Here is a 60,948-nt window from a genome sequence, read left to right as displayed (position 1 = left end):
CAAAAGATTTCCTTATTTCTCAGGAGAGGACCAAGTTACTGCTATTGAGCACATTCAAGATGTAGCAAATCTATGTATTTTGCATGATATTACGGGTGATAATGTTGCTGTGAGGCTGTTGGCAGCATCTTTGAAAGGAAAGGTCTTAGAATTGTATAGAAGATTGGCTGCAAGATCAATAGCCGATTGGGACCAAATTGGTGGAGCTTTATGTGACTTTTTCAAGGACAATTCTTATCATTTGTCACTGATTCATCAACTAGCCACTACCCAAAGAGCACCACATGAACAAGTCTCTGATTTTAATTTTAGATTTTAGAAGACTTGGGAAAGGATTCTTGCAATGATGAGACCTATAGCTGAACATGCATTTTTATATTACTTAAGAGCCTTTAACACAGTATTGCTGTTATGATTCAAACATTGGGTGACAATACATTACCCGTAGCCTACCAGCTAGCCATCAGAGCAAAAAATAATTTGATACAAGCTAGTCAAGTAGCTCCAAGGCCACCAATGCCCATCTTTCCTATAGCATCAATTATATAGAATGTTGTGCCATTACAAGAAGTTCCATTAGCAGTAATACCGCCATCACCAGCACTACTAGCTCCAAGATCACAACAAATAGTAGTTGCAAGCAGTGCTTCGGCCCAACCAAACGATTTACAAGAAATCAAAAGTATTTTACATACTTTTGGTAATGAGTTGACGAACATCAAGAAGCAACAATTTCAAAATGCAAGGCCTTATCAACCAAATAATAATTTTCAGCAACAAAATCAAGGTGGTTATCAGGGAAACAGGCAAAATTATCAAGGAGGTTTTCAAGCTGGTTACCAAGGTAACAGGCATAATGTAAATTCAAGGCCATTTCAACCATATAATTTTGCCGCAGCTAGTACTTCCAAATATATAGTACCTACTAAAAATAACCTTGCTGCTGACTATGAGTGATTAACCAAGCATTAATGGTTCAAAGTGCACCAATGGCACAATAAGATGCACCTCATGATGATGTTGTTCCACATTAGGACCAACCTCCAAATGAGATTGAACTCCTAAATTGGCAAGGGGAGGAGATTTTTGGTGCGAATATGGATAATCTTGCAACTGTTGTTTATACGAGAACCAAAAAGAGAGGTTTTGAGCTCAATAATGTAGCTGATACAACATAAACAACAGCTAAAGCAGATAATAAAGGTAAAGCAATTGCACAATCATCCACTCCACAAATACATGTGCTACAAAGGAATCTACCCGTTGCTTCTAAGAGACAACCTCATGTACAAGTTGATCATGATGTGGGAAAGATTCATCAGAAGATGAATCTTGTTGTACTATTTAACATTGTGGACAGCATAAAGAAGTTGAATGTGAATATGTTAGTATGGGACAACCTATCAATTCCAAGACAAAAGGATATGTTGCAAGTTGCTTTGGAGGAATTGAAAGGCAAAACTGAGTCTATGGTGACAGTAAGAGGAAACATGCTTACAAATCATCCGTAGGACAATAGCAATGTGACAAGCAATGAGGTATCCAAATATCCTAAGCCTCCTCCATTTTATTTATTGCTGATTGTAGGAGATAAATTGATTCACAACTCTATGGTAGATAATGGTGCTGGTAGTTCTGTTATGCCTAAAGAAATAGCTGATAAGTTAGGTCTCAAGTATCAACCATTACAAAAATGGGTTGTCCAATTAGACAAAACAATAGTCAACGCCTTAGGAATCATTAAGGGTTTAGACCTCACACTTCATGCTTGCTCAAATTTTGTTGTTCCCAAAGATATATGTGTGATCGATTTACCTCCATACTTTGCTACATGTCTTTCGAGAGACTTCACAGCTAAAATAGGTGGTTACTTGTCTGGTGATTGGTCACAATGTTGTTTAGGACCCATTATGACAGAAAGGTTACATAAAATCTGAAAGATTAGCCAAAGATCATATATAGCCTTATCGTCTTGGTACAATTAACATAGTTTCAGATATAACAATAGGGCAAGCTGCTATTACAAATGACAATCATGAAGATGATAGCGTTTTGGAAATATTGTTACATGAATGGGAGAGGAAAATGTTGTTGACAACCATGTTGATATGATCGTTGAGATTAGCATGGGGAATTATGTTATTCATGAATCTGATGCAATGATTCTGAATTTGGAAAATGTTGATGGTGAGCTATCGTATTTGCAAAATGGGTAATAGGAGATGTATTTTGATGGGTATTGAACTGAAAATGGTGTTGGTGGAGCTATGCTTGTGTCACTTCAAAGAGAAAAGTATTTCTCAGCATATTGTTTTGCCTTCTCCTGCACAAATAATATTGCAGAGTACGAAGGATTGATTGCTGGTTTTGAATGGGCAAGGAAGCGTGGGGTCTATTGTGTGAAAGTTTTTGGTGATAGCGAGTTAGTTGTAAATCAGGCTAGAGGCTTGAATGTTGCAAAAAATAATACTTTGAAGTACTACAGGAATACAGTGTGAGACTTAGTTAAAGATTTCAATGCTTTCAATATTGTGTCAATTCCTAGAGGGAAAAATAAACATGCTGATCGGTTGGTTGCCATTGGCACGCAATTTGATCCTATCAATGACCTTAGAAAGGAAGAGGTACAACAATACATCAAACTAGTCATTTGACCTTCTATTCCCGACAATGATGTTAATTGGTAGGTTTTTGATAGCAATAAGTAGATTTTGACATTTCTATTGGAGGAGCAATTTGCTATAAAAAATCAGAATAAAATTAAGCAGCAATATGATGACCAGATTATTCAGCTGAAAAATAACAAGGTTCCTAAGGGTCTGATGATTGATCACATTAGAGTCCGCCTTTAACAATGATAATCAGTTGAGAAAAGGTAAAGCTAGAATACAAGTTAAAGAAGACCATTTTGAAGAGTTGGAAATAACAACAGGTAAATTTCTGAAGGTTGGAAAGGTTTGTTTAGCTGAAGAAAAACAGCAATTTAAGAAATTATGTGAAATTTTCCCTGAAGTGTTAGCTCAGTAGTATTCCAATTTGAAAGGGTTTGACCCAAGCATAGTAGAACATATTGTTGATTTGGACCCAAATTTCAAACTTGCAAGGAAAAAACAAAGGCATATAAATCCAAGATTGGAATTGCTAATGATCAAGAAATTAACTAAACTAATTGAAGGTGGAATCATCTTCCCTATCATGCACCCGTCTTGGGTATCAAATCTAGTACCGGTAAGATAAGACTGTTTGTAGATTTTTGTGATCTAAACAGAGCATCACTGAAGGATTGTCATTCGTTGCCCTTTATGGAGAAGATTTTCTTGGTCTTGAAAGATTTTCCGTTCTAGATGGCTATTCAAGTTACAATCAAGTGCATGTTAGTGATCAGTTCAAGACAGCCTTCACAACGAAATGGGGAACCATGTCCTACAAGCGAATGCTTTTAGGGCTGTCTAATGCTGGTGCAACATTTCAGAAAGCCATGGAGCACGCATTTTGGTGTTTGATTTATAAGTTTCTATTGGTTTACCTCGATGATGTGATAGTTTATAGTAAAACTATAGCTGAACATTTGCAACACTTAAGGCAAGTGTTTGAGGGATGCAAGGAGTTTGGTATTTCCCTCAATCTAAAGAAGAGCATATTCATAGTGAATGAGAGTAAGCTGTTGGGACACATTGTGTCCAAGGAAGGGGTCACTATTGATCTTGAGAGGGTGCAAGCTATCTGTTTTCTTTTAGACTTTTCATGGTGGATGCCTATAGCTGCTATTGCATCTTTTGTTTTAGTCCACGTTTCCCTTGTTCACAAAGGTAAAAGATTCCTAACGGCTATTGTTACTTTGATTAATAATGACTTGATGTGTAGTTATCTTAGTCTTCACTTAACCATAACCAAAACATTTTTTTTTTAGGAAGCTTGTATGGCAATAACATATAAACATGGTTTGATTGATGGGGAGTGTTATTTGAAATTGTGAATAATTTAAGTGACAAAATTGTAAAGTTCATTAGGCGGATTAAATGTTACAAGAAACTTCTTCTTGGTTTGTTAAACTTGAAGCTAGTGGCATTTATTGACTCCTTTTCCCATGTCCATTGCTACAGAAGAGAGGGGAAGGAATGGGATCCACAATGTAGTGCAAAATGTACCAACATTCTTTCTCTAATTTTGATGTGTTATGGACAAGTATTAGGTAGACATTATATATGAGACAAACATTATTATGTTCATGATGCTTATTTGAGCCAATTATTATTACCTTTTTGATGTTTTTATGGGACATTGGACATTATCATTTTGATGCTCATATGACTCAATCATTCGTATTATTTTGAGGCTTATATGAGGATCGCTGCATTGTCGATATGAGAAAATCATTTTGTATTATGAATGGTAATGGTTATTAGTACGTGTGAATAAGACAAATATTGATTTGTCTCTTCTTTGACTAATATGGTCTCTATCAAGAGGCTATACCAAATTAAGAACAATAATAGATTAGGGTGATTATTCTAGGTTTGAACATGCATTCTCCCAATGGAATTTAATCTTGTACCTATGAATAAGAAATATGATGATCAATGATAGATCATCTTTAAGGCCATTGAAAGGTCGATTATATATGAGGTTGCTAACATGATGGCGATGCAAGTCAGCGAAGCATAAATTAGAAATGAGTTGCCCAATGTTGGTGTCTCCTAATAATGTGCAAGATGAACTTGTTCAAATATCCATTACTTTACAATGTGACATCGATGAACCACAAAGATCAACCTCAAGCAAGAGATAGCTAATAGGAATTGATAGGAGAGGACATGATAGCGATGAATGTTTTGGCTACCAAAAGGTTTGTCAACTTTCACCTTGTTCTTGGAGATGACGTTGGCAATTATGTTGGTTAGACTTGTCGTGAGTTGCATTCACTGACTCCTCTTCCAATGTCCCTTATAATGTTAGGTGGACGTTGTATCATTTTATTATAATGTAGATGATGTTATCACATTGTAAAAATATATGAGATTGTCTCTTGTTGATATTATTATATTATTATTATAATGGATTTGATTATATATATTATTATTTTTAATATTAAAATTTAAAAAATGGGGACATTACATAATGATTGGCAATGATGGGTATGGAGCTTATACTTCATTAAAATGTTTATTGTGATATACATAAGGACTAAATTAATAAACTCCCCAAGTTAAGAGTCATGGTTTTAAAATGATCAAAATATATCATCAAGAGGAAAGAATGAAATTTCTATAACATTTACCCACAAATTGCAAAGCCTTTGATTTCTAGTGAGAAGGTACACTGTGATGCAGATAGTAAGGGATCAAGCTTAACTTGTAAACATATCTCCGTTCACTGGACTTATACATTTAACAAAACGTCGAACTCCTCTTCACAATGAGATTCTACATTTAACATTGACAAAAATATTTCACCTTGGAGTACTAATGCCGATATGCATTGGAAAATGATGAAGGATCAATGATGTTTAGATTGAAGGGAGGTTTTCGATTGACCTATTAGTCTTGTCATGTCCTTTGGTATGTTGATGATAAATGCTTATTTCTTGTGAGCTTCATAATAATTAAATAATCTAGCTTTTCGATAACCATGAGTTGCTAATTACTGATGAAAAATTGTACCTTTTATGTTGATTGCAATAATGTCATATGTATCAAAGTGGATGGTGAGATGCTCTACCCCACGACCATCTTCAGGCAAAATACTTGGAAAACATTGTTGATCCGACTTCCTTATGGTAGCTTGAGCTTGTAGGCCACTTTACCAATGTGTTGAGTTATGTGCTATGGACTGTAGAAGTGGCCTTAGTTATTCTTTGTCAGTGACCTTCAAAGACGACTGCTTGTGTGGTCGAAGACGAAGATATACTAGATAACCTACCTCAAAGATTCTCTCATTTTGATGTCTGTTTGCATACTTCTTTTGTTGATTGCAGTACTAGTACTTGGTGACAATTTCGATCCTTGTAGCCGAAATAGTTTTGTCTAGAAGGTGCTAAGAAAATGATAGTCCTTGTTGCTTACAATATTTTGTGGCAATCCATCCAAGTTAAAGATCTCCTTGAAGAATAAATCTCCTACTTGGGCAACCTAGAACTCGATGGGAATGGCGAAGAAGTGTGCATACTTTGTCAATCTGTCAAACACTATGAAAATGCAATTCTTTACATTTACCTTCTAAAGTCTCGTAATAAAATCCACTGAGATGCTTCCCCATTTCTGTTCTAGTATCAAAAAGGGTTTCAACAAGCCCTCCAATGAGGTGTATTTGGGTTTATTTTGTTGGCATGTTGCACATTTCTACACATGCTGCAGGATATCATTCTTAAGATCATTAAATTTTTTTTCTTTGATCTGCCTATAGTTTCAAGGAATCTTGGGTGTCCATCTAAAGGCGAAGAGTGCATTTCCTTCAAAATTTTATGCCTCATTCTGGATTCACATGCCAAATATATTATGTCCTTTTAGTAAATGATGTTATCAACTACCTTGTATTGGTTGTCTTGAATGCCGTTATCCATTAGTTTGCATGCAAAACTTGGAGTACTTGACCAATAAGTACACCTTCCAATCGACTAAAATTTGAGAGAATGAATAGATGGCAGGTTTTCATGAGAAAGCATCTACCACAACATTATTCTTTCCCTTGACATATTCAATGTCAAAATCAAAAGCTTGAATCCTACCCATTTTTGTTGTCTCTCATTTAGATCCCATTGCTGTAAATAATATCTCAAGCTATTATGATCAGTACCGACGATGAACTTGGAACGCACTAAATATTGCCAAAACTTGGTTAGGGTGTGCTCGATGCCTAACAACTCTTTGCCATAGATGGAATACAAGTGTGTCCACAATCTAACAATCTCCCACTTGGGGACTGATCAGGCTCCACACTAAACAACAATCTCCCACTTGGAGAATGATCCTATAGCTATGCCGCTACTCCATGAGGCTCCCACTAGATCAAACCACCCTGGACTTTGCTGTTCTTTTATTCATGTTCAGTCTAGAAGACCAACCGAAGTTGAAGAGAAGTTCAACTTCTCCCTTGTTACTACCTTCATACACATATCTGCTGGATTGTCATCTGTATGTATCTTGTCCAACTTTAACTATCCATCCTCCAAAACAGACCGAATGAAATGGTATCGCAATTGTATGTGTTTTGTCTTGGAATTCAGAACTGAATTCTTTGCAAGATGAATGACACTTTGACTATCTATAAAAAAATAATTATCCCTCATCTCCTTTGCTGCCTTTGTAGCAGCAACATACTCTGCCTCTGTAGTGGATAAAACATTAACCTTCTGTAACCTAGAAACCTAGCTCATCGCTGCCCCACCAACAGTAAAGACATAACCTATAGTACTCTGCCTGGTATCAATATCCCCTGCCAAATCTGAGTCAACATAGCCCTGTAAATCAATAATAGAGCTCCCAAAACATAAACTCTTATTGGATGTTCCTCTCAAATATCAGAGAATTCATTTAACTGCATTCCAATGCTCAATTCTTGGATGACTCATATACCTGCTAACGACTCCCACTGCATGTGCAATATCTGGCCTAGTACATACCATAGCATACATCAAGCTTCCTACAACTGAAGCATAGGGTACCTTAGACATCTTATCCTCCTCTTCTTGTGTCTTGGGACACATCTCCTTAGTCAACTTCAAATGACCAGGTAAAGGTGTGCTGACAGCTTTAGCATTCTCCATAGAGAAATGTTGCAACACTTTCTCAACATAATCAGCTTTAGATAACATCAATTTCCTGTTCTTCCTATCTTTGCAAATTTTCATACAAAGGATTTTTTTTGCTGCCCCCAAATCCTTCATAGAAAATGCATGTGCTAACTGGCGTTTCAGCCCCTTAATATGATCCATGTTAGACCTAGCGACAAGCATATCATCAACATATAAACATAAAATAATGTAGCTGTCATCATCCAACCTCTTAAAATAAACACAATGATCAGAATGACACCCGCTATAGCCATGCTCATGCATAAAACTGTCAAATTTCAAATACCATTGCCGAGGTGCTTGCATCAAGCCATATAAACTTTTCTTCAATTTGCACACTAAGTTCTCCTTACCTTTGATCGCAAATCCCTGTGGTTGAGCCATATATAGCTCTTCATCCAAATCACCATGAAGAAAGACTGTTTTAACATCAAGCTGCTCTAAATGTAAATCTTCAGTAGCCACAATACTTAAAACAGTATGGATAGAAGTCATCTTAACAATAGGAGAAAATATCTCATGAAAATCAATGCCCTTTTTCTGTGCAAATCCTTTTACAACTAACTTGGCTTTAAATCTTTTCTTACCTCCATCCTTTTCTTTTAACCTATAAACCCACTTATTCTGTAAAGCTCTTTTGCCTGTAGGCAACTTGCATAAATCCCATGTCTTATTCTTTAGCAAGGAGTCCATTTCATTTTTCATTGTAGACTCTCACTGAATCTTAGTATCCACCTACACAGCTTCATCATAACATTTAGGTTCACCAGCATCTGTTAATAAAATAGAATACAAAGAGGGAGAAAATCTTTTTGGAGGTCTAATTTGCCTTGTTGACCATCTCACATTCACTGGTGTGTGTGATATTTGTTGTTGCGGTTGTTGCACATCATGAGGAATGACTGGAACATCATGTTTTGGAGTATCATCCAACACTACATAATCATCTTCTTTCTTCTGATGTTGCTGCAACAGATCTTTGTACAACACTTTCTCATTGAATATGACATCCCTGCTTCTTACAATTTTATGATTTTCAAAATCCCGAAGCCTATAACCAAATTCATTAATGCCATATCCAAAAAATACACATTTCCTTGACTTAGCTTCTAGCTTGGTTCTATTTTCAGAATCTATGTGAGCAAATGCTTCACAACCGAAGGTTTTGAGAAAAGAATAACTCAAGGTTTTGAGAAAAGAATAACTCACCTTCTTACCAGTTCATGCTTCCTTTGAAATACCATAATTCAAAGGAGTAGAGGGACCTCTATTAATCAAATATACAACAGTATTAATAGCTTCTGCCCATATGTGTAAGGGCAACCTAGCATGTAACCTCATGCTCCTTGCACGCTCCATTATAGTCCTATTCATGCATTCAGCCACCCCATTTTCCAGTGGAGTCCTTGGAACAGTTTTCTGTCTACGAATACCATTAGTTGAGCAATAATCTTCAAATTCATGATTGCAATACTCACCACCATTATTAGATTTGAGACATTTTAATTTCTTACCAGTCTCATTTTCAACCAAGAATTACCATTTCTTAAAAGTTTGAAATACATTAGATTTCTATCTAAGAAAATAAATCCATACCTTTCTAGTTGCATCATCAATAAATGTAACATAATAATGAGAGCCTCCAAGGGAAGATACCTGAGCTGGTCCCCATACATCGGTATCTAATTTCTCCTTTTTGTTTTCCTTCCTAGTCTTTATAAAACTCACTCTCTTTTGTTTTCCATACACACAACTTTCACAGAAATCCATATTAACACATTTCAGACCTGTTAGAACTTTCTTTGAATGAAGTACTTTCATACCTTTCTCACTCATGTGCCCAAGTCTGCTGTGCCATAGCACTGTATCACTCCCTGCTCAATTGCAGCAACTGTTCTTGAACATGCATTTTCCTCTGAAACAATTAAAGTAGAAGGAACAATATGACCTGTGCAAAGATATAAGGTGCCTACTTTCACACCTTCTACTACTACAAGGGAATCTTTTGTAACTTTCCAATTTTTATCATTAAAAGTAACTACACAACCCTCATCACCGAGTTGCCCTGCTGAAATTAAATTCTTACTCAGCTTTGGAACATTTTGTAATATCCCCTTCCTGAATATTTTACCAAAGCCCGTGATATATATGTGCAGATTTTAAATCCAAACAGTAAACTAGTATTTAATCTAAATTCCAGAACATTAATCATTCATAACCAGCAAATAAACATACGAGAAACTCCAAAAAAAAAAAATGTATTTATTTCCTCCAATAATCAGAAGTACATATTAAAACTAGGAGTTTACTCAAATAACTCAAAAGGCGCTACTGTATTATACATCAACAATACAATAACGTGCAACAACTCAAGTAATTCAATCTTATAATCAGAAAATGAGAGTCAGATTGGAAATATAAATGAAACCTGTAAGAAGGCTAGGTTTGTGTCCAACCTTCAAATGCTTTTTCAAGGGTTTGCGTCTTAGAAGAAGTAACCAGCAACTGTTTCCAGCTCCCAGATTAATGTTTTCTTGAATATTATATTCTTCATATATCCTCACGTGTGGAGCTTGTTGTCCCTTTATAACTTTTCTCAAAGTGATGCATGCTCTTTTAAGCAATGTGGGATAAACCACCTTTTTCGTCCTTTAGTCACTTAAGTGAACATAGTAACTTTTAAAATAAAGTGACAAATTAAATGACTTTAATAGTCACTTAGTCAGGAAACCATATAATCATCAGGCATTAAAATAGTTGACCAAATGAACTTAGATAATCACATGCAATAGCTCATTGGAAAGCTCTCAGCAAGGCGCTTCCAAACCAACATTGAGGTACTGAAAATACTATGCTCTGTTTACTTACTAAAAATAGTAAGTATTCAGACAACCTACCAAAATTGCTCCGATGGGTCTGAAACTGGAAATGCCTAGGCCAAATCTTGAACTGAACCTTGAAAAGAACCTTTCTGCCTTGAAACCTAGGCCAAGTGAGCTAGCACACAGACTTATAATGTCCCAAAAAAAAGGGACATTACACATGTCTTATCTCATGTAGTAGCCAATGATTCCCATTCTCCAACTTAATCTTAACTTTTCCCTTTCCAACAATTTGACAGGGTTCATTATCCCCCCCTTGGACATAATCAATGAAATAACCTCTATGAGGTGTAGTAGCATGAAATAAAGCACTAGAATCTAAAACCCATGAATCATCAACACTTTTTAAAGATAGAATCAAAGCATCCTCTTCGGATTTGTTACCACATTTTTCTCCTTTTCTCCATTTGGTTTATCTCCTTCATTTTGTTTTCGAGTCCAACAATATTTCTTTTTATGCCTTGGTTTCCCACAGTACCAGTAGTCGTTTGGTCCTCTCGATTGAGACTTCCTCCCCTTTGACTTTCCTCTTGATTTTTCACAATTTTCGGAATTACTTCCTCTCTCATTTGTTCTGCCTCGACTTTGTGCATTCAAAGCACTTCCTAATGTAGATCCACCTAAGGATTTCCTACGAGTTTCCTCACTCAAAATAACACTGATCACATTATCATATTTTAGGGTACTAGATCCAGGGACAGAATTACTCATAGCCATTACCAAGCCATTCCAGCTTTTAGGCAAAGAACAAGAGCCCTAATTTCTTCATCAAAATTGATACTCACAGAAGATAACTGACTAGTAATAGTATTAAATTCATTTAAATGATCTACAATAGATCCACCTTCTACCATTTGCATAGTAAATAAACGCTTCATGAGAAATACCTCGTTTGAAGCAGAGGGCTTTTCATACAGTTTCGTTAGGGTTTGCATCAACTCTTCTGCTGTCTTTGCTTTTGTAATATTAAATGCCATCGATGGTGCCAAGCATAATCGAATACTTCCAAGTGCCTTTCTGTCCAAAAGATCCCAGTCATCATTTGACATAGATCCTTGATCCTTGGTTTTGCCTTCCAATGGCTTCCATAAATCCTTTTGATACAGATAGTCTTCCATTTGCATCTTCCATAGCTGAAAGTTTTGCCCATTAAACCTGTCAAGCCTCAGCTTACCCTTGTCTGCCATCGCTCCCACTCTACCGTGAGACTCCCACTCCACCGTGAGACTTTCTTGCAGAGGAAAACTGAAAAACAACCTTGCTTTGATACCACTTGTTAGGATTAAACCATGGACAGAAATACCAATTACATGCAAATATAACCAATATCAAAAAATAATAGATCACACAGAAAAGAACACAAGACACCAAGATTTAACGTGGTTCACTCAATCCTTGGGCTACGTCCACCAAATAGCAAGTCCGATATTATTACGATCCAGTGATTACAACCTAATTACAATCTGTAATCCCGTATAGCTCAATACTGCCGCAAGAACCAATTTCGCATCACCACAATAAAACAATCCCTAACCCTAAGCTCTTTTATACAAGTAATTATTAATTATAACTCTAAAGCGGTAAAAATACTTGTATAAAAGAGCTTAGGGTTAGGGATTGTTTCGTTGTGGTGATGCGAAATTGGTTCTTGCGGCGGTATTGAGCTATAAGGGATTACAGATTGTAATCAGGTTGTAATCACTAGATCGTAATAATATCGAACTTGCTGTTTGGTGGACGCAGCCCAGGGATTGGGTGAACCACGTTAAATCTTGGTGTCTTGTGTTCTTTTCTGTGTGATCTATTATTTTTTGATATTGGTTATATTTGCATGTAATTGTTATTTCTGTCCATGGTTTAATCCTAACAAAGTGTTGACTTTGTGTAAGTTTTTGGCTCTCATAGGTTGTAGGGTGCCTTTTCCTACATCAGTACAATGGCAATGCCCTCTCCGGATACATCACACTTCAGAATGAAAGGTTTAGTGAAGTCGAGTAAAGCAAGAACCGAGCAAGTACTGATTGCTTCTTTTAACTTATCAAGAGTGTGTTATGCCTTTTCATTCCACTGGAAGGAGCTCTTCTTAGTCAAATCTATAATGGACCACTGTGTTGAGAGAAACCTTTTACAAACCTCCTGTAGTAACTGCACAATCGAAAGAAACCTCACAACTCTAAGAGTTAGTTTTGTGGAGGCCAGCTAAGGATAGCTCGAATCTTGTAATGTCCCTGTTTTTGGCAAGTTTGTGCAGTTGATGGAGTTAGCTCATCATAGCGACCCTCATGAGGTGATAGGGTGTTTTGGGGGTCTTAGTTGTAGACTTACTATTTTTAGTAAGTCTATTTTTGGCAGTTGCTATTTTTGGCAGTGGAGTGGGTGGCTTTGGCAGTTGGTCGTCACCTGCAATAAATAAGGTTAATAATTGCACGAGCTCTTATTTATTCATTAATTATTAAGTTGCATTATTATAATAATATTTATGTTATGATAATAATGACATTAAGAGATATTGATAAGTAGGAGATAATTTTCACAGCAAGTCAAATTGTGATATTGCTATCAGGATTTAACTGTGTGATTTTGAGTCAAGCTCATTGATCCATTTTTCATGAGTAGTGATTCAACATGAATCAATCTCTCATGAGAATAAATGGAACACTTAGCACTTATTGGATCTAGGCGATGCTCACAGGGGTGAAGCACTAGGACTTCCTAGGAGGTCACCCATCCCAGTACTACTCTAGCCTGAGCGCGCTTAACTACGGAGTTTCCTCCATGGTTAAACCCAAAGCTTACAACCCCATTTGCAAAACCTTGACCAAGTGTTGTGCCTTATGAACCATTCATTAGAAAGCCTCTTAAGCTCATCAATTGATAAGTAGTAGATAATTTCCACAGCAAGTCAAATTGTGATATTGCTATCAGGATTTAACTGTGTGATTTTGAGTCAAACTCATTGACGCATTTTTCATGAGTAGTGGTTCAACATGAATCCATCTCTCATGAGAATAAATGGAACACTTAGCACTCATTAGATCTAGGTGATGCTTACAGAGGTGAAGCACCGAGACTTATCGGGATGGGTGCTAGTACTACTCCAGCCTGAGCATGCTTAACTACGTAGTTTCCTCCATGGTTAAACCCAAAGCTTGCAACCTCTTTTGCAAAACCTTCACCAAGTGTTGTGCCTTATGAACCATTCATTAGAAAGCCCCTTAAGCTCATCAATTGATAAGTAGGAGATAATTTAAACAAGTCAAATTGTGATATTGCCATCAGGATTTACCTATGTGATTTTTGAGTCAAAATCATTGACCCATTTTTCATGAATAGTGATTCGAAATGAATCCATCTATTATGAGAATAAATGAAACACTTAGCACTCATTGGATCTAGGTGATGCTTACAGGGTTGAAGCACTGGGACTTCTCGGGAGGTCACCCATCCCAGTACTACTCCAGCCTGAGTGCGCTTAACTCCTGAGTTTCCTCCGTGGTTAAACCCAAAGCTTGCAACCCCATTTGCAAAACCTTCACCAAGTGTTATGCCTTATGAACCATTCATTAGAAAGCCCCTTAAGCTCATCAATTTATGTGTAGGAGATAATTTCCACAGCAAGTCAAATTGTGATATTGCTATCAGGATTTAACTGTGTGATTTTGAGTCAAACTCATTGACCCATTTTTCATGATTAGTGATTCAACACGAATCCATGTCTTATGAGAATAAATGTAACACTTAGCACTAATTGGATCTAGGTGATACTCACAAGGGTGAAGCACTTGTTGGTTCCCAAAATCGCAGATTGGAAATCCAAGAGCCTGCCACTTCTCCGATAGGACTTCTCAATCAGTTTTGGCCAACAAACGGAAATCACTTAGATTCCCCTGCACTTCGGGCTCCGCTACACCCAGGCGAGTAAACCTTCACCTTGAACGCTGACTACCCAATTCAAGGGTTTTCTATAGCGAATTTAAACTTTATGAGTTCGTCGGCTGGCAAGGTCTTTGAACTCGATCAGAATGAAATTGAAACTGGATGCTAAATACTTGATGATTGAATGTTTTGTATAAATTTTGTAAATACTGGAATTGATGCTTGCAGAAGGAATATATTGATTTTCTGACTTCAAAAAAAAGACTAGTGTCTTTGCTCATCTGGGCGATAGAGTCAACTTCGGTGAATTTTTACATACCACTTCATAGTGTTCAATGCACTTGTACTGCCAATAATTTTGATAATCTAGATACGACAAACCGATTATGATGCAATCTTAAATTAGTCCAGATTGAATTTTAACTCCACTGAGACAAACTGGACACAACTGTGGAAACAATTAAATATTTCACAACACCTGCGATGATCAAATTCAAAATGCTAATTGACCATGTCCACTTATCTGATAACAAAATCATATACAGAATTTTAAAATATAATTATGAAGGACGATTCCCCTGTGGTTTAAATTTCTACGCCATTAACAAACAAAGAACATTTTTTATTTTATTATTAAAATAAAATAATTTTATAATAATAAAATAATAGAATTTTATTATAAAATCATATTGAACCCTTATTCCTCCTTACAATATAAAATGCTTCCTCTCAATACGAATGTTCGGATATTACAATGATGAATATTTTGCAATGTCTTCTTACTCCTTATATATCTTTATAAAAGGACATTACGTTTCATAATGAAAAAGTCATATACCTTTTCTAAATTAAGATAACATTATTATATCTTTAAACTTTTTTAGCGATAACTCAACTCAAGGTAATTAGAAATAAGGACCTCGATGAACTCTCTTATTCATACCGTTTTGATATATCTCAAGTCTCTACGCCAGTGATGGCACTATTTTATTTGATTTTTTGATCTTTGCCTTCCGTCTTCTGATTTGCATCGTGCGTCTGGCAAATTTGACATTTGAAATATGTTGATTAAATGAGAATGGATGATGTTTGACTTGCCCATATGCGATGGAGCTTCCCCAATAGTAAGACACGGATTCTGAGTTTTTGTTTTTGTGGACTTCACACAAGCATTTTCCAATTTATAATCACATGTTTGGTGCGCCGTCTCCAAACTCGACTCATTTTGCTTGTGCTTCATCGGGATTTCTGGCTCTGGTATCTTTACTGCATATACGTTATTGCCCTTACCTTTGAATGCTCTCGCAGTATAGACCTGCGCATGAATTGGTGTTCCAATTGGGGTTTTTATTTATTTATTTATTATTGAACTGGAAAACCACAGGCGACTGTTGTTAATCTTCAATATCCGAAACGCTCCTTCCTGCTTTGTCCACAAATAATCACACTAGTACATCTCAAATAAGTATCTCAGAGCACCCTAGCTTAACATCAGTCGTCCTCATCCCTAATGTACTTCTCCTGTACTACTGCATTTCTATAGTAATCCCAATCCACAGGTCGAGTTGCTATTTTGCCGAATTCAACAACATTGCCTTAAATGCCAGAAAACACATATCCATTTGCTTTATCGATCAATTTAACAAGATAACCAACACTCTCCTTGTCCTGAATGTCCAATGGTGTAAAACTAACTAGAGAAAAGTCTTCCACCACCCCACATAGTGCCTTGGTGAGTTTTCTGTATTTGGAAGAATGGGGATCCTCATCTAGATGAGATTGTAAGTAAGATAAGTCCTGAACATCTTTGTAGAACTCTAAATTGAAAGCAAGCTTGCCATAACTTTCAATAAGATCCATCTTCGACAATACGTTAATATGTGGCAGTTCCAAATGTAACATTGCTGTCAAGGAAAGCAGTAATGCACTAATGTACATCCCAGGATCATTGCATACGTGAGATCAACTAAGTGTATAGCTGTCAGCCTTAAGTCCATATATTTTGGCAATCCAAGGATGACATTCTTTGCATTGATGTTGTAGTAGGAAACTACAATGGGTCAATATGACAACAAAAGTGCAGATATAAACTTCTGACTACAGTCATACATGTCTTTCATTTCATCACCTCCATTGATATTATTGAATTGTCCTAATGATGAAGACATTATCACACGATTGGCAATAGCCCAAAAATGGAAACTGAATGAGATGCCAAAAATGGATCAAGCTTCCTTTTCTACAACCTTTTTATTATGACTTGTTTTGGCTTGAAGTATATTGTTTGAACATAGGTAGTGCGGAAGATCTGAAAACTAGCCTTTTTCCATTGGTCTTTGGGACTCTAAATTTACCAAAATTGTAGTGTTCCATCAGTGGCTCTTGCCGGGGACATATGCTTCATGTGAGCAAAATGAGATCTCAGTTATCTCTGGAAGAGCAGACCAAGCATTTGCGTTTCACATGATGCAAGGCGAAATTCGGTGGCGCCAGGCCCCCCAAAAGATGAGCATCGATCTTTCCTCTATCAAACACCTTATTCTGATCAAGTAACACTTTCAGCCCTGCTGCATTGGAGGCATCATCCTTATAAACAACACTTATTTCTTCCATTTCATTAACACATTCTCTAGTATGTGTCTTATGTTTATCTTTCACGAAATCATCAGGTGCCCTATTATTTTTGCTGAATGGAGGATTGCTGGAGTTACATTTTTGATTTGTTATACAACCATTGGGATGCATCCTTTCCACCTGATTGTCTTGTACACAATCTGTCTCATTTTCAAGATGTTTCTCCTTACAAGAAGGATTCAAAGATGGTTTGTATTCAGGAGATGCTATCTTTCTCTCATCAAGAATTCCATCAGATGTGACACTAAGAAAATTTTCAGAAGTATTCTCCAACATACTTTCCTTACTACTTGATTCGATCATAACTTCACATTTTTGATACAATCGCTGCTCATAAGATAAACCAGTGCAAGCCTCGCCTTCTAAATGTATGCCATGAGTTCCATCAGCTTCAAAATTGCCAACAAACCTGCTAACTTCATCACAATGCTGATAAATTTGATTGTATGGAAGATCCTCCTCAAATAAAGGATTCAAGAACATAGAAAATTCACACCTATCTTCTATTACTTCTTCATCAAACAATGGGTTTAGGTACATAGAGAATTCAGGCATGACTTCAGAAGAGCTTTCACCCAGATCATCAAGTGTTTCATCAAATAGTGTACTAACTTCATCACTTTGAGAATCATAATTTGCTTGACCAGCAAGGGGGATATCTTCATCAGCAATATACTCTAAAACTTCTTCCCCTTCATACATTGTGTACAATTCTATTTCATCTCCATAATATGATTCTTCAGAATGATCACATCTTTCATCCAATACCTCCTTAGAATGTGCTGATTCATCAACTTGCTCACCATGGTGATTTGAGAAAAAATTTGGACCATTTTTCTCAACATGCTTTTGATATTCCTGATCTAACAAGGCTGAAATTTCCTCTACACTCAAAGAACCTTCTTCCTCATTTTCACATTCATCATCACCTATAGACATATACGTATCATCATGAGTTGATTCTCCTTCAACATGTTCAAAATTTTTATCTCTACTTGAATTTGAAACTTCACTTGACCCATTTGTTATTTCAGTCCTGCATTCTTTATCTACAACCAACTCTTTATCCATAAGTTCAAGAAAGTTAAGAAACTGACGATCATATAAGAGGCCTAATTCCCGCATCCTGTAGAGAAGATCAGATGCTGGAGGTTTGTATTCTGAAGGTATTTCTTGATAAACATAAAACATTCTCAGGAAGAATTCTGTTGCAGATTCATCTTCTTGCTTTTCTACATTCAAATACGCATCCAAAGGAGATATATATCTTGGACTTTCATCAATTATTTGGAAGAGAAGCATCAAATCAGGATCTTTTGGTGATATTCCCAACTCACAAAACTTTTGTATCAATTCCTTGTGTGAAGGCATGATATTTGAAGGTACTTTCCGAAAAATAACCACCATCCTTATAAATAAGTGTGCTGATGTCTCGCCTTCATATCTTTCCAAATTGAAAAATGCATCTAGAGGGTGTATTTATTCTTCCTCCATGGTGTAAGATAAATTTTCATCTTGATCATAATACATATTCTCCATTGTGCATGATCAAATTATTTCCTTATGAGTCCTTTCCCTCAGCAGAGTTACCAATTGAAACTTTATTGAATAGAGTCGCCACCTCTTTCGAGGAATGTATTTATCTTCCGGGTTCTTACTTCCAGTAGAGTACACTTCTAAACAAACTAATACAACTTCTGATACTGATCTACGAACTTAGAAATCCTGGGTAACTTCGCAATATGTATTGCGAGCAACTAGCCCCAGCAGAGTCACCAATCTGTTGGTTCCCAAAATCACAGATTGGAAATCCAAGAGCTTGCCACTTCTCCGATAGGACTTCTCAATCAATTTTTGCCAACGAACGGAAATCATTTAGATTCCCCTGCACTTCGGGCTCCGCTACACCCAGGCAGGTAAACCTTCACCTTGAATGCTGACTACCCAATTCAAGGGTTTTCTATAGCGAATTTAAACTTTACGAGTTCCTCGGCTAGCAAGGTCCTTGAACTTGATCAGAATGAAACTGAAACTGGATGCTAAATACTTGATGATTGAATGTTTTGTATAAATTTTGTAAATACTGGAATTGATGCTTGCAGAAGGAATATATTGATTTTCTGACTTCAAAAAAAAGACCAATGTCTTTGCTCATCTGGGCGATAGAGTCAACTTCGGTGAATTTTTACATACCACTTTATAATGTTCAATGCACTTGTACTGCCAATAATTTTGATAATCTAGATGCGACAGACCGATTATGATGCAATCTTAAATTAGTCCAGATTGAATTTTAACTCCACTGAGACAAACTGGACACAACTGTGGAAACAATTAAATATTTCACAACACCTGCGATGATCAAATTCAAAATGCTAATTGACCATGTCCACTTATCTGATAACAAAATCATATACAGAATTTTAAAATATAATTATGAAGGGCGATTCCCCTGTGGTTTAAATCTCTACGCCATTAACAAACAAAGAACATTTTTTATTTTATTATTAAAATAAAATAATTTATAATAATAAAATAATAGAATTTTATTATAAAATCATATTGAACCCTTATTCCTCCTTACAATATAAAATGCTTCCTCTCAATACGAATGTTCGGATATTACAATGATGAATATTTTGCAATGTCTTCTTACTCCTTATATATCTTTATAAAAGGACATTACGTTTCATAATGAAAAAGTCATATACCTTTTCTAAATTAAGATAACATTATTATATCTTTAAACTTTTTTAGCGATAACTCAACTCAAGGTAATTAGAAATAAGGACCTCGATGAACTCTCTTATTCACACCGTTTTGATATATCTCAAGTCTCTACGCTAGTGATGGCACTATTTTATTTTATTTTTTGATCTTTGCCTTCCGTCTTCTGATTTGCATCGTGCGTCTGGCAAATTTGACATTTGAAATATGTTGATTAAATGAGGATGGACGATGTTTGACTTGCCCATATGCGATGGAGCTTCCCCAATAGTAAGACACGGATTCTGAGTTTTGTTTTTGTGGACTTCACGCAAGCATTTTCCAATTTATAATCACATGTCTGGTGCGCTGTCTCCAAACTCAACTCATTTGGCTTGTGCTTCATCGGGATTTTTGGCTCTGGTATCTTTACTGCATATACGTTATTGCCCTTACCTTTGAATGCTCTCGCAGTATAGACCTGCACATGAGTTGGTGTTCCAATTGGGGTTTTTATTTATTTATTTATTATTGAACTGGAAAACCACAGGCGACTGTTGTTAATCTTCAATATCCGAAACGCTCCTTCCTGCTTTGTCCACAAATAATCACACTAGTACATCTCAAATAAGTATCTCAGAGCACCCTAGCGTAACATCAGTCGTCCTCATCCCTAATGTACTTCTCCTGTACTACTGCATTTCTATAGTAATCCCAATCCACAGGTCGAGCTGCTATTTTGCCGAATTCAACAACATTGCCTTAAATGCCAGAAAACACATATCCATTTGCTTTATCGATCAATTTAACAAGATAACCAACACTCTCCTTGTCCTGAATGTCCAATGGTGTAAAACTAACTAGAGAAAAGTCTTCCACCACCCCACATAGTGCCTTGGTGAGTTTTTTGTATTTGGAAGAATGGGGATCCTCTTCCAGATGAGATTGTAAGTAAGATAAGTCCTGCACATCTGTGTAGAACTCTAAATTGAAAGCAAGCTTGCCATAACTTTCAATAAGATCCATCTTCGACAATACGTTAATATGTGGCAGTTCCAAATGTAACATTGCTGTCAAGGAAAGCAGTAATGCACTAATGTACTTCCCAGGATCACTGCATATGTGAGCATCAACTAAGTGTATAGCTGTCAGCCTTAAGTCCATATATTTTGTCAATCCAAGGATGACATTCTTTGCATTGATGTTGTAGTAGGAAACTACAATGGGTCAATATGACAACAAAAGTGCAGATATAAACTTCTGACTACAGTCATACATGTCTTTCATTTCATCACCTCCATTGATATTACTGAATTGTCCTAATGATGAAGACATTATCACACGATTGGCAATAGCCCAAAAATGGAAACTGAATGAGATGCCAAATATGGATCAAGCTTCCTTTTCTACAACCTTTTTATTATGACTTGTTTTGGCTTGAAGTATATTGTTTGAACATAGGTAGTGCGGAAGATCTTAAAACTAGCCCCTTTCCATTGGTCTTTGGGACTCTAAACTTACCAAAATTCTAGTGTTCCATCAGCACTGACACTTCCTGGGAGGTTACCCATCCTAGCACTACTCCAACCTAAGCGCACTTAACCACGGAGTTTCCTCCATGGTTAAACCCAAAGCTTGCAAACCCATTTGGAAAACCTTCACCAAGTGTTGTGCCTTATGAACTATTCATTAGAAAGCCGGTTAAGCTAACCTAGATCCAATGAGTGCTAAGTGTTCCATTTTTGCTCATGAGGGATGGATTCATGTTGAACCACTACTCATGAAAAATGGGTCAATGATTTTGACTCAAAGTCACATAGTTAAATCCTGATAGCAATATCACAATTTGACTTGCTGTGGAAATTATCTCCTACTTAACAATTGATGAGCTTAAGGGGCTTTCTAATGAATGGTTCATAAGGCACAACACTTGGTGAAGGTTTTGCAAATAAGGTTGCAAGCTTTGGGTTTAACCATGGAGGAAACTCCATAGTTATGTGTGCTCAAGCTGGAGGAGCACTGGGATGGGTGACCTCTCGGGAAGTCCTGGTGCTTCACCCCTGTGAGCATTACCTAGATCCAATGAGTGCTAAGTGTTCCATTTATTCTCATGAGAGATGGATTCATGTCGAATCACTACTCATGAAAAATGGGTCAATGAGTTTGACTCAAAATCACACAGTTAAATCCTGATAGCAATATCACAATTAAGAGATATTTCTAAAAAGTGTGTTGGAATGTTTCAAGTGTTGAGTTTTTTGGGAAACTTCCACAATTTTTGAAGTGGATTTTTTTGGGAAACTTTTGCCAACAAAGGATTATAAATAGGAGCTCATTTCAATGGGAAAAGCATGCTTGGATGTTTTATTTTCTTTTGATGCCTTTGTAGCTTTTACTAAGTTTCTAATTTTTGTTGCCCTTGCTGAAGTATGAGGGTTTTGAAGTTGGGTTGTTCCATTGGATACACAACTGAAGTATTGTAGACTCGAAACTGAGATTTAGTTTTAGGATCTCTTTGCAAATAGTTGCTGAGGTAAAACTATTTGCTAGTTTCTCCTATCATTCTAATTGTGTCTAAGGAGATCTGCATTGCTAAAGGTTATTGTTTGCATTTGTGAGAAGATCCATGAGAGTCTTCTACACCAGCTTGCATCTGCATATTGAAGGGTCAACTGGGCATATTTCAGATTGTCATTTATCATCCGGAGGCCACGTTTGGGTATTGCTAACGTGTACAACCATTGCCAAAGTTGAGATATCAATCTTGGAGGAGGGAAGTCATTTTTCTAGTGCCTGCATTTCATATTCAGGAGGCTATGAATTATTAAGGGCTATAAATGCACAAGACAAGGCCTGCATTCCATAGTTCCTAGCATTGTGAACTGTTATGACAGGTTTTCTTTTTATGTTTGAGGGTCTTGGTCTACATTATAAGTTTACGATCTGATGTTTTGGAGTCAGTGATTTGCAAATGGCTTCCATTACCATAGAATTGAGGAGCGATCAGTGAAAGAGAAGAGTGCACATGCTATAAAAATAAGCAACGAGAACACAAGGGGCACATATAAATCTAAATATTCATAACATAGACAAGGAATTAATAGAAATGAAGATAAGTTTTCATGCATATTGCTAGTTTGATAGTTGAATCAAGTGAGGGACATTACAATGGTATCAGAGCGGTTTCTTGCCAGCCTGTAGGATTTGGGCTTAGTTATTATTTTGATTGGTGCTTACTTCGAAGATTGTTAGATTGATTTTGTGATTTAGTTTTCAGCATTATGAATGACGACAAGAGTTTTGGTATGAAGAGCACAAAATATACGGAGGGGGGGGGGGGGGCGTGGTTGAATCAATATATTAATATTTTTGACAATTTTAGAACTTTTATTCAAATTTTAATTTAGATACAAAAATCAACAATTATGCACTTGAACACAAAAACACAATTTTACTTGGAAACCCAATGTGGGAGAAAACCACGGAAAACAATTGCTTCTATATAACTTTGAATCTTTTTACAATATGTTTGTAGGCTCCGACCTGCAAGAGGCTCCAACCTCAATTTTATGAGCACCAACCCGCTAGAAGCTACAACTTCCACAGTTCGTAGGCTTCAACCCGCTAGAAGCACCTACTCCCACTTCTGATATTAAATCGGAAACTCCACCTCTGTTCTTTGTTGCTTTTACAACTGATGATGGAACTATGCAATTTCTTTTGCCTTTGAAGTCATCCAATCCTCCTTCAATTACTAACTTTGATTATATATATATCAATATATATCAGATTAAGAATATCTGAATATATTTATTTTTTCTCCTCTCTACCAAGCTTCTCAAGCTGCTGACTTGTTTTTCATAGATAAAACAATTTATATTTGTATCCCTTCTTTGAGCATGACTTTTCAAAATTAAAAAGTCATATCTTTTCATACATAAGTCAGGACCAATTAATAACTTTAATCACAACTTTTTATGATTTGATTTAACTAATCTTCTTAACTGTATTTGTGCACACATAAGTATTACGAATATTTTTAAGCTCCATCTACAACTGATTGCCAAACATCGAAACCAATAGCCGTGAGATAAGTTTCCATTTTGATACTCCAGTAGGCATAGTTCATCCCATCAAAAATTGGCATTTTGTTCTGAAGAATCTCGCCATTGTGCTCCTTTTAGATCAACCTTCAAGCGGTTAGGCTTTGTAGAAGACATTGGCTCTGATACCAATTGAAGAGCACGAAATATATTGAGAGGGGGGGGTGTGAATCAGTATATTAATATTTTTTCCAATTTTAGAACTTTTATCCAAATATTTATTTTAGATACGAAAATCAACAATTATGCATTTAAACTTCATGATCTCATTTCTAAGGAGGAGACCTTTTGGAGGCAGCGTTCCCGAAAAAGTTTTTCTTAAAGAAGGTGGTAGAAACACCAAATTCTTTCATATGACTACCTTGAAGCATAGGATGGCTAATAGAATGTCCAAACTCATGACGGTTGATGGTATGACTGATAATGAAGATGTCATTAAAAGGGAGGCCATGGTGTTCTTTGGTAGCTTGCTGCAGTGTGACCCAAACCTGAATATGGAAAAGTAGCAAATGTTCTTAGACAATATTCCTTCCTATATTTTTGAAGCTCAGAACTTAGTCTTGACTTCCATTCCCTCTTCGGATAAGATTTCTAAGGCTGTTTTTTCTTTTGAGGGTGATAAGGCCCCTGGTCCTGATGGTTTTTCTCTCTTGTTCTTTCATAAATATTGCCATATCATTGGTCCTGATGTTTGTAATGGTGCTAAGGAATTTTTTGGTTCAAGAAACATCCTTAGAGAGTTAAATGGGACCTTCATTGCCCTTATTCCTAAGAAGCCGGGTGTTGATAGTTTGGATCAGTTTAGGCCTGTTAGTTTATGCAATTCTTTTTATAAGATTATTTCCAATGTTCTGACTCTTAGAATTCTCTCCATTCTTCCAGCTATTATTTCTGGTCAGCAAAATGGCTTTGTTCCTAGCAGGCAGATCTTGGATTCCATAATTAGGGTTCATGAAAACATCCATTCTCTTGTGGCTTCTAAGAAGGAAGGGTTTTTGCTTAAGCTTGATCTCTCTAAAGCGTATGATAGAGTGACTGGAGCTTCCTCAGGTGCTTGGAAGCATTTGGCTTTAATAAAAGATTCAGGGATATTATCTTTATGCTTATCTCTTCGGCTTCCTTTTCTGTTCTGGTTAATGGTTCCCCTTCCTTCTTTTTTAAAGCTTCCAGGGGCCTTAGACAGGGAGACCCAATCTCTCCTATTCTTTTTATTATCCTGGCTGAATGCTTGGGAAGATTTATTAATATTATGGTTGTTAAAGGAGACTTTGTTGGTCTTAGCCCTTCCTCCTCTGCTCTAGTGTGCTCTCATCAGCAATTTGTGGATGATTCTATTGTCATGGGGGAGGCCTCGGTGAGAGATGCTAGGAATATTAAGAAGGCTTTGACTGGCTATGGGGTTGCTTCTGGCAAAACCATTAATTGGAATAAAAGTGTGATTTATTTTATTAATGTTAGTGAGGCTAATTAAAGATTAAAAGGATTATTGGGTGTGAAAGTGGATCCTTGCCTGGAACTTATTTGGGGCTACCTTTGGGTTTATCTCCCCCTGATAATTTTTGGAACTCTCTGATTGACAAGATTCACTTGAAACTTGCTGGTTGGAAGGGATCCCTCCTAGGTCAGGCTGAGAAGGTCATTGTTTTGAAATCTATCCTCCAAAGTGTGCCGCTCTATGCTTTGAGTGTCTTCAAAATCCCGAGAAAGTTTACACTTGCTATTGAGAAAATACAGAAAACTTTCTTGGGGACAGGCATGGAGACTAAAAAGAGACTTCCTCTTACTGCCTGCGAGAATGTTTGCATTCCTAAGGGGAAGGGAGGGCTTGGGCTTCGGAGGATTTGTTTTATGAAAGAACTTTTATTGGCTAAACTTCTTTGGAGATGGCATAAGGAAGAGGGGGAATGGAGGAATATTTGGGACTATAAATATAATTGGAATAACTTTGATTTTCAGCATTTCCTTCTTTCTGATTCTGATCAAGGGGGATCTCAGATTTGGAAGAATGCTCAGAAATTTAAACACATTCTAAGGAAAGGAGTCAAATGGAAGGTTGGAAATGGTTTGAAGATACTTTTTTGGGAAGATTTTTGGATTTTGGATTATCCCTTCTGTGAGGATCTAAGATGGTATGGGTTTATGGAGCAGTGCAAGACTCAATTTGGTACTCTGGTTAGCGATTACTGGAAGAATGACTCATGGGTCAATCTTCTTAGCGTGGATTTAAATCTTGCTGAGCTCGCTAAATGCTTAAATGCTTATTGTCTGAACCATGAAGATGATGTTCTGATGTGGAAAAAGGATCCTAGTGGTGTGTACTCCGTCATCTTTTGCTAATTCTTTTGAAGATTATGAGGTTCCTTGCTAGGCAATGGCTTGGGTAAATGGTATAACTCCTAAAATTAATATCTTTTTTTGGATCCTTTTGCAAAACCAAATTTTAACCCTTGATCATCTCACGAAGAGAGGATTCTTCATTGTTAATCGGTGTGTTCTTTGTAAGAATGATGAGGAATCGGTGGATCATTTAATCCTCCATTGCCCCTTTATTACTGAGGTTTGGGATAAAATTTGGGACATAATGAATATGGATTGGGTCCCTCATGCTACTATCCAGTTGTTGTTTTTGTCTTGGAAAGCTCCTTCTAAGAACCCTCTGATTATTAAATTGTGGGATTTTATACTTCCTTATCTTTGCTGGGGGGTCTGGAAAGAACGTAATGATAGGATCTCAAAAGGAGTGAAATCCAACTCTATTCAGGTTTTCCATAAAATCAAGATCCTTCTGTAAAGTGCCTTGACAATTTTTGAAGTTTTATTCCTGTTTTTCTGCCTTAGGAATTTTGTCAAACACTTCCCTTTCAGCCTTAGTTTGCTGATGTTTGTTGTTTTGCTATGATTTTTGAATGCCAATGATATTGATAAATACAAATGATTGCAAAATAACTAATTGGAAATCAAAGTGATATGCAACTTCTTTTTATTATTTTCCAAATGCAAATACATGAAATTTGGATGTAAAATGCACACCTACAGCCAAGAGGTATTTTCACAAACACTTGGCATGCATCTTATGAATCACTCTACAATCAAACGTTTTTACAAACATTTGGCATACAAACTGAACAGCTGAATTAAGTTGATTTCCCTTATATACTTCAATGTTTACAATGACTGAATACTTTGGTAACAAAAAGACATATATTACTTGTCAAATGTATCCATCTACAATTTCCAAATGTAAATACCAAAAGAACCTAGAATAAGTAGCTGAGATGACATGCTTTTTGGCTTTGCTTTTTTTGGATCTACTTTTTTGGACTGCTTTTTCTGCTCTGCTTTTTCAGACTACTTTTTCGGATCTGCTTTTTCAGACTGCTTTTTCGGCTTTTCTTTTTCAGATCCGCTGCGAAAACTGAAGCCTTTCTCCTTGCCAACTGATGTCAAAATTAGATGCACAGGCTGAACAAAAATGATTGAATATTATCTCCCAATTAATCACAAATGAATTGGCTGAATACCAATTCCTCCACTCCCAACTAGGGTTGATATCTCACAACCGAAATTGGCACCTTAGAGTCTTCAAACTCTCAGGAAAGTATGCAAGCACTAAGGCTTTCAGCACAATAAATGAATATGCAACTGAAGATGTGTAAAATGACCCTCCAAAGGCTCCTTATAAAGATTTCACAAGCAACTCCAAGAAGCTTCTAGAGGAATCCAACACTATTGTTTTAAGTGACTTTTTGATATTTTGTTATGTTAGTCACTTCAATATTAAATCAATTAAATATAAAGTTACTTTTTAATATTTCATTGTTTAGTAACCTTATAAGTAATTAATTTAATATATCTTTTCCCCCTTATTTCTTTCTCTTTAGCCTCCGGGGAAAATAAAGGCTAAAATAAAATAAGTAGCTGGTGCCTGTCAAAAAGGGGACATTACAGTCCTCCCTTCCCAAAATTGCTTGTCCTCAAGCAATTGCAAACTCGGGTGCTGTAAAATCTGCTCATTCTCCCATGTGGCGTCTTCTGCAGGCAAATCCTTCCATCTCACCAAGTACTCCTTAATCACTTTGTTCCGCAATTTTCTCTCTTTGACATCAATGATCTCTTCAGGCACCAAGACCAAATGTCCCTCCTCATCAAGTGGTGGAAGATCCGTGGAAGAGATAACCTGCTGACCTAATGCCTTCTTGAGGCATGAAACATGAAATACATTATGAATCTTGCTGCTCGCAGGCAGCTCTAACTCATAGGCTACTTCCCCAATCCTCCTAGTAACCCTGTATGGACCATAGAACCTTGGTCTTAGTTTCTCTACTCCACTGTTTTTAAGAGAGGAATGTCTATAGGGCTGCAATTGTAGATATACCATATCACCAATCTCAAAGCTGCGCTCAACCTTGTGTTTATCTGCATAAGTCTTTTGCTGATTCTGTGCCATTATTAGATTATCCTTGAGTGCCTTCAATATATCTTGGCTTTCCTGAATCCAATCTTTTGCTTTAGCTTCCCTACTCTCACCAAAAGCCATCTCCACGAATGAAGGTGCATTATACCCGTACAAGGCTCTAAAAGGACTCATTCCAATGGACATATGGTGTGTGGTATTGTAACAATACTCTCCTAAATGCAACCACCTGATCCAAGCCCACTATTGTCCTGCCACATAATTACGCAAGTACCCCTCAACCCACTTATTAACAATTTCTGTTTGCCCATTAGTTTGAGGGTGATAGCTGGTATTGGGTGTCAACTTAGTACCTGTCAGTCTAAACAACTCCTACCAAAAAGCACTCATAAACTTGCTATCCTTGTCGCTGACTATGTTCTTAGGTAGCCCATGCAATCTAAAGATCTCCATGAAAAACAGCTTAGCCACTTGTGAAGCCCTGTACTCTGTTAGAATAGCAAAGAAATTTGCGTATTTTGTGAGCCGGTCTACCAAAACAAAGATGTTGTCTCTCCCTCGTACCTTGGGTAGGCTTGTGATGAAGTCCATTGAAATGCTCTCACACTTCCGCTCAGAAATGGGAAAAGGCTGAAGTAACTTAGCTGGATGTGTATGCTTGGACTTATTCTGCTGGCAAGTCACGCACTCCTCACATCATTCTTGAGGCCTTTCCATGAAAACCTCTCTCTAATCTGTCTATAGGTTTTGAAGTAGCCCTGATGGCCTGCTAGGGGTGTACCATGGCAAGATTGTAGTATTTTCTCCTTCAATTTTGATTTCGGTACTAGGTAGATCCTATCCTTGTAGTAAATCACATCATCAACTATCCTGTACCTGTCATCCCGAATCAATCCATCCATCAACTCACAAGAAAATGTATTCCTTGAGTACTCCACCAGTAAGATGGATTTCCAATCTGCCGAAATTTCAGAGAGTGAGAAAGCTGAAGGCCTCTTGGAGAGGGCATCTGCAAGAATGTTCTTCTTCCCCTTAACATACTCTATGTCAAAATCACATGCTTGTATCCTGCTAACCCACTTTTGCTATCTCTCGTTCAATTCCTTCTGCTCTAAGAAGTATATGAGATTGTTATGATCTGTCCTCACCACAAATTTTCCCCCAACTAGATATTGTCTGAACTTCGCCAAGGCATGCATAATGGCGAGCATCTCCTTATCATAGATGGAGTATAGTCTCTCAGCTCCCCTCAACTTACGGCTCTCAAAGGCGATAGGGTGTCGATTCTGCATCAATATTGCACCGATACCTTTCCCTGAAGCATCACACTCTAGAATGAAAGGCTACGTGAAATCAGGAAGTGCCAACACTGGACAACTGATCATCACCTCCTTGAGCTTATCAAAAGCTCGCTGCACCTCTATTGTCCAACAAAATGCACCCTTCTTGGTCAAATCTGTCAAAGGTGCCCCCAACTATGAGAACCCCTTATCAAAATGCTTGTAGTAACTACACAGTCTGAAGAAGCCCTGTAGCTCTGTAAGTGATCGTGGTGTGGACCAATCTAGAATAGCCTGTATTTTCTCTAGGTGCACTTGGACACCCTCTGCACTGATCACGTGTCCCAGATAAAGAATCTCTCTAAGGCCGAACTCACATTTCGAAGCCTTAGCATACAAGGACTGCTCCTCCATGATGGTAAGGATCTCATCAAGCTGCTGCAAGTGTTCTTCCCAAGTTTTACTCTATATGAGAAAATCATCAAAGAATACCAAGAGGAACTTATGCAACTGTTTGTTGAAGATATGATTCATACAAGACTGGAATGTGGCAGGTGCGTTAGTTAATCCAAATGGCATCACCAAGAACTCATAGTGCCCATAGTGGCATTGGAAAGCAGTCTTGTGCACATCTTGTTCCCTCACTCTAATCCGATGGTAACCCGATCGAAGATCAATCTTTGAAAAATATACTGCCCCATGTAACTCATCCAATAACTCATCGATCTTGGGTATCGGGTACTTGTTCTTGATTGTTTTATTATTGAGGGCTCGGTAATCTATACACATTCTCATGGTCCCATCTTTCTTTTTCACTAGGAGCACTGAAGAAGCAAAGGGCTGGAGCTAGGATGAATGTGTCCCATATCAAGCAATTCCTTGATTGCTTTCTTGATCTCATCCTTAAATTTCTTAGGATAGCCATAAGGGGTAGTAATCATTAGCTTGGCCCCTTTTTTCAACTCAATAGTATGCTCGAAGCCTCTGTCCGGTGGCCTCCCTGGGGGTATCTCACCAAAAACTTTGTCATGTTTGCCCAATAGCTCCTTGATGTCAATGTGGACTGGCTGTCCTGAATCTGTAGATTCCTTAGGAGTGATCACACACTCTGCTGCCCAAACTATGTCATCATGCTGAAAATACTCTCCATATGTCTAGCTGTAACAATCGTAGGTGCTTTAGATGCCATACCTCTAAGCACCACTCTATGCCCATCAACATCTTTGAACTTGAGTTCCATGGTTTGGAAGTTCTATGAGTACTTCCCTAATGACTGCAACCATTGGACCCCAAGTATGGCATGGATATGACCCAAGTCAACCACATAAAAATCATCTGTAACTGTGTAGTTGCCCATCATAATAGACAACTGTGGAATCCACTGAGTACAAGCGATCTTATGCCCATCAGCCACCATCACACTGAATCCCTCAAAATCCTCTAGAGGAATTTGTCGCTTGTTCACCAATGATGCATCAATGAAGTTATGAGTAGGTCCACTGTCAATCAATAGTGCTATCTGATGACCTTGTAGGACCCCACGAACTTTGAAAGAGTTGAACTTAAGAGCACTGGAGATAGAAGCAATGATCTCATCATGATTTTCCCCATCCGAACCATTATTGTCTTCCCTTTGAGGTTCCTCTTCCTCAGAACTGCTCTCATCATCTGATATCACCTCAATTAAGTGAGCCTTGCCTTTCCCTAGGCAACGGTGTCCACTAGATCATTTCTCCTTGCAATGATAGCAAATCCCCTTAAGCCAACACTCCTGTCTATAGGCTTCATCAAAGTTCTCCTTATTACTTTTTTTTGGAATGGCTTCTTCCCCTTATCCTTATGGGATGTGAAAGGCTTGCTAGGAGCCCTAATGCTAGATGTAAGATATTCCATGTCTCTAGTCTTCATGATAGCATCCTGGAGAGAATCTAGTTTGAAGGCCTTAACCCAACCACGAAGAGGCTCTATCAATCCCTCCATGAAGAGCATAACCAACCGCTGTTCTGAAATATCTATCACCATAACTGCCAACCGTTGGAACTTTGTGATGTAAGCATCCACTGAATTAGTCTGCCGGAGTTGTGCTAACTTCCTAAAGTGGATTTCAGGATCCTTACGATCAAACCTGTCAATGAGCTTCTGGGTGAATTCCAAATATGAAGTAATGTTGGCATGCTCCAAGGTGACAAGTCCATGGTACCACCATTCATGTGCTTCACCTTCCAAATGGAGTGTGGTGTACTGGATAGCCTCTGTTTCCAACATAGGATTGAGCTGCAAATATGTGTCGAGCTTTTGAACCCAAGCTTTAGATGTACCTTTGTTACTTCCATCAAATGATGGTCAGGTTAGTTTTCCCACCTTACGTTGCAAGTCTTGATTTTGCACTCCCCATTGATTGTTTCTTGGTCTATTTCTCAATTTAAGACCACAAAAGTCTACTAGTGACATAGCAGCCTTGAAATCATCACCTATAGAGTTGTACTCCCTCAAATAATCACCATATCCCTCTTCTCTTACTTGCTGGTCGTGATTTGCAGCACCCATTTCTCTCAAAAATGTAGGCATAAGAGGCCTAAGAGTAGCTCTACTTGCTGTTTTAGCATTGCTTTGAGTTGTGTCATTGTTTTCTTGACCCCCATTGTGTCCATTCTGCCCATTAGTCCTGTTATGGTTCTTATCATTTCCATTTTTTCTGTTATCTACCAGCTGTCCAAGGATAAGTGACAGTTCTTCTCTTCCTCTTGCCATTTCATCTCTCAACTCCTGTTGCCCTCTTGCAAGAGCATTAAGCATTTGCTGGGTATTGCTTTCTTCCATGAGTTCTAAAGGACTTAAGCCCTTTCTTGCCCTGTTATAGAATTTATCCAAAGGATTTATGAATGGAACATTTGAAAACTCTTCACTCATAACCTGTACAGGATGGCAGGAATTTTAGCTCTGATACCACTGTAAAGTGCCTTGACAATTTTTGAAGTTTAATCCCTGTTTTTCTGCCTTAGGAATTTTGTCAAACACTTCCCTTGCAGCCTCAATTTGCTGATGTTTTTTGTTTTGCTATGATTTTTGAATGCCAATGATATTGATGAATACAAATGATTGCAAAATAACTAATTGGAAATCAAAGTGATATGCAACTTCTTTTTATTATTTTCCAAATGCAAGTACATGAAATTCTAATGTAAAATGCACACCTACAGCCAAGAGGTATTTTCACAAACACTTGGCATGCATCCTATGAATGACTATGCAATGAGACGTTGTTAGCCGACTGGATGGTTCCGGCGGTGTTTTCTATTTTGTAGCCGACAGATAAATAGTTTGTAGCGGATGTAATATTGTGGCCGACAGACTCCTTCGGGAAGGTTCGGCAGTAGTATTTATAGCTTGTCTGGAATTATTGTAAAGCATCATTCATCTACTATTGTGAATATTATGAAGCCTAATGTATGTTCTGGCATATGCGAATATTATTATGCTATTATTGTCGGTATGCGTTGATTTCTTTACCTGTACGGTAAATATTTGGTGCTGTTGCCTTGTGAATCTGGAAGGTGGGAGGAATGAAGATTAATGCCAAATCAGCTTAACAAAGATAGGAATAAGGCGAAGGGAAAAGATGGAATCCATACTGCGCAGGAGAATTTAATTCTGGCACAGCAAGTCGAACGCCGACAAAGATTTCAGAAGATTGCCGACGGAAATCGAAGTGCGGAGGAATTATTGGAGGAGACTCGGTAGCGAGTGGAATTGGTGGAAGAAGCACGGGAGGAGTTCTTGAATTTGTGTTCGCCGAGGGAAGAAAATTCCGACGGAAGAGCATCAACTCGCACGGCTTGCAGTGCCGAGAGAGCACGAGCGTGGAGTGACCTCTTCGTCTGAGATAGACTTCCGCGGGAAACAATTTCAGAGGATACTTCTTCTTCACCAAGGTTCGCAGCTGTCGACACCTCCGGTGCGGGAGTGCAGACCGTCGGTGCAGGAGTTCAGACTGTCGGTGTGGGAGTTCAAACTGCCGATGTGGGAGTGCCGATCGTCGGTGTGGGAGTTCAGATTGCTGGGTGTCGACCGCCGGTGTGGGAGTGCCGACCGTCGGTGGAGTGCAAACCTCCGGTGTGACAGTACAGACCTCCAGTGTGGTGATGGCGGGACCCAAAGAAAAGCTGCCGAAATTTGAAGGCAATGGTACAATCGACCCCATCCGACATTGTAAGACATGTGAGACGATCTGGCGGGCCAATGGAATCACAGATGCCGACGAATGGGCCAGGCAATTTTCGGGAACCCTATGGGGTGTCGTGATTGATTGGTTTTCGGATATGGATCCGCAAAAGCTGGATACCTGGGATAAGATTAAAAAGAAGTTCTTGGCGGAATTTAAACTCTTGCGGGACGATAATGAAATCGTAGCAGAGATTTTCAATACGAAACAGGGGAAGCACAAAACTGTCGGTGTCTACGCTAGGAGATTAAAAGACTTAATAAACAAAATGGAAAGCAAGCTGGTAGACGGATTGCAGAAAAGATGGTTCGTCGATGGCGTACGCTCGAAGTTGCGGAGGAAAATGAAAATTGTGCCACCGTCATCATATGTGGACGCATATAACAGAGCACTGGACCTTGAAAGTGAGCAGAAGACAAAGAAGAAGAAAACTAGCACCTCTAATTTGGATGACGACGAGCCTGACGGAGATGATAGTAGTGACGACGAAGGCAGCAGCAAGAAGGTTCGTGCCCTACAAAAGGATATGGTTCGCATAATGAAGGAGTTTAAAAATATGCAGAAGGAGCCAAAGGCAGTGAGCTGTGGTGCACAGAGTGTAAGACAGACGGACATACTAAAGGATCATGTCCAAAGAACCAATTCTGTGACATTTGTCAGATCATGGGCCATTCGACAAAGGAGTGCCCCTTTAACATGAAGACAAGAGGATCTCCGCAGGTGTTTCTCACACAGGAGGCTTCCCCGTCGGGTAGTAGCGGAAACACGAATACCGCCGGTGCTACATCCGGAGGATACAGGAATAATAACAGAGGGCAAACTAATAACAATAATAACAATAATAATGGGAGCCGAAGTCGAACTCAGTATGATGCAAACGGACGGCCAATCGTTCAATGCCGAGCATGTAATTTGTGGGGTCATTTTGCGCGGGATTGTACAGCGAAAAACACACCAAAATTATTATGCAGATGGTGCGGACCCGACGATCACGAAGATTCCAAGTGTCCAAAGGCTGGAGTAAACTTGATCACTGTTGGCACAGATGTAGAGGAGGTTCTGGCAATTACACGGAGGCAAGTGGAGGAAAAGAGAAAAGTGGGGGAAGCGCAGGCGGACATTGCAAAGGCATCGTCGGCGGGGACATCTCAGTTGAAGGATATTACCGGCACCTTGGCAAGGAACTTCGCAGAACAAAACATTGTACGACAGATCTTACAAACGCAGATACCGGTCAAGATAAGTGACCTTCTCATAATGCCCCAGTTACGGACAGCTATTCTGAATCATACACTGTTTCCGAAAGCACCGGAGGACACAGGAAGGGATAGTAGGGAAGTGATGACAACAGACCCAATGTAGCTGGCACTCACATCCGGACGGCATCTGGGGGTCGTCGAAATGGGGATTTTGGGAAATGTTTTGACAGGCACAATTGTTGACGGAGGGTCCAGTGTGAATGTCTTGCCGGAGGATACTTGGAAGAAGTTGGGAAAGCCGACATTGTGGCCACCTGCATTTCAGTTGCTCACGGCAGACCAGCACGGGATCAAACCGTTGGGAATCTTGAAAGCGCAGCCGGTAACAATTGGTACGCAACAATTTTTATTGGATTTTGTGGTCATTCCATTAACAAGAAAAGGATATGATGCTATTCTGGGACGGGATTGGTTGGTACAAGCAAAAGTAAAACATGATTGGAAACGAAATACCCTATCAATGGAGCGCGGAGGCAAAAGATTCACAATTGACCTGCATATACAAATGGTCGGTGAGGAGGCAGCATCGTCAGATTCAGAAAGTGACGGCGAAAGTGATGACGAAGCAAAGAGGAGAATGGAACTAGACGAAGAGGGAGTATTGAGACTTGATGGAGGATCGAATGACGACGACCTGGACTCGGTGAATGGCCTGTTCCACTGGCAGATAGAAGATTACGAACTGGTTCCGAGTTGCAATATGTTAACGGTCGACGAACGTGACAAAACACAGGAAAATGAATGTCCGGAGGAATGCAGGGAAGCGAAAGAAGGAAAAGCTGCCATGGCTGAAGCTGAGGGGAAGAACATACAGTCTGAACACAAAAAAACGAAAGATCCCACTGTCCGGTACATGGTGAATGGACCGCGCGCAAAGAAAAGGTTACACTGCAGCATAAAATTAGTGGAAGGGCACCGACAGCAAGGAAATAATCCAGTTGCGCGACGACCGCAGGCACATTGGGCGATGGAGGTGGCACAGAACAAACGTAAGCCGTACGACGGTCAGAATGAAATCAAAGTGGAAAAGTTTAAGGGCAGATGGGTTGGACCATATCAGATTCGGAAGGTCGGCGACAATGGAGCAATCAAACTGGCGACCTTGGACGGACAGGAGATGGCTCAGTCAGTTAACGGATCTAAGTTGAAACTATATCGCGTAAGAAAGTTCTCGCCGTCGTTGAATCCTCCATCGTCGTCATTACAAGACTCATTGGCGGCGACGTCATCTGGAGGTACCTCTGTCATTTGATGTGTTATAAAAAAAAAAAAAAAAAAAAAAAAAAAATTTAACAAAAAAAAAGAAAAAAAAAAAATTGGAAAAAAATTGAGAAAACAAAAAATTAAAAAAAAAAAAAAAAAAAAAAAAAAAGGGCCCCACGGACAAAAAGGCCTGCGGACTGAAAAGCCCTGCGGGCAACAGCCTGTCCGCGGGCAAAAGTCAAAGGCCCGCGGGCAGCAGCCTGTCCGCAGGCGTGGAAAGCAATGGCCTGTCCGCAGGTTGATAAAAGCCCCATGGGCAGCCTGTCCGCAGGCACAAAACTTGTAAATCTTCTCCGCCAAGGAAAGCCCCACGGGCTTAAACACATTTTGCTCTGAAAGCTTGTCAAAATCTCCTCTGCGAGCACTCTTCGCCGTTAAAAAGGAAGGCCGCGGGCTTAAAACATTTTCGCCAGACGTCTCCACGGGTAACAAAGGAAAGGACCACGGGAATAAAACCTCTAATTCCTCCGCAGGAAGGCCACAGGTAAAAGACATTTTCCGCCTGGCTCCAATTCCTGCCTCCAGCCGGTCGTGCCAGACTTCTATGCGGGGAAGCAGAGCCAAATAAAAGATGAAGCATGCTTTTTCTGCCATTCGTGCCAGAAGGAGATAGAATCGTGCAAACACTTCAAGCATTTCTTCACTACTAACAGCGAGATTCAAGAAAGGGGCTTCAAATTTCGATTTTTGACTGTTTCATACGGCTTGCCGCCTGATCATGGCTGAATTTCTGACATGGGTGAGCTCCAAATGGCGACGGTTTGGCAATTGCCTCGGGTTGTACAGATGCCCTGTAACATGAATTAAATTTAGTTTGAAGGCTAAAAAAAAAAAGAAAAACGACGACAGATTCAAGTTGTTCGGAATGAGCAGCAGATCATGCCAAAGGGAAGGGAAAGCATCAGTGGTTGTCAGAAAGAGTGCAGAATCGGCAGAAAATGACAGAAATGGTGTGTTTCGTGCATTTCTGTGTGGGTTGCGAAGTGCTAATTTGGTCAGGGAGCGCACTTGAGGCGCTGCCCCAGGACCCCACGAGGGTGCTGCCCCTCGACCCTGCCAGGGGCGTTGCCCCCTGGACCCCCAGTCGTTGCGGATATCAGTCGTGGGATTCTGACCAGTTGAGAAGAGTTGAAGTTGCTGCAGGCATGGACCGTTTGTGTACCGAGGCACTGGGAATAGGTGTTGGCCGGGAGGCTGTCTTGGTGGATGCGTAGAGAGCTCGGCAGGAGCTAATCATCCAGTTGGAGGCAGTGCAGCGACACTTAGCTCAATGGACCCAGTGTTGGAAGCAGAGGAAGCAACACAGGTGGCTATTAAGGTCAGCTTCATCAAGGAGGCAGTGTTGTGTTAGTAGAGGCTATAGGCACGGGACGAAGGTGACAGTGATGTGTGAGAAGCAGATTTCTCTTGTTGTAGTCACTCTGTTAATGTATTTTGTTTGTTAATTTGTCTCAGATATTTTGTCAGTCGTTAGGAGACGACTTTTCTTTTTTTGGGGGATGGTGTTAGCCGACTGAATGGTTCCGACGGTGTTTTCTATTTTGTAGTCGACGGGTAAATAGTTTGTAGCAGATGTAATATTGTGGCCGACGGACTCCTTCGGGAAGGTTCGGCGGTGGTATTTATAGCCCGTCTGGAATCATTGTACAACATCATTCATCTACTATTGCGAATATTATGAAGCCTAATGTATGTTTTGGCATATGTGAATATTATTATGCTATTATTGTTGGTATGCATTGATTTCTTTACCTGTATGGTAAATAGACGTTTTTACAAACATTTGGCATACAAACTGAACAATTGAATTAAGTTGATTTCCCTTCAATACTTCAATGTTTACAATGACTGAATACTTTGGTAACAAAAAGACATATATTATTTGTCAAATGTATCCATCTACAATTGTCAAATGTAAATACCAAAAGAACCTGGAATAAGTAGTTGAGATGACATGCTTTTTGGCTTTGCTTTTTTCGGATTTGCTTTTTCAGACTGCTTTTTCGGCTCTGCTTTTTCACTTTGCTTTTTCAGATCCGCTATGAAAACTGAAACCTTTCTTCTTCCCAACTGATGTCAAAAATTAGATGCATGGGCTGAACAAAAATCACTGAATATTATCTCGCGATTAATCACAAATTAATTGGCTGAATACCAATTCCTCCACTCCTAACTAGGGTTGATATCTCACAACCGAAATTGGCACCTTAGAGTCTTCAAACCCTCAAGCAAGTATGCAAGCACTAAGGCTCTCAGCACAATAGATGAATATGCAACTCAAGATGTGTAAAATGACCCCCCAAAGGCTCCTTATAAAGATTTCACAAGCAACTCCAAGAAGCTTCTAGAGGAATCAAAACTTTATTCTTTTAAGTGACTTTTTGATATTTTATTATGTTTGTCACCTTAATATTAAATCAATTAAATATAAAGTTACTTTTTAATATTTCATTGTTTAGTAACCTTATAAGTAATTAATTTAATATATCTTTCCCCCCTTATTTCTTCCTTTTTAGCCTCTGGGAAAATAAAGGCTAAAATAAAATAAGTAGCTGGTGCCTATAAAAAAGGGGACATTACACCTTCTGCATGAAAATATCAAAATTTGCGGTAACGGACACCAACTTTCTAATGATTGGGATGTGGGGGTGATGAATAATTGGAATATAAGGAGCTTGATTCTATTATAACTAAGGAAGAAAGAAAGAAATGCACACTAAAAGAGGATTGATACAAGGGAATCTATATCAAAGGAGCGTGGGAATACTAAGATAAGTTCTCTACCTTATTCTTGATATTTTAAATGAAATATTATGATTTTTCGATTTGTACTGTATTCTAACTTGAAGATGGAATTTTTTTGTTTTGTTTCAGGATCGTGGGATTGAATACATTGATAATTTGGGATTGCTTGAAGACAAGCAAATTGAGGAAGGGTGGACTGTCATGTCCCCATATTTTATTAATTTTTATATAATAAAATAAACTAACAATAAAATAAATTGTGATCTAATTATAAATGACCAATATAATAAGATATATGATTAATAATAATCAATATAAATAATTATAAATATACATATTTTTATTATTATTTTAATATTGTCATACCAAGAAATCATAATAAAGAATATTGGTTGACAACTAAAAATTATTATTGCTAATATTATATATTTATAAATAATAGATTAATAAATAAAGAGAAAATAATAACTATAAATAGTCTAGTTGAGTTAATAATCGATGGAGGTTTTTGCTACCTATATGAAAGATTATAAATGGAGTAATCAATCGTGAATAATTCTAAACCCTTGAACTCGGATATTTATAAATACTAAAATTATGAGATAAATGACCAGCATCGACACTTTGGCATATATCGTAGCTTTGCCTATTATAAGCCCATGTTATTATAAGCTAAGTGACACGATAGTATCTCCAAGCTAGCTGAGACGTCATTAAGGTTGAACAAAACTATTTAAGTGAGAGCATGAATCAAGAAAAGCATCAAGGAAAGAGACAGGGACGTGTCATTTGGGGTAGCATCCCTTCATCAAAACAGATATAAAGAGGAAAAGTACGATAGTCAGAGAGGTACGAACAGAGGGAGAAACAATCATCTAAGGAGGAGAATCCGGCAACGATATTCCAGTTTGAATATTACATGACCCGTTCAGATTCAGCATCATCAACCACTATACTGGAGTCGGAAAGGGATAGCTATAAACGTGACAGACACATCTGGAATCAGCGAACAAGGTGGATGTAAGAAGGTATCATAGAAAAAGAAATATAAGACCAACGTGTATAGCAAAGAATCCACTGACCTGCAAAACACAGAGTCAACAATACTCGGCAGTAGAGGGACCTTGGGAAGAATATAGGAATAATAAAATACTGAGTATAAGAGACTGAATCAAGACAAGTCAGAATTCACCTTCACAACCTTCCAATCGCAGGCGTTTACTAATTACTTCTCCAGGAGCAGACATAACCAAACTGAATGAAATGAATAACACAGACAAGAGAGGAATTTTGAGAATAGCCTAAATTTAATCAAGACAATAATTTGATCATAACAGGCAGTGAAAAACACTATACAAGTATCAGCTGTCTCCGAAACAAATTGAAATTTAGCATCACTACCGATCCATTTCCATACTTGAAGCAGCAGGGAAATCCTATAGCAATAAATAAATTAAGCTTCATATAATAGACTGAAGCATAATTTCCATTGTCAAATAACCAGAGCAAAAATTTCAGAATTCCTAAATAGGAGACCATATATCTGAGTGATAAATATCTGATATATTTGGTGTAACACCCTAGTACAGGAAATCATATATATATACATTACTTGGGATATGGATTTATCACAATAGGCCAGTAAAGTGTATGAAAAATAATTATATAGTAATCATTATCATATAACTCGATCAAAGTAGGAAATTTTCACCATTTGGTAAAATTTTCAACAATGGGACATTACACTTTTACAACTGATGATGAAACCATGTAATTTCTTTTGCCTTAGAAATCAGCCAATCCTTCTTCAATTGAGATAAACTTTGGACTCCTCACTCTTCTTTACTAACTCTGATTAAATATATATATCAAATTAGGAATATCTGAATATATTTATTTCTGCTCCTCTCTACCAAGCTTCTCAAGCTGCTGACTTGTTTTTCATAGATAAAACAATTTATATTTATATCCCTTCTTTGAGCAAGACTTTTCAAAATTAAAAAGACACATCTTTTCATATATAAGTCATGACCATTAATAACTTTAATCACAGCTTTTTATGATTTGATTTAACTAATCTTCTTAACTGTATTTGTGCGCACATAAGTATTACCAATATTTTTAAGCTCCACATGCAAGGTAAATATTAATATTATTTATGCCGCTAGTCTACTTAATACTTGCATTGCTGTTAAGTATAAGTTCTGCATTCTTGCCGTCTAAACTTAATCCTTCGAACATGTTTTGTCTGTCATGATGCTGGTACTTCCTTTGTCTATTCGCTGACTGCAAAATTCTTATTGTGGCTCCAAGCTAGACAATCAGATTCACCCACAATACTAGTTCAGATCTCTCACGGCATCCTTATTGCTGCTCCCATTTTTGTCTCATACTTATTTCCTCTTTTATTCTATCGGTCTTCCTTGTCTTGCATGACACAATACCGCGGAGGATGAAAGAAGGAATTTTCAATTTTATTATCGTTGAGTATTCACTGTCAGTTTTGCACAGGATAATTACTGTCACCATCATTGTATTTGACAATGTATTATATTCTATGTTTTGATGATGTTCGAACTTCGTCCTGCTACATTCTGAATTGACATGGGACATCCATATTGTACGTTTGAGGGTTTCAAATCATCTTTGCTGCTGCCGTCTCTGATGCTTATCAGGTCTTCACATCGCAAACCCTCTTTCTTACTATGTGGCTCTTTCTATACTTTGACAATGTGAATTCAAATGTCTTGTCTTCCTTCGTCTATCAAACCAGTGTTGAATTCTTCTAACATAGTATTGATGCGCACGTCTTCACACTTAATGGTTCCTTCCATACAATAGTATCATGCCTTTGGGTCTTTTATAGATATTGCTCTATTTTGCTGCTTCTAGATAATTTATTGTGAACTCTTCATCCTCTAAATATGATTAAATATATAGATTTGATTAAGTCACTTGTCTTCAATGTGGTATAGGAACAGATATATCTGAAGTCATAAAATTGTAATAGATACTCTTCTCTTTTTAATCTGAGCAAACTTTCTGTTTCCATCTTGCTGTAGTGGCAACAATTATTCAAAATTGATTATGTGTTATTCTGATATAATAGCATACCGGTATTGTAATGTCCCCTTTTTGGGACATTAGAAATATTGAAGTCTTATTTTATATAATGTTAAAATTGACTATGAAACATAGATTCAAATTATTAAAAGGTCAATTTAATGTTATAGAGAGGGAAAAAGGTCAAGGAGGAATAAGACAAAATGCCAGAAGGAAGTTGAAGATTCACAAGAGAAGAGGATGAAAGCTTGAGGGGAGTCGAAGAGTCTTAGTTTGTGTTTTAAAAGGGGAAAGAGGCTCATTGCTGGGTATGCTTAATTTATGATTCAGTTCAACTTTTTCTCTTGTGAGAATTTTCAGAAAACTTTAGCTTTCATCTAGTTTGAGGATGTAACCCCTTGTGTTGGCAGACAGTGGACGCAAACTCATTGTCCTAGGAAACATCAGTTCAGGTGTTTCATTCGCGCTTACAGCTTCTTATTCTAGTATTCCAATTTGACTGTTAATTTATATTTAAGATTGAGTTTTTGTGTTGGTTATTGTGTTGCTGTTGTGTAATGCAAAAACGTGTTTACGGAGATGTATGGAAGTTTTTCGGTTTTATCATTGTGGGTCTGTAATGCATTTCTATATGCCTGAAATCCTGAATATTATTCTGAAAGGAACTAGTTATTAACTTGTGGAGAATCTTCTGGTTTAATCATCGTATTGTATTCCATTAGCCTATATTTGAGTTTGAATATTATAATTAAGAAGAAACTAATTAAACATTTGTGGGACTTTGTATTGGATTCGATTGTGCTAGAATACACCTACAAAGTTTTAGTGCTGAATATATTGTTGAAAGAGAAATTTAGTAAATATTTGGTTAGGGATATTTCAGTGGTATCAGAGCCGGTTTTCCTGCCAGCTTGTGAAATTATAACAGAGACAAATTTATGAAGGGTCAAATTTGCATATCTAAGTTCGATTCAGAAGGAATAGTATTAGGGAGCATATGCATTCCTGAGCTTTATATTTGCATTAGTCGTGATCGTTTGAGGAAGCAATACAAATTTTGCGTTCCGGGTCTAGAAATATTCTTGGCATCTTTGTGGAACCAGATTTATTGAGTGATAAAGGTTATAGTGCAAACGGTGATTGTATCAAATAAATACATGCTCTAAACATTGGGAAAAAAAGGAGAAGTTATGTAACATTTAGAACAATTATATTGAAATACAACAGATTATTATCACGGTCTAGACTATATCCTCACGAGTCTTTGTGGAGCTACACAGAAGTGCTTGATTGTGAATGAGCATAGGAAACTCTTCACATGAATGTAGCAGGATGTAAGGCCTCTGTAAGAATGTTATGTTGATCAAGAGGAATAACGGGAGTAATTGGGCCAATAAGATAGAAGCAATAGAATTCACTTTGTATTCGGAGATTACGTTACTATGTGAAAATCTTGGTCACCAATAGCAGTGGAGGAATACTATTTGGCCCAACTAATTAGGATTCTCTTCTCATGTCTTCGTGAGACCAAGATTAATATGGTATTGTTATAGTTAAAACTCTTATCTTGCTCTTTTGAAGAACGAGAACTTCACTTCAAAAAGTTGAATAACAGTTCTTGTTAAGAGGAAATTTCTCAAGGAGGTGAAACTTCAAGGCAGAGCAGATATAATTGTTTTGGAGTTATTCCTGAGAGCATTGATTTTGAAATACAATTCTATGACAAGGCATGATTAGCAGAAGAACGAGTTTGAACTAAGGGAAGCCAAACGACACCAGTTCTGGAGGAACGTTATCATGGGAGCCTTTGTCGTGGGGTGAAAACAATTTTTGAATCAGTGCAAGGGCTTCAAACTTCCACTTAATATCTCTTGGCATATCTTTGGGAGAGGGAATACGTAACTCCCTTTTTCTTGATTCGTGTCTCCTATGAGAAGTGTAACGACAGTTGTGAGTACATGTGACAACCAAGTGCGTAACTGAACGAGGAGCATGTAGAAACAGAAATATGCCCAATCAGCAGTATAACAGATATGTTGAAGTCAGGATGAGACAAGTGGCCCACAATCTAGTATAGAAAAGGAGGTGTGAAGACATGTGTAGTAGAAGTCGTATGCTACGTACTTGTAGAGCCATATTGAACAAAATAATAGAGTTTACAGTAGGAGTCTGAGGAGGTACAGTGCCCATCTAAGACCTGGCCTCTATTGAAGACAGCTAAAAGATCTTGTTGTGCCATGAATAACATGGCTTGGGCCGAAGACTAAAAGAATACTTGGTGTGAGTAGCTTTTAGAGGGTTATAGTTGGGTCTTGTCGGCGTTCTTTTTAGTTTCCGTAGTAGTAGCAAATCTCGTCAAAGGCTGAGAACAATGGGACAACATATTAGACTCCCTCCACAGTGATTACTATTTGCGGATACCTACACTCTAGTCGGTGGGGGGTAGGGGTGTGATTGAACAATGGCAATTCCAAGACGGAGTACATTAAGGACGACACTAGTCCACTAGGTAGCTGCTGTAGACAGGTTCCTCCATTTTTATGTTTGCGTTTTATAATACCAAGTTTTAGTGTTTTCAAACATAAATGAAGTGTGTGAACTCATTCAGTACTCATTTCTTCATAATCCAAGATAGTCAAAGCAATGTTTGTGCCTGCTATGTTTGAAGACTAATATAAATACAATATCGATATTTTCTGTACTTGTCACGTTGTATGCAAATGTCATAATCATATGGTTATATATTCTGGAGTTGAATCATTTATTGAGTACATGTGACAACCAAGTGCGTAATTGAAGGAGGAGCACATAGAAACTGAAATATGCCCAATCAGCAATATAACAGATACGTTGCAATCAGGATGAGACAAGTGGCCCGCAATCTAGTATAGACAAGGAGGTGTAAAGATGTGTGTAGTAGAAGTAGTATGCTACGTACTTGTAGAGCCATATTGAACAAGATAATAGAGTTTATGGTAGGAGTTTGAGGAAGTACGCTGACCATCTAAGACCTAGCCTCTATCAAAGACAAGTGGAAAATCTTCTTGTGCCATGAATAACGTGGCTTGGGCCAAAGACTAAAAGAATACTTGGTGTGAATAGCTATTGTAGGGTTATACCTGGGTCTTGTTGGCATTCTTTTTAGTTTCCATAGTAGTAACAAATCTCATCAATGTTGAGAACAATGAGACGACAGATTAGACTCCCTCCATAGTGATTACTATTTGCGGATACCTCCACTCTAGTCGGTAGCTGGAAGGGGTGTGATTGAACAATGATAGTTCCAGGATGGAGTACATTAAGGAGGACACCAGTCCACTAAGCAGCTGCCGTGTACAGGTTCCTCCATTTTTATGTCTGCGTTTTATAATACCAAGTGTTAGTGTTTTGAAACATAAATGAAGTGCGTGAACTCATTTAGTACTCATTTCTTCATAATCCAAGATAGTCAAAGCAATGTTTGTGCCTGCTATGTTTGAAGACTAATATAAATACAGTATCGATATTTCCTGTACTTGTCACGTTGTATGCAAATGTTGTAATTGTATGGTTATATATTCTGAAGTTGAACCATTTATAGCAGCATTAGAACTTAATATCAGGGTTACATGCCAATTGCTTGACAAAATACCTTAAGTCAAAATTAATTCTTTTGATCATATTAAGGCCAGATCATTACATCAGTCCCACGCCAGTGGAATCTAGACGCTCTAGATTACTAGTAGAAAGACAGTTGTAGAATCAAGAAGTTCTTCTAAAGTGTGTTTGGGTTTTTGCCATCATAAACCTATTACTGCTTGTGTTATTTACAAGTGCCTTCTTCATTGGTATACATTTGAGGCTGAGATGACAACTATGTTTGATCAATTGAATTAGATTGCTTCTTCTAGAAAATAGTCATCAGGAATTGGATTGACCAGCAATTTCAAAATCTGATTTGCAGATCAGAGATCTTGGAAAGGTTCTCGTGTAGGAAATAAAGATCTTCTAAGCAACGGATAACTTCAATGATTACATTTGGTGTCACAGGTGAGCACTTTTGAACTTTCATTTGCACAAGCAAGTAATTTACCTAAGGGAAAAATACAGGGCTAGGATTAAATCATGAAAAATAACGTGAAGCCATAAGCGTAGTTAGCCCATGATTTTGAAGCTGATATAAGGGTAGAAATACTTGACATCTATAGAGAGTATAAAGAACTTCCTACCCGAATTCAGAATGATTTATCAATTAGTGATTATATGGATTTTCATCTAGAGTACCAAAATATGACTGATATGGCAAAAATAAAGTATTTGGAATTGGTTCAGGATCTCCTTACAAAAGACTAGCGCAAAGGTATGTATGAAGAATTTTTAGTAAACCAAGATCATCGAATAGAGAGTCTTGAAGAAGAAGAACAATTAACTACCTTTTCTTTGCAACCTTCGCGCGATCATGTAGAAGATGTTACACAGGGTGCGAGTTTCTTCATTGGTGATTTGGAGGTTAGCTTTGACAAGCAGGTTGATGAGGTCAGTTGCACACAAGGTTATAGCAGGAGGGAATCATGTTTTAATGAGCCATATATTTCCTACGCCCATGATAGGAATTCAGAGAAACAATCCAAGGCGACACTACAAGATGTTGAGCTGTACCAACATGATAATGAAATGCATGCATTTAGAAACCAATTGACGATTAATGAAGAAATGGTTGTGGCATCCTTGGTACATTATGATGCACTCACAAGATGGTTGAGGATCTCTACAGGAGGGTTCAAAAGGGAGTGGAAGAAGAATGACTTGGTTCTGATTTGCAAGTGATCAAAACAGGCCTTGAAACTATGGAATTAGAATATTTGTATTTGCTTTCCGACAGGGATAACATTCTTAAGGTTGTTGAAACACATGTTGATCAGCTGAATAAAGAGAGGAATGAGATTAGGGAGCTCAATTGAGAGCTTAAGGAAACTTGGGAGGCATTAAATGATGCTCGGATTTCCCTTCAAGAAGTAGAAAATCATATTAGGATTACAAATCACTTTCAGGGAACAACAGGATAAAGAGAGGCAGGAATTTTTCCTGAAGGTAATTGATGAACTTGATAGCATTCGACAGACGTATGCTTTGGATAGCTGCCCCAAGCGACCAAGTTCCAAAACTTCAGAACACATTCAGCTAATTGATAACCCCATGTTTGAAGTAGATGCTGATTGGATTTTCGATAATCCTCTTTTTGAGATAAATGAGGACTCTTTTTTATTATCATGAAGAAGATGATTTTGATTTCTAGATATGGAATCCTAGTACGATTCCTAGCAATGAATATAGGTCACAGATTGGAAGTGGTGATTCAACTACGGTTGTACATCATTAGATCAATCCACATAGGGTTCCTGATTTAACACCATGCAGGAGTTGGTTGGATTATATACATCAGCCTTTGGATAGCCTTTGGTGCTATTTTGAGGAGAGTTATATGTTGATCATAGGGAATGCTCTTTCAGCTTCATTCTTATTCATAATATCTATGTACTCGGAGATTCTCCAGACTGAAGATGACAATTTGGTATTTGTTGTGCCCAGGGTGTTACACTCAGTTTTTTAACGACTTGTTTATTACATCATCTATTTAGGTTGGGTTGTCTTCATCTACTGGGCTATGCATAATTCACTGATACATTTTTATCTTATCATATCGGCTGGTTATGACAACAAGGTTTTGGATCTAGGTGTTGATCATATGTATTTATGGCTTGTTGAGGACCTTGTTGTAATTCTTCTCTGTTTGAGGTTGGATTTAGTTGTATTAGAGATGATCAAAGTTGTTTAGTTTACAGGTACAAAGTTTTTTCAGAGAGTTATATGGGGTCTAGGGATCCGGTTGAGAGATAGATTGCAGAGTGACATCTTGCTTTGCAGTGTGGCTAGAATTGTTTTCAGTTTGGACTACAGGGCTACCTACAGACTTGTATGGGATCCTGGTGTTGATTGCTTGAGGAAAAGCAATTTTAAGAAGGGGAGATTTGTAATGTCCCATTTTTGGGACATTAGAAATATTGAAGTCTTATTTTATATAATGTTAAAATTGACTATGAGACATAGACTCAAATTATTAAAAAGTCAATTTAATGTTATAAAGAGGGCAAAAGGTCAAGGAGGAATAAGAAGAAATGCCAGAAGGAAGTTGAAGAGTCACAAGAGAATAGGACAAAAGCCTGAGGGGAGTCAAAGAGTCTTTGTATTTTAAAAGGCAAAAGGGTAATTGTTGGCTATGCTTGATTTATGATTCAATTCAGCTTTCTCTCTTGTGAGAATTTTTAGAAAGCTTCAGCTTTCAGCTAGTTTGAGGACGTAGCCCCTCGTGCTGGCAGACAGTGGACGCAAACCCATTGTCTTGGGAAACATCAGTTCAGGTGTTTCATTTGCACTTACAGGTTCTTATTCTAGTATTCCAATCTGACTGTTAATCTGTATTTAAGATTGGGTTTTTGTGTTGCTGTTGTGTAATGCAAAAACGTGTTTATGAAGATGTATGGAAATTTTCTAGATTTATCATTGTGGGTCTGTAATGCATTTATATATGCCTGAAATCTTGAATATTATTTTGAAAGGAACAGTTTATTAACTTGTGGAGAATTTTCTCGTTTAATTATCGTATTGTATTCCATTTGCCTATATTTGAGTTTGAATATTATAATTAAGAAAAAGCTGGTTAAACATCTGTGGGATTTTGTACTGGATTTGATTGTGCTGGAATACATCTGCAAAGTTTTAAGGCTGAATATATTGTTGAAAGAGAAATTTAGTAACCATCCGGTTAGGGATATTTCAATGGTATTAGAGCCAGTTTTCCTACTAGCCTGTGAAATTATAACAGAGACAAATTGATGAAGGGTCAAATTTGCATATCTAAGTTTGATTCAGAAGGAATAGTACTAGGGAGCATATGCAGTCCTGAGTTTTATATTTGCATCAGTCGTGATCGTTTTAGGAAGCAATTCAAATTCTACATTGTGGGTCTAGAAATATTCTTGGCATTTTTGTGGGACTAGATTTACTAAGTGATAAAGGTTATAGTGCAAACGGTGATTGTATCAAATAAAGACATGCTCTAAACATTGGGAAAAATAGAATTTATGTAACATTTAGAACAGTTATACTGAACTACAACAAATTATTATCATGGTCTAGACTATATCCTCACAAGTCTTTGTGGATCTAGGTCTATTGAGAGGCAACACATGTGCATTTCAAAATACTTTGAGGAAAACATTGGAGTGCCAGGAATAGAGGTTGATAGCCTCAATTTCATACGTCTGACTAAACACTTAATGGTTCCTTTCATACGATAGTATCATGCCTTTGGGTCTATTATAGATATTGCTCTATTTTGCTGCTTCTAGATAATTTATTGTGAACTCGTCATTCTCTAAATATGATTAAATGTACAATTTTGATTAAGTCACTTGTCTTCAATGTGGTATAGGAACAGATATATCTAAAGTCATAAAATTGTAATAGATACTCTTCTCTTTTCAATCTTAGAAAACTATGTATTTCCATCATGTTGTAGTGGCAAGTTGCAACAATTATTCAGAATTGATTATGTGTTATTCTGATATAATAGCATGCCGGTATGCAACACTTTTTTGTTCTGTATGTATACAACCAAACATACTTTTAATGTTGTTCTCTGCTGCACAAGACTAACTTCTATATATTCATACTACAATTGTTATTATTGCTATTTTCTTATCAGATCTCTTCCTTTCCCATGATTACATGCATATTGCTGTTGAGACTAATTTTTGGTGAAAAATTTAATCATTGTATATCCTTAGTTCTCTGTACAAACTTCTTTGTTGCCATTAGTTATGATAACAATATTGATTCTAATATATTCCTTTAGATTGATCTTTGAGATTCATGATAACTTCTTCAAGCCTATTGACATCAATGACAATCTTTTCATCAATCTCGCCCTTTGTCATCTGAAATGTATGGCCTTGATTGTGCAAGGCTCCCTCTTTGTTCACTGCTCCCCCTTTCTCCAATCTCTCCCCCTTTGTCATCAATGGCAAAGGGTCTCCAGGGCTAGAGTCTAGCTCTCCCTGAACTCATGCTTCTTAAGAAATATTTAGTAGATAGATGAGAGTGATACTACTCCCAATTTCTCCCTTAGATACTCGAAATTGTCCTTTGGAAGGGGTTTTGTAAAGATACCCACAATTTTCTCCTTTGTGTTGATGTATCCTAACTTGACTTGCTTCTCAAGTACTTGTTCCCTTAGAAAGTGGTATTTGATTGAAATATGCTTCGTTTCGGAGTGCATGACTGGATTGTTTGATATGCTGATCGCACTTGTGTTGTCACAAAGGATAGGAATAGGATTCTCAAATTCAACCTTCACATATCTTAAAGTTTGCTTCATCCAAAGTACTTGTGTACAACTAGCTACTGCTGTGACATACTCAACTTCTGCAGTAGATAAAGTTACTGATCCTTGCTTCTTGCTTAACCATGATACTAGATTGTTACCAAGGAAGAACGCACGTCCGCTTGTACTTCTGTCATCAATATTGCCTCCCAAATCTGCATCTGTATAAGCTATGAGAGAAAAAGCTTTTCCTCTTGTATACCATAAACCAAGATCCATAGTACCTTTTAGGTACTTAATATTCTTTTAATTGCAAGAACATGATTTTCTTTTGGCGTTGCTTGAAATTGGGCCACAACTGTAACAGCTTGCAAGATATCAGGCCTTGTAGCTGTTAGATATAGTAAACTTCCAATCATGGATCTATATTCGGATTGATTTACACTTGGGGATTCATCTTCCTTACTAAGCTTGCATCTAGTAATCATAGGGGTTCCAACAAGATTACAGTCTTCCATTCCTAATTTCGTCAACATTTCTTTGATATACTTACCTTGAGAGACGAATATTCCTTTACTTGTTTTCTCTATTTGCAATCCAGGAAAGAAGGATAATTCTCCAAGCATGGACATTTCAAATTCTTGTTGCATGTTTATGGAAAATTCCTTACTCATTTTATCACTTTCTTCTCCAAATATTATGTCATCTACATATACAACTACTATCAAAACTTTTTCATTTTCAGATTTGATGTATAGATTACTATGAGCCATACCTCTTTTGAAACCTTGATCTTGAAGACATTTATCCAATCTAGAATACCAAGCACTTGGAGCTTGTTTTAGCCTGTAAAATGCTTTTCTCAATCTGCATATATGATCCTCTTTTTCAGACAATGTAAATCCTTCAGAAAATTCAACATATACTTCTTCTTCTGAGTCTCCATTTAGGAAAGCTGATTTTACATCCATTTGGTAACCTTTGAATGCTTTATGGCTTGCAAGTGCTAGGAACATCCAAATTGCTTCTATTCTTGCAACTGGAGCAAAAGACTCTTCAAAATCCAGCCCTTCAACTTGAGCATAACCTTTACATACAAGCCTTGCTTTATTTCTAGTGACTTCTCCATTTTCATTTATTTTATTTCGAAATACCCACTTGGTTCCTATGACATTATTGTCTTTTGGTCTTGGAACAATTTCCCAAGTGTTGTTCTTTTCAATTTGGTTCAACTCTTCCTCCATGGCTTTTACCAAATGTTGATCTTCATTTGCATCTTTGAAGTTCTTTGGTTCTATGTAATTACCCCCTTCATATCTATTAAGGTTCTTATTTACTTATAACTTTAATTGAACAAAACTTCTTCCCTTACAAAATCTGAAAAAATATGTAGCCGTTGGCTTTATTGTGCACTGGTGGTTAATAGTTATGATTGGAGTCTACACATGAATCAATTTCAATGCTTGGATACTACTCGTAAGGTTCCTTGATTGTTTGGCTTGGGAATTTAAGACCATCAACTTGGATTCTCTCTTCTCACTAAAAACTTATATATGATCTATTTATAATGAACTCAATTCCTCATGTCTTTCCTCATTGTATTATGGTTAACCTTTAATTTGTTTAATCATTAAGAACCTTATTCCTTCATATCTCTCAATCTGATCTTATAACCTTCATTATTAAAGAAGAGGCAAACTTTCTTAGATATCTTGTCTATATATATCTTCTCTAGACTTAGACATTTCTCAATGCGTGTAACTCTTTCTTTCAGTACATGGAGTTTATTTTTCTTCCTTGTTTCACCCTACCCAATTTGTATTCTACATATTCACTACTTCATATTTTCTTGTCCACCAATCTTCTCTTGACCTATTTATTAAATCCAGTTACAAATCTACCATTCCATTGATCATACATTTACTATAAGTTTGTCTTTTATCCTTTGCACAACTTCTTATAAAGTCTGGATATAAGCTCCTAAGTTCTGTTCATCTATTGGTATATATGATATGTTGCTTTTATTCTTCTTCCCATAATTGATCATATGATTAAATTAGTCACATGCCCAGCCGTTTAGCACAACAACTAATACTCCAAATATTTTATTGATATCATTCATAAGCCTGATAAGTTTCTACTTTGCTAATAATTATCTTTTTCATTATATCTGTTGCTATTATATTGCTTGATGCCGGTATGGTAGAACTGATAGTATCCTGAGTTATGTGCTATTCCATTTGCTCTTCCTTAAATCACGTGTTGACTGCGAATTCTGGTGTGAACAAACTCTTTGTATATCTAAAGCTCCTTCATTTGGAATCACACATACTATTTTTTTGCCTTGCCTAGTACTAGAATATCTGGGTCTGCAACTGTTATAATCTTTTCCTCTATATCCTGATTTTACATTCGATGTCTATTCTGCCCCGTATTGGCTCATGCACTTGGTGTGGTATCCTCCCGTGTTATCTGCCCCTGTTCGGTGTTATGTCTCATCTTATTTGCTGATTTGTCTTCAATCTCTTCCCTCTCTGACAAGCGGTATGATATCGCAGGTCTGTGTCATGCTTTTTTCCCACGTCATGCTTTTCCTGTGCTTTTGTTTTGCTCGGAAAGATTTCTATGTTAGATGTAGCAAAGAATGTTTCACATATGTCACTCTATATATTGTATTATCATTGTGGTATATATCGATCTGCATCATCTAATATCTTTGCAAATAATGTTCTCTTCTCCACTCTTCATTCAATCATAGTGTTTTCCTTCCATGAAATAGTTTCAGATTATTAGCGCTAAGTCCTCGGCTTAGATGGCTCACGATGTAGGTATTTTGATTACTGGTAATTTCCTTTTTTCTGAATGTGTTTCCTTCTTCACCAATTGGTGCTGCCTGTAAACATCTGTTGTTCCTCTATCCTCCTCTCGCATCAATAACCGGGTCTATATGCAGTGCGTTCACTACCCTTAATTATCCTCCTTCCTTATCGTGTTGTCATTCTCCTGAAACCTCTGTGTCTCTTCCATTCTCCCCCAACTTAGTTTCCTATTAATTTATTTATTTCTCTTATTGCATCTGATTCCATAAGCTCCCTCCCTTGTTCTTTTTCCTTTGAATGATCGCAAGAATTCTTTATATCTCCTTCCTTGAACAAGGAGTCGTGTCCATGTGTCCTTCTGCTTCATGTCTTTACTAATCGCACCTCTTCCGAAAGCCATAGTAGTTAACATTTCCACTCTTTATTATGAGGATTATTGTTACTTTTATTATAATTGTCAACGCATCTTTCATTCATTATCTTTACATTCTTTATTCAACGATTGGTGACTTATATAGTCATTATATTAATATATTCTTTTATATGTTATATCTATGTTGTTATATAAGTGAATATATATTTTGCATATATGATAATATATTATTATATTAATAATATATAATAGTATTTCTATCTTTTCATTTATTATTATTATTTTACTCTTATCATTATATCCATTGATATAATAGAATATTATATCAACTTGAGATTTTATTAGAATAGTATATCTAGTAATAAATTATATTATAATATTTATTTATTTATTATTATGCAGCTGTTTTTCTGGGTCAGATTGTGTAGAAAGTTGATAATCATCAACATTTCGGATCATACTCCATGATCCATCATCAGGATGAGAGAGTGTAAGAATTCTTTTTGGGTCAGATTGTGTAGAAAGTTTATAATCATCAACGTTTCGGATCATACACTATGATCCATCATCAGGATGAGAGAGTGTAAGATTTTTGGCATTCTTACACTCTCTCATCTTGATGATGGATCATGGAGTATGATCCGAAACGTTGATGATTATAAACTTTCTACACAATCTGACCCAGAAAAACAGCTGCATAATTCATGGATTGTGGAAATCTCCTAACTACAATTATTTATTATTGTTTATATTACTTATTAAATTTAGTTTTTGAAATGGGGATATTACATTCTATTTTTGATAAAAGGCAAAGGTATGCATGTTCATCATTGTTTGCTGTTCTTCGTGTTTGAATTTCCTTTTCTAGATCTTGTATTACCATCTCTTCAGGATGATTTCTTTGGACAAATTTTGATGGTGTTTTTGCTGATGTCTTTAAAGGAGTTTTTGCTAGTGTCTTTAAAGGGGTTCTTGCTGGTGTCTTCAAAGGTGTTTGTTGATTTTCTTCTTCATCTTCTTCATCTTTTGGATCTTCTTCTTCTTGGTATGTACTTGGTACTTCTGCATTTTCTTTTATCCTTTCAAAACCTTCATCAATTTTTACATTTGCACTTTCAACAATCTTGTGAAGTCTTTTATTGTAACATCTATATGCTTTACTTTTAGATGAATATCCAAGAAAGATTCCTTCATTTGCTCTAGCTTCAAATTTACCTAAGTCATCTTAATCTCTTCTTATATAGCATTTATTTCCAAAGATTCTGAAATATTTGACTGATGCTGGTCTTCCTTTCCATAATTCATAAGGTGTCTTGTCATGATTTACCTTTATTTTTGTATGATTCAAAATTAAACTGTTGTATCTACTCCTTCATTCCAGAAGGTATCGACCATATTAGATTCGCTAAGCATTGCCCTTGACATTTCTTGAACCATTCTATTTTTTCTTTCAACTACTCCATTTTGTTGAGGAGTTCTAGGTGCTGAAAGTTGTCTTTTTATTCCATTCTTTTCACAATACATATCAAATTCATGTGATGTAAATTCTCTTCCTTTATCAGTTTTGAAACATTTTATTTTTGCATCCATTTAATTTTCAACTAGTTCTTTAAAGGCTTTGACGTTTTCAAATGTTTCTGATTTTTCTTTGAGGAAGGCTACCAAAGTCATTCTAGAGTAGTCATCAATAAATAACATGAAATATCTTTCTCCTTGAAGACCTTTTGTCCTGGTTGGTCCACATAAATATGAATGCACAAGTTCAAGTGGCTTTGATGTAGAGTACTTAGTTTTGAATGTGCATCTTATTTGCTTTCCTAGTTGACATTGCTTGCAAATGGTGTTTGAAGGTTTTGATAATTTTGGTATGTCTCTTAGAGCTCCTTTACGATTGATTTTGATGAAGTTGTCAAAGTTTAAATGCCCCAATCTTTTGTGCCACAACCAATTTTCATCATGTTGAGCTAGGAAACAAGTTTCATTTTTCATCTCTTGTAAAATGTATAAGTTATTTCCTGTTCTATCTGCATTAGCTATCAATTTTCCGTCCTTCCTAATTTCACAACCTTTAGGATGAAATATTACATTATGGCCTTGATCACAAAGCTGACTTACACTCGGTTGGTTTTCTTTTAATCCTTTTACATATAGGACATCCTTTTTTTTTGAATTTTCCATGATCTAGACTAAGAGTTCCTTTTCCTTTTATTTTTTCATTTTGTGCTATCACCAAATTTTATGGATCCATCACTAATTGGTTCAAATGAAATCTTGTCCCTTGTCATATGTCTTGAACACCCACTATCAACATACCATCAAACTTTCTTATTCTGTGCATTTAATGCTATTTGAACAAATAAAAGCCTTTTCTTTCTTTTTCCAAACCTTCTTATTAGTATGATTTTCTTTCTTTGTTGGATTTATAGGAAAAGTTGTTCTACGTTGATGGGCAGCATGTCTAGAATTATTACAATTTGAACATAGGATATCAAGATCAACCAATGGAGCAAAGGAATTTTGATTCCTGAAATTAGAAGTCTTCTTTTCTTTACTTCTACAATTTAGTGCTTTACAACCAAACTTGTTGCAGGAGAAACAATATCCATTGAAGCTATAGGAGAAATATTGTCTATGATATGGCCTTTTCCAATCATTCATATGCTGTTTTGATGTTCTACATTCTATTGCTTTGTTCCCAAAAAGATTGCATGAATAACAATAACCATAAAATGTATAATGAGGTTTGTGTGCATCCTTAACCTTTGGAAGAGTTATTACTATTTGAATTTCTTTTGAAACCAACTCCTGTTTTGCTAGAAGAGGGTTTTTGACTATCTATGATTTCAGTTAGGAATTCTGAACTTTTCCCAAACTTAATATTGTCCTTCAATTTGATAGTGCTTTCCTTCAGTTGCTTTTTCAAATTTTCAATTTCTATTTTGAATTTGGCGCATTCTTCTATTTTGGACTTCATCTTGACTTCAATTTGTTTCTTTTCTTCTTCAAGAGTTTTTAATGCTTCTAGGGCTTTCTCAGATTCATCTTTGTACTTGGTTATTTCCTCTTTAATTTGATATTTTTATTATATGCATAATTGAGTTCTTCTTCAAGATCAACATCATTTTCTTCATCACAAGATTCGTCCTCTTCATTACATGATTCATTTTCTTCATCCTCATGAATGTCGCTTAGGTCAGCTTCAGCCATAAAGAGAACTTCATACTCCTCATCACTTGGCCACTCCTCACTATCTTCATCCAAAGAGCAAGAGCTACTATCCTTTTTGGAGTAAAAACTCTTTTTACTCTTCTTCTGAAATTGTTTCTTTTTATTAAATTTGTTGTTTTTTATCCATTTCTTTTTTTAGAAAGCTTCCTTTTCATCTTCACTAGAGTCACTATTGTTAAATGGACATTTAGATGCATAGTGGCATGTCTTTCCGCTGTTACAGCATTTGAATTTTCGTTTGTTTTTACCATTCTTTCCTTTTTGCTTTCTCGTGAAGTAGGCTTCTTCTTTATTTGATTCACTATCCGAGCTCTCACTTGAAATTTTCTTTTTACTTTTATTTTTCTTAGCTGCTTTGAATGCTATTTCTTTCTTCAACTCATTACTTCCGATTCTCATTTCATAAGCAATAAGAATTCCATGCAATTCATCTTTTGTTAATTTATCTAAATCTTTTCGTTCTTTGATTGCAGATATTTTGGAATTGAAGTTCATAGGTAGTGATCTTAAAATCTTTTCAACTACAAGACTTTCTTTTACTTCTTCACCAAGAGCTTGCATAGAATTAACATCATCAACATGATCAAGAAAGGTGGCTATATTCTCATCTTCCTTCATGTGGAGACTTTCAAACAATTTCCGATGAGTTTGTAGTTTGGATTTCTTTACATTTTCGGTTCCTTCATAAACATTTTTCAGCTTATCCCAAATGTCCTTGGCCGATTTATAATGCATAACTTTTGAGAATATTGTTTCGGTAAGATTGCATAAAATTGCATGTTTTGCTTTGGCATTGTTTTCACATTTTTTCTTTCCGGCTATATCTATTGGTGGGTTTTGTGGTGGTGTATATCCATCTACAACTGATTGCCAGAGATCAAAACCAATAGCCGTGAGATAAGTTTCCATTTTGATACTCTAGTAGGCATAGTTCGTCCCATCAAAAATTGGCATTTTGTTCTAATAAATCTCGCCACTGTGCTCCTTTTAGATCAACCTTCAAGCGGTTAGGCTTTGTAGAAGACATTGGCTCTGATACCAATTGAAGAGCACAAAATATACTGAGAGGTGGGGGGCGGCGAATCAGTATATGAATATTTTTTCCAATTTTAGAACTTTTATCCAAATATTTATTTTAGATACAAAAATCAACAATGATGCATTTAAACACAAAAACACAATTTTCGTGGAAACCCAATGCAGGAGAAAACCACGACAAATAATTGCTTCTATATAACTTTGAATCTTTTTACAATATGTTTGTAGGCTCCAACCTACAAGAGACTCCAACCTGAATTTTACGAGCACCAACCCGCTGGAAGTTACAACTTCCACAGTTCATAGGCTTTAACCCACTGGAAGCACCTACTCCCACTTCTGATATTAAATCTGAAACTCCACCTTTGTTCTTTGTTGCTTTTACAACTGATGATGGAACTATGTAATTTCTTTTGCCTTTGAAATCAGCCAATCCTCCTTCAATTGAGATAAACTTTGGACTCCTCACTCTTCTTTACTAACTCTGATTAAATATATATATCAGATTAGGAATATCTGAATATATTTATTTCTGCTCCTCTCTACCAAGCTTCTCAAGCTGCTGACTTGTTTTTCATAGATAAAACAATTTATATTTATATCCCTTCTTTGAGCAAGACTTTTCAAAATTAAAAAGACACATCTTTTCATATATAAGTCACGACCATTAATAACTTTAATCACAGCTTTTTATGATTTGATTTAACTAATCTTCTTAACTGTATTTGTGCGCACATAAGTATTACCAATATTTTTAAGCTCCACATGCAAGGTAAATATTAATATTATTTATGCCGCTAGTCTACTTAATACTTGCATTGCTGTCAAGTATAAGTTCTTCATTCTTGCCGTCTAAACTTAATCCTTCAAACATGTTTTGTCCATCATGAGGCTGGTTCTTCCTTTGTCTATTCACTGATTGCAAAATTCTTATTGTGGCGCATATAGTATGGATGCGCATGTCTTCACACTTAATGGTTCCTTCCATATGATAGTATCATGGCTTTAGGTCTTTTATAGATATTGCTCTATTTTGCTACTTCTAGATAATTTATTGTGAACTCTTCATTCTCTAAATATGATTAAATGTATAGATTTGATTAAGTCACTTGTCTTCAATGTGGTATAGGAACAGATATATCTGAAGTCATAAAATTGTAATAGATACTCTTCTCTTTTCAATCTGAGCAAACTATGTGTTTCTATCTTTCTATAGTGGCAACAATTTTTCAGAATTGATTATGTGTTATTCTGATATAATAGCATACCCGTATGCGACACTTTTTTGTTCTGCACGTATGCAACCAAACATGCTTTTAATGTTGTCCTCTGCTGCACAGGTCTGACTTCTATATATTCATATTGTGATTGTTATTATAGTTATTTTCTTATTAGATCTCTTCTTTGCCCATGATTAGATGCATATCGCCGTTGAGACTAATTTTTGGTGAAAAATTTAATCATTGTATATCCTTAGTTCTTTGTACAAACTTCTTTGTCGCCATTAGTTATGATAACAATATTGATTCTAATATATTCCTTTATATCGATCTTTGAGATTCATGATAACTTTTTCAAGCCTATTGACATCAATGATAATCTTTCCATCATGGTATTCATTATACCTGCAGAGGGTGTACTTCTTTGCCTAGGGATGGAGAGTCTCAGATATGGGGTATTGTGAAACAGTTGGATGTGCTAGTGAATGAGCTCAATCAAAATCACAAAAGGATGACCCGACTGATTTCAAATCCAAGATTTGAGTAAAGCAGGATATCTTTTTTTCGAAGAGCGAAATGTGATGATATAGTTGCAGCTATAGATGTGCACGACATTTCTTATTAGTCACCACATGAGTTGTGCATAGTTGAGGTGGAATGTGATGAGAATTCATGTCATGTTGAGTCAGATGATGCAGTTGTTGACATGAATTCCCAACAGTGCAGTTGCTGGCATGATTTCCACCCCCAAAATATTGCATTCTCAATTCCCCGTAAGCATAGTCAGATATATCCCCTTCAAAATTTGCATTCTTCGGGTCTTCTTTCATTATTCTTGAACTTCCTCAAAGATTGGTACCCTTCCTCTGTGTGATAGCTCCACTCAGTGAGGAAAAGTCGGCATCGAGGGTCAAGAGCATGTTAGACGAGAATTTTCTTTTCCTGAAACAACATTGTCATTGTGACAATTTTCTTTCCCAGATATTTAATTTTTGGCCATTTTTTGGAGAGTTTCTTCTAGAATTCGTCGAGTGTCGTTGATTTTTGTTTGATGCCTTGAAATCTCCCTTAGTAGTGCCGTGACTTTGACAGGAGTGGGTTCTTGCAAATCTGCCATTCTATCAACTAGGTGGGATCTCCTTCATTTTTGACTATAAACCATAGTAAGATAGGGATCCCACTGCTTTTGGCTGCCGCACCTGAGATGGGACGCACCTAGGACGAGGGGACAACATTCCTGCATCCCCAGCAGTGCCACCAACTTGCCGTCGGGAGGGGGAACACATCCCCCAACCCAGTTGGGGACAGCTGGCCATCCCCATTTTTTGCACATAAAAAATTGCAAATTTCTTATTTTATTTTAAAGGTTTTTGTTTGTTATTTTTTATTGTTTGCTAACACTAGGGTACATGGGGCCCATTTAGAGGTTGAAATCCCATTAAATTTCTATGTTTGCTCATTTCTATTCATTTCATAGTTTTCTAATTTTTTTGAAATAGTAGCCGAAGAAGAGTTTTCATAGTTTTCTAAGTTTGTATTGGTATCTGAGACTTGGATATTTCAAGTTTGAAACATTGAACATTGAACATTGTATGGCATATGATATATGATTTATGATATATCATAATAATATCCCTGACTTTTAAGTTTTGAACTTGAATCTTCAATCTTT

The 60,948-nt window shown here is 37.1% G+C and overlaps 1 protein-coding gene and 2 pseudogenes across 1 annotated transcript; all 3 read right to left on the bottom strand.

Annotated features, from left to right (window-relative positions):
• Positions 1-15,756: 15,756 nt before the first annotated feature.
• On the bottom strand, positions 15,757-16,544 carry LOC149577429 (GPN-loop GTPase QQT1 pseudogene; annotated as a pseudogene).
• Positions 16,545-20,431: 3,887 nt separating this feature from the next.
• Positions 20,432-21,141, bottom strand: LOC149577428 (GPN-loop GTPase QQT1 pseudogene; annotated as a pseudogene).
• A 6,246-nt stretch (positions 21,142-27,387) lies between these two features.
• LOC149577427 (uncharacterized) lies at positions 27,388-28,527 on the bottom strand. Its single transcript, XM_089796405.1, has 2 exons — positions 27,981-28,527; positions 27,388-27,452 (listed from the first exon to the last, which is right to left on the bottom strand). The coding sequence occupies exons 1-2, from the start codon at positions 28,525-28,527 to the stop codon at positions 27,388-27,390; spliced, it is 612 nt and encodes a 203-aa protein (XP_089652531.1).
• Between the last annotated feature and the right edge of the window lie 32,421 nt (positions 28,528-60,948).

The sequence above is a fragment of the Cupressus sempervirens genome, chromosome 1 (assembly GCF_028749045.1).
Source record: "Cupressus sempervirens isolate cs-2001-9-10 chromosome 1, ASM2874904v1, whole genome shotgun sequence".
Lineage (NCBI taxonomy): Eukaryota > Viridiplantae > Streptophyta > Pinopsida > Cupressales > Cupressaceae > Cupressus > Cupressus sempervirens.
The sequence above is the reverse complement of the archived record's forward strand: the minus strand, read 5'-3'. Positions and strand labels throughout refer to the sequence as shown.

Excerpts from the sequence above, each read along its gene's own strand:
- LOC149577427 (XM_089796405.1), bottom strand. The coding sequence starts at position 28,527 with ATGGCTTTTGGTGAGAGTAGGGAAGCTAAAGCAAAAGATTGGATTCAG. Across the intron at positions 27,453-27,980 it reads GCAGATTTTACAGCACCCGA|CCTGTGCATCTAATTTTGAC; the intron begins GTTTGCAATTGC and ends ATTTTTGTTCAG.